The 72,089-nt window shown below is 45.1% G+C and overlaps 2 protein-coding genes across 2 annotated transcripts; both read right to left on the reverse strand.

Annotated features, from left to right (window-relative positions):
* Positions 1–28,799: 28,799 nt before the first annotated feature.
* Positions 28,800–29,471, reverse strand: LOC109777323 (ethylene-responsive transcription factor ERF018-like). The gene has a single exon (XM_020335975.1). It carries the CDS (start codon positions 29,469–29,471, stop codon positions 28,800–28,802), a length of 672 nt encoding a protein of 223 aa, XP_020191564.1.
* Positions 29,472–34,410: 4,939 nt separating this feature from the next.
* On the reverse strand, positions 34,411–35,929 carry LOC109777322 (rapid alkalinization factor). Its single transcript, XM_020335974.3, has one exon. It carries the CDS (start codon positions 35,075–35,077, stop codon positions 34,694–34,696), a length of 384 nt encoding a protein of 127 aa, XP_020191563.1. The 5' UTR covers positions 35,078–35,929; the 3' UTR covers positions 34,411–34,693.
* Between the last annotated feature and the right edge of the window lie 36,160 nt (positions 35,930–72,089).

Below are 72,089 nucleotides of genomic sequence, written 5' to 3' on the forward strand. Positions count from 1 at the left end.
ATAATTCCATAACCAATGCAGCGTGCGATGGATCGGTTTTTTCTCCGATCAGGTTCTTATAGAGCCCCTAGTACGGTCTTCCGAACACCAGGGGTTGCGCCTACCATACTAAAGCTCCTATGGCTAAGTGAGAGTGATAAAGCCCTATAGTCCGATTGCCTGGTTTGTTGTGCTGAGCACCTCCTTCGAAGGACCCAAAACAGGGATAAAGAGTGCTCAGGTTTATCCCGAACACCCCCGTACTTCTTACGTGGGGGCAGAAGCCGACGACTGGCCAACTCTCAGGTTTAACATATAAAACGGCCGCACAGGAGGGTAAACTTTTATATAACAGGCGACAAATAAATGACCTTGTTCAAACATTACAAAGTACAACATGATTGGCATTCATGGAAATATAATGTCCTTGGTGCATAGCTCCGCTGCAAGGTAGGATCCTTTCAGGACACTCTCATAATATAATTCGGGCTTGCGGTGCTCCTTCCCCTCTGGCAGTCCTTCGGTCATCAGCTTTTCGGCATCCATCTTCCCCCAGTGCACCTTTGCACGGGCGAAGGCCATTCGCGCACCTTCTATGCAGACCGACCGCTAGATGACGTCAAGTCGAGGGCAAGCGCTTACAAGCCGCTTCACGAGCCCGAAGTAGCTGCTTGGAATCGGCTCGGCAGGCCATAGCCGGATAACCAGATCTTTCATGGCTAGTTCCGCCGCCTTATGCAGTTCGATCGGCTATTTCAGTTGATCGACAAAAGGCACCGGATAATTCGGCGCCAAATACTGCGACCAGAAGAGCTTATCTGCGGTGTTCCTTTCTTCGGCTCGGTAGAATTAGGCGGCATCGGAGATGCTGCGAGGCAGCTCGGCAAATACCCCTGCAGAAATCCGAATTCAAAATTAGAAACATAATTTTCTCCTCAAATACTTGCTTTACATGGAAAAAGCCTTACCCGTTGCGATCTTCCTCGCCTCTTGGATCCCCTGCAGGGCGCTTTGGGTTTCCCCCCGGGCATCGCTCGTGGCCTGATGCGCCTTGGTGAGTTCAGATTCTTTCTTCGTTAAACTCTGCTCCAAGGTCTCGCATTTCTTCACGGCCTCTTGCAGCTCCTGCTCAGCTTTAATAACCCTGGCCTTGTGCTTCTCACGAAGAGCCTGCTCAGTGGTTGCCTTTTCCTCGGCTACGGCCACAGCCTTCTTAAGATCCTCAACTTCGGTCATCATCCCTAGCGCAAATCATGAAACATATTTCATCATACTGAAAATTCATTCGCAATAAATGTGAACAAGACTTGCGCATACCTTGTTTATCTCCCAACTGCATTTTCAACTGGCCAAGTTCTTCTTTGGCCCGCTCGAGACTTTGATTTAGTCCGGAGACCTCCGCAGTATGAGAGGCAGCAGCCGCTACAGACGCCTGCTTATAATAGAAGAGAAATAGATGTCATCCAGTGAGTCTTCCTGCGAACATAAATTTGATCCTCTGTCCGGTTCTTTCTTTCACCGAACAGTGTATCAGGGGCTACTATCCATACCATGACACTCTTTGAAACCTCATAAAACATACCTCAAAACCTTTTATAAGGCTGATACAGGCTTCATTCAGTCCACTCTCAGCAGACTGAATCTTCTCAATCACCGCACCCATAAGGGCACGGTGTTCATCGACGATGGAGGCGCTCTTCAGCGCCACCAACAAAGCATCCGACACCTCTGGTTGGATAGAGGTTGCCGGTGGAACAAGCATGCCCCCTCGAGCTGAGAAAGGCTGCCTGCTTGATTCTGGAGCCGTATTGGTCTCCGGAATTGCATCCGGCTCTGTGCCGAATTCAATATGGCCCCCGCCGTCAGCTCCCATGGGAATTTTCTCCCCCATGTGTCCGGCCCCTGAAGTTTGACCTCCAGGCGCTGCCTTCACGGTCTTTTCCTCTCCTCCTTGGCCGGGGTCCCTCTGGGACGAAGCCTCGGTGTTATTCACCCGTTTTGAGGAAGGGGCCTTCGGGGGTGTCCCGCTCTCCATAGCATCTGAGCTCAGCGAATCCTCTTGATGAGGATTGTTTGGTACAGGACCTCGCCGGACTACAAAAATATGGCTCAGGTTAAAATATTATGCCATGATGAGTCTGGACGCATAAACGTACTCGGATTTAATATACTCACGAATTCACCAGGGGCTGGGCCCTGGGATCCCACACCGGGCCGCTGTCGGCGGCGGCAGTGGACTCCTCCGGAAGAGGAGCTTTTCCCCTTTTAGGCGACTCGGCCTCCAAGTGTGCGGAGGCTGTCCTCTTCTTTCTTCCCCCCGCTGGGGATTCATCTTCCTCCTCCTCCTCGTCCTCTTCGGAGGCGGAACGGGCATCAGAGCCTTCGGATATTGTGTCCGAAGTGCCGCGGCGATGAAGGCCGCCCCGGGTCTTTTTTGCCTCCTTCTCGGCCGTCTTCTTTGGCACCTTGTAAGGCGCCGGGACCAGCATCTTCGTCAGAAGTGGGACGGCCGGTTCTTCGGGCAGTGGGGCCAGACAATGTATCCGCTCCGCCTTCTTCGTCCAGCCCTAGGAGAGTTGTAGAAAACACATTAAGCGCTTCCCTTGGGTTATGCGGAACAAAAGTATGATGACTTACCGAACTTGCAGGGCGGGACAGTTGGTACCCGCGGTCTTCGGCGGAGTCCGGCCATGATTTGCTGGACTTGAAGAGCACCTTCCAGATGTCCTTGTGCGAGGAGCCGAAAAGCTCTCGCAGGGTCTGGTGCTTGGCCGGATCGAATTCCCGTAGATTGCAAGTCCGGTGTTGACAAGGCAGGATCCGGCGAACTAACATCACCTGGACTACATTGACAAGTTCAATGTCCTTGTCTCCCATATCTTTAACGCGCGTCTGGAGCGCCGACAATTCGTCGGACGAAGACCATCTCAGGCCCTTCTTGACCCAGGATGTAAGCCGCAGAGGGGCACCGGATCGAAACTCGGGAGTAGCGGTCCATTCCGTGCCGCGCGGCTCGGTGATGTAAAATCACTACTGTTGCCACTCCTTGACGGAATCGTTAAAGGTGCCTGTTGGCCATGTGACGTTGGGCATCTTGCTCCATAGCGCCCCCGCACTCGGCGTGCTCGCCGCCCACTACCTTGGGCTTCACATTAAAAATCTTCAGCCATAAGCCGAAGTGTGGCGAGATGCGGAGAAAAGCCTCGCACACGACAATGAACGTCGAGATGTTGAGGAAGGAATTAGGGGACAGATCATGAAGATCGATCCCATAATAATACATGATGCCGCGAACGAATGGGTGGAGGGGAAACCCTAACCCGCGGACAAAGTGAGGGAGGAATACAACCCTCTCGTGGGGTTCCGGAGTAGGGACGATCTGTCCCGCCGTCGGGAGACGGTAGCTGATTTTCTTGGCCAGATACCCGGCCTCCCAAAGCTTTTTGATATCCTTCTCCCGAACGGTAGAGGCCATCCACTTGCCTCCTGCTCCGGATCCGGACATTTTCGGAAGGCCTTTTGTGGGTAGAGAAGATGAACGCTTGGGCGCTGGAGCTTGGGCGGAGGGGAATGGATCGGGAAGTAGAAAGCATGGGTGCGAAAGGGAGTCCTCATCCCCTTATAAAGGCAGCAGGGATTCTGCGCCTCCCCACTTGCCTGATAAAACCACTTATTCCCCAAGCGCCATAATTGATGGCGCGGTTGGGTTACCCACACCCGTATTGATGAGAATCCCGTGATAAGGGGACACCATCTCTGCTTCGACAAAGACGTGCCAAGAGAACCGCCTCGCAATATGTGCGGTGGCTGGTTGTGAAAAACGGTTCGAATAATGACGGGGCCATGGTGCGATGTCATGCTGCAAAATGCGTCAACAGATTAGATTTGTGGGAATATTATTCTCTCTACGGTGGTATGTGGAATTTGTTTTGCAGAGCCGGACACTATCCTTGTGTTCGAAATCTTCTATGGAGTATTCGGAGGAGGAACCCGCCTTGCAATGCCGAAGGCGATCTGCGCGCCGGACTCATCATCACTGAAGCCTGGTTCAGAGGCTACTGAGGGAGTCCTGGATTAGGGGGTCCTCGGACAGCCGGACTATTGGACATGAAGATACAAGATTGAAGACTTCGTCCCGTGTCCGGATGGGACTCTCCTTGGCGTGGAAGGCAAGCTTGGCAATACGGATATGTAGACCTCCTCCCTTGTAACCGACTCTGTGTAACCCTAGCCCCCTCCGGTGTCTATATAAACCAGAGGGCTTAGTCCGTAGGACAAGAACAATCATACCATAGGCTAGCTTCTAGGGTTTAGCCTCTACGATCTCGTGGTAGATTAACTCTTGTAATACTCATATCATCAAGATCAATCAAGCAGGAAGTAGGGTATTACCTCCATCGAGAGGGCCCGAACCTGGGTAAACATTGTGTCCCCCGCCTCCTGTTACCATCCGCCTTAGACGCACAGTTCGGGAACCCCTACCCGAGATCCGCCGGTTTTGACACCGACAGATTGACAACCCCTTTCTTGCGTTGGTTGCGAGGATTTTATTTGTTTGTGTAGGTGCGAGGGACTCGTGCGTGGCCTCCTACTGGATTGATACCTTGGTTCTCAAAAACTGAGGGAAATACTTACGCTGCTTTACTGCATCACCCTTTCCTCTTCAAGGGAAAACCAACGCAGTGCTCAAGAGGTAGCAGCTCCTAGGGGGATCGATTGGTAGGAAAAGACCATCGCTCGTCCCCGACCGCCACTCATAAGGAAGACAAATACGTGCATGCTCCGACTTCATCACATAACGGTTCACCATACGTGCATGCTACAGGAATCACAAACTTTAACACAAGTATTTCTCAAATTCATAACCCCTCAACTAGCATGACTCTAATATCACCATCTTCATATCTCAAAACAATTATCAAGCATCCAACTTTTCTTAGTATTCAACGCACTTATAAGAAAGTTTTTACTAATCTTGGATGCCTATCATATTAAGACTACCTTTTCAATTTAAGAAAATTACCATGTTGTTTTGTAGGACTCTCAAAATAATATAAGTGAAGAATGAGAGAACAATAGTTTCTATAAAACAAGACCACCGCCGTGCTCTAAAAGATATAAGTGAAGCACTAGAGCAAAAACTATATAACTCAAAGGATATAACTGAAGCACATAGAGTATTCTAACAAATTCCAAATCATGTGTGTCTCTGTCAAAAGGTGTGTACAGCAAGGATAATTGTGGCATACTAACAAGCAAATACTCAAATTATACAAGATGCTCCAAGCAAAACACTTATCATGTGGTGAATAAAACTATAGCCCCAAGTAAAGTTACCGATGGACGAAGACGAAAAAGGGGATGCCTTCCGGGGCATCCCCAAGCTTTGGCTTTTTGGTGTCCTTAGATTATCTTGGGGTTCCATGGGCATCCCCAAGCTTAGCCTCTTTCCACTCCTTGTTCCATAATCCATCAAATCTTTTACCCAAAACTTGAAAACTTCACAACACAAAACTCAACAGAAAATCTCGTAAGCTCCGTTAGCGAAAGAAAACAAAACACCACTTCAAGGTACTATAATGAACTCATTCTTTATTTATATTGGTGTTAAACCTACTGTATTCCAACTTCTCTATGGTTTATAAACTATTTCATTAGCCATAGATTCATCAAAATAAGCAAACAACACACGAAAAACAGAATCTGTCAAAAACAAAACAGTCTGTAGTAATCTGTAACTAACGCAAACTTCTGGAACTCCAAAACTTCTAACAAAATAGGACGACATAGACAATTTGTTTCATGATCTGATGCAATTCGAATCAATATTTTATCACATTCTGGTGATTAACAATTTTCGTGAACAGAAAGTTTCTGGAATTTTCAGCAAGATCAAATAACTATCATCCAAGAAGATCCTATAGGTTTAACTTGGCACAAACACTAATTGAAACATAAAAACAAATCTAACCAGAGGCTATATCAAAGATTTATTCCAAAACAGAAGCAAAAGGCAAAAAATAAAAATAAAATTGGGTTGCCTCCCAACAAGCGCTATCGTTTAATGCCCCTAGCTAGGCATAGAAACACGGATAGATCTAGGTATTGCCATCTTTGGTAGGCAATCCATAAGTGGCTATCATAATAGATTCATATGGCAATTTAATTTTCTTTTGAGGGAAGTGCTCCATGCCTTTCCTCAACGGAAATTGGAATCTAATATTTCCTTCCTTCATATCAATGATTGCACCAATCGTTCTAAGGAAAGGTCTACCAAGAATAATAGGACATGAAGGATTGCAATCTATATCAAGAACAATAAAATCTACGGGCACATAATTCCTATTTGCAACAATAAGAACATCATTAATTCTTCCCATAGGTTTCTTAATAGTGGAATCCGCAAGGTGCAAGTTTAAAGAACAATCATAAAATTCACGGAATCCTAGCAAGTCACATAAAGTTTTTGGTATCGTGGAAACACTAGCACCCAAATCACACAAAGCATAGCACTCATGATCTTTAATTTTAATTTTAATAGTAGGTTCCCACTCATCATAAAGTTTTCTAGGGATAGAAACTTCCAACTCAAGTTTTTCTTCATAAGATTGCATTAAAGCATCAACGATATGTTTAGTGAAAGCTTTATTTTGACTATAAGCATGAGGAGAATTTAACACGGATTGCAACAAGGAAATACAATCTATAAAAGAGCAATTATCATAATTAAATCCCTTGAAATCCAAAATAGTGGGTTCATTGATATCTAAAGTTTTGACCTCTTCAATCCCACTTTTACCAATTTTTGCATCAAGATCTAAAAACTCCGAATTTTTGGGACGCCTTCTAGGTAAAGGTGACTCATCTCCAATCCCATCATTATCAAGATTAATATTGCAAAAAAAATATTTAATAGGAGACACATCAATAACTTTTAGATCTTCATCTTTATTCTCATAAAAATTAGAAGAACACGCTTTTACAAAGCAATCTTTCTTAGCACGCATCCTAGCGGTTCTTTCTTTGCACTCATCAATGGAAATTCTCATGGCTTTGGGAGACTCATTGATATCATGCTTAGGTGGAATAGATCTAAGTTTCAAAGAATCAACATCAAGAGAAATTATATCAGCGTTCCTAGCCAATTCGTCAACTTTAAGCAATTTTTCTTCAAGCAAAGCATTGAAATTCTTTTGCGAATTCATAAATTCTTTAACACTAGTCTCAAATTCAGAGGGCATCTTATTTAAATTTCCATAAGAGTTGTTGTAGGAATTACCATAATTATTAGAGGAATTACTAGGATACGGCCTAGGATTAAAGTTTCCTCTATATGCGTTGTTACCAAATTTATTCCTACCAACAAAATTCACATCCATAGATTCATTATTATTCTCAATCAAAGTACACAAAGGCATATCATTAGGATCAGAAGAAACACTCTTATTAGCAAATAATTTCATAAGTTCATCCATCTTTCCACTCAAAACATTATTTTCTTCTACCGCATGCACTTTTTTATTAGTAGATCTTTCGGTGTGCCATTGAGAATAATTGACCATAATATTATCTAGGAGTTTAGTAGCTTCTCCTAAAGTGATTTCCATAAAAGTGCCTCCCGCGGCCGAATCTAAAAGATTTCTAGAAGCAAAATTCAATCCGGCATAAAAAATTTGTATAATCATCCAAAGATTCAAACCATGTGTAGGGCAATTACGTATTATTAATTTCATTCTCTCCCAAGCTTGTGCAACATGTTCATGATCAAGTTGCTTAAAATTCATGATATCGTTTCTAAGAGAGATGATCTTAGCCGGAGGAAAATACTTAGAGATAAAAGCATCTTTGCACTTGTTCCAAGACTCAATACTATTTTTAGGCAAAGACGAAAACCAAGCTTTAGCACGATCTCTAAGAGAAAAAGGAAATAGCTTCAATTTAACAATATCATTGTCCACATGTTTCTTCTTTTGCATATCACACAAATCAACGAAGCTATTTAGATGGGTAGCGGCATCTTCACTTGGAAGACCGGCGAATTGATCTTTCATGACAAGATTCAACAAAGCAGCATTAATTTCACAAGATTCAGCATCGATAAGAGGACCAATCGGAGTGCTAAGAAAATCATTGTTGTTGGTATTGGAAAAGTCACACAATTTAGTATTATCTTGAGCCATCATGACAAGCAAGCAATCCAACACACGAGCAAACAAGAAGCGAGCGAGAAAGAGGCGAAGGAAAAAAAAGGGCGAATAAAACGGCAAGGGTGAAGTGGGGGAGAGGAAAACGAGAGGCAAATGGAAAATAATGTAATGCGGGAGATAAGAGTTTGTGATGGGTACTTGGTACATTGACTTTTGCGTAGACTCCCCGGCACCGGCGCCAGAAATGGCTCGTTGTTGGGAAATCAAATCTTGACTTGACTTTGCGCGAATCTCCCCGGCAACGGAGCCAGAAATCCTTCTTGCTACCTCTTGAGCACTGCGTTGGTCTTCCCTTGAAGAGGAAAGGGTGATGCGGTAAAGTAGCTTAAGTATTTCCCTCAATTTTTGAGAACCAAGGTATCAATCCAGTAGGAGACCACGCTCAAGTCCCTCGCACCTACACAAACAAATAAAAACCTCGCAACCAATGCAATAAAGGGGTTGTCAATCCCTTCACGATCACTTACGAAAGTGAGATCTGATAGATATGATAAGATAATATTTTTGATATTTTTATAATAAAGATGCAAAGTAAAATAAAAGGCAATAAAAATAGCCAAGTGTTGGAAGATTAATATGATGAAAAATAGAACCGGGGGCCATAGGTTTCACTAGTGGCTTCTCTCAAGATAGCATAAGTATTACGGTGGGTGAACAAATTACTGTCGAGCAATTGATAGAATTGAGCATAGTTATGAGAATATCTAGGTATGATCATGTATATAGGCATCACGTCCGCGACAAGTAGACCAAAACGATTCTGCATCTACTACTATTACTCCACACATCGACCGCTATCCAGCATGCATCTAGAGTATTAAGTTCATAAGAACAGAGTAATGCTTTAAGTAAGATGACATGATGTAGAGGGATAAACTCATGCAATATGATATAAACCCTATCTTATTATCCTCGATGGCAACAATACAATACGTGCCTTGCTGCCCCTGCTGTCACTGGGAAAGGACACCGCAAGATTGAACCCAAAGCTAAGCACTTCTCCCATTGCAAGAAAGATCAATCTAGTAGGCCAAACCAAACTGATAATTCGAAGAGACTTGCAAAGATAACCAATCATACATAAAATATTTCAGAAGAAATTTAAATATTGTTCATAGATAATCTTGATCATAAACCCACAATGCATCGGTCTCAACAAACACACCGCAAAAGAAGATTACATTGAATAGATCTCCAAGAGAATCGAGGAGAACTTTGTATTGAGATCCAAAGAGAGAGAAGAAGTCATCTAGCTAATAACTATGGACCCGAAGGTCTGAGGTAAACTACTCACACATCATCGGAGAGGCTATGGTGTTGATGTAGAAGCCCTCCGTGATCAATGCCCCCTCCGGCAGGACGCCGAAAAGGCCCCAAGATGGGATCTCACGGGTATAGAAGGTTGCGGCGGTGGAATTAGGTTTTCGTGGGTGCCTCTGATGGTTTGGGGGTATGGAGATATATATAGGAGGAAGAAGTACGTCGCTGGAGCAACGTGGGCCCCACGAGGGTGGAGGGCGCGCCTGGGGGGTAGGCGCGCCCCCTGCCTCATGCTCTCCTCGTTGATTGCTTTACGTAGACTCCAAGTCCTCTGGATCACGTTTGTTCTGAAAATCGCATTCCCGAAGGTTTCATTCCGTTTGGACTCCGTTTGATATTCTTTTTCTGCGGAACACTGAAATAGGCAAAAAACAGGAATTTGGGCTGGGCCTCCGGTTAATAGGTTAGTCCCAAAAATAATATAAAAGTGTATAAATAAGCCCATTAAACATCCAAAACAGAATATATAATAGCATGGAGCAATCAAAAATTATAGATATGTTGGAGACGTATCAATCACCCTTTCCTATTCAAGGGAAAAAACAACGCAAGCTCAAGAGGTAGCAAGAAGGATTTCTGGCGCCATTGCCGGGGAGATCTAAGCCAAGTCAAGACATACCAAGTACCCATCACAACTCTTATCCCTCGCATTACATTATTTGCCATTTGCCTCTCATTTTCCTCTCCCCCACTTCACCCTTGCCGTTTTATTCGCCCTCTTTTTCCGTTCGTCTCTTTTCGCTTGCTCTGTGTGTGCTCGTTCTTTGCGCAATCTGCTGCCATCATGTCTGAAATTGGGGAGTTTATCATTGATAAGGATAATAATATGGAAAACTTTGACGCTTTTGATGATCCTCTTGAAGATCCCACTATTTTACACACTAAAAAGTTTCGGATTGGTAGCGGTAATATTATTGGAAAAGGAGTTATTCAAGATTTCTTTACTTGTGCCGGTACCCTGCCCACTATAGGTGGAAGGTCTATTCTTCATAGAACCAGTAGTCTTGCGGATGCTATATCTTTGCTCGTAGTTGAACTTGAAAGACAATTTATTCATATGCATCCTTGAATACAAAGGATTTTTCTAGAGTTTTCCAATATCGAGCATTCTTCTGTTAAGCGAGCAGCTACTATCTTTTTGGCACATGAGTTCAGATTTATAATGAAAGAGGCCAATGAAATTTTTGCACATTATAGGGAGGACGCTGGTCGTCCTCCCATAGAAGCTATCCTTTTTAATCAAGAAGACTTAATGGGTTTACGATCTCTAGATCATGTTGCTTACAATGAAAACCTTAGAAAGAAGGTTCCTACCGATGTTCTAGTTGATAGAATTTCTGAACTCAATGATGATTTTGCTATTCAGAACAATGGGTTAGGTTTTTCTCTTGAACAAAGGCTCATGACTTTTTGCCAAAAGAATGCTTATAATGATGATTTGGTTGTGCAATATAAGGGGCCAAAGGAGGAACCCATACCTCCCGAGCTTGATCTTGGGGACTTTTGTCCCATTAAATTTAGCCCTTTTGATTATTTTTGCTTGCCACAAAGAAAACTTTCTGCTGAACGTAGGGAATATGAGATGATTTTTCGCAATTTTCCTTACCATTATTATGGTAATACCTAGATCTATCCTTGCCTTTTTGCCTAGCTAGGGGCGTTAAACGATAGCGCTTGTTGGGAGGCAACCCAATTTTATTTTTGTTTCTTGCTTTTTGGTTCTGTTTAGTAATAAATAATTCATATAGCCTGTGTTTTCATGTTTTAATTCGTGTTTTTGCCAAGTAGAACCTTTGGGAAGACTTGGGTGAAGTCTTTTTCATCTTGATGTAAAAAACAGAAATTTTAGCGCTCACGAGATTAACAGGCATTTTTTACGGAAGAGTGCTTTTAGGTTGATTCTTTTTACAGATGATTAATAGACAAATTCCTGACGTCCAGAAATTTATTTCAGAATTTATGGAGTTCCAGAAGTATACGTTTGATACAGATTACTACAGACTGTTCTGTTTTTGACAGATTCTGTTTTTCGTGTGTTGTTTGCTTATTTTGATGAATCTATGGCTAGTATCGGAGGGTATAAACCATAGAGAAGTTGGAATACAGTAGGTTTAACACCAATATAAATAAAGAATGAGTTAATTATAGTACATTGAAGTGGTGGTTTGTTTTCTTTCGCTAACGGCGCTCATGAGATTTTTCTGTTGAGTTTTGTGTTGTGAAGTTTTCAAGTTTTGGGTAAAGATTTGATGGATTATGGAATAAGGAGTGGCAAGAGCCTAAGCTTGGGGATACCCAAGGCACCCCAAGGTAAAATTCAAGGACAACCAAAAGCCTAAGCTTGGGGATGCCCCAGAAGGCATCCCCTCTTTCGTCTTCGTCTATCGGTAACTTTACTTGAGGCTATATTTTTATTCACCACATGATATGTGTTTTGCTTGGAGCATCTTGTATGATTTGAGTCTTTGCTTTTTAGTTTACCACAATCTTCCTTGCTGTACACACCTTTTGGGAGAGACACACATGAATCGGAATTTATTAGAATACTCTATGTGCTTCACTTATATCTTTTGAGCTAGATAATTTTGCTCTAGTGCTTCACTTATATCTTTTAGAGCACGGTGGTGGTTTTATTTTATAGAAATTATTGATCTCTCATGCTTCACTTTTATCATTTTGAGAGTCCTTTAGAACAGCATGGTAATTTACTTTGGCTGTAAAATTAGTCCTAATATGATAGGCATCCAAGGTGGGTATAATAAAAACATTCATAAAAAGATACTATGAGAAGTTTGATACTTGATGATTGTTTTGAGATATGAAGATGGTAATATTAGAGTTGTGCTAATTGAGTAGTTGTGAATTTGAGAAATACTTGTGTTGAAGTTTGCAAGTCTCGTAGCATGCACATATGGTAAACGTTGTGTAACAAATCTAAAGCATGAGGTGTTCTTTGATTGTCATCCTTATGAGTGGCGGTCGGGGACGAGCGATGGTCTTTTCCTACCAATCTATCCCCCTAGGAGCATGCGCATAATGCTTGGTTTTTGATGACTTGTATATTTGCAATAAGTATGTGAGTTCTTTATGACTAATGTTGAGTCCATGGATTATACGCACTCTCACCTTTCCATCATTACTAGCCTCTTCGGTATCGTGCATTGCCCTTTCTCACCTTGAGAGTTGGTGCAAACTTCGCCGGTGCATCCAAACCTCGTGATATGATAGCTCTATCACACATAAACCTCCTTATATCTTCCTCAAAACAGCCACCATACCTACCTATTATGGCATTTCCATAGCCATTCCGAGATATATTGCCATGAAACTTTCAACCGTTTCAGTTATTATGACATGCTTCATCATTGTCATATTGCCTTGCATGATCATGTAGTTGACACCGTATTTGTAGCAAAGCCACCATGCATAATTTATCATACATGTCACTCTTGATTCATTGGCCATCCCGGTACACCGCCGGAGGCATTTAGATAGAGTCATATTTTGTTCTAGTATCGAGTTGTAATCATTGAGTTGTAAATAAATAGAAGTGTGATGATCATCATTAATAGAGCATTGTCCGAAATAAAAAATAAAAAAAGAAAGGCCAAATAAAAAATAGAAAGGCCCAAAAAAGGGGAAAAAAGAAATAAAAAGGGACAATGCTACTATCCTTTTTTTCACACTTCTGCTTCAAAGTAGCACCATGATCTTTATGATAGAGAGTCTCTTGTTTTGTCACTTTCATATACTAATGGGAATTTTTCATTATAGAACTTGGCTTGTATATTCCAACAATGGGCTTCCTCAAATGCCCTAGGTCTTCATGAGCAAGCAAGTTGGATGCACACCCACTTAGTTTCTTTTGTTGAGCTTTCATACATTTATAGCTCTAGTGCATCCGTTGCATGGCAATCCCTACTCCTTGCATTGACATCAATTGATGGGCATCTCCCTAGCCCGTTGATTAGCCGCGTCAATGTGAGACTTTATCTTTTTTTGTCTTCTCCACATAACCCCCATCATCATACTCTATTCCACCTATAGTGCTATATCCATGGCTCACACTCATGTATTGCATGAAAGTTGAAAAAAGTTTGAGATTACTAAAGTATGAAACAATTGCTTGGCTTGTCATCGGGGTTGTGCATGATGAGAGCATTCTTGTGTGACGAAAACGGAGCATGACCAAACTATATGATTTTGTAGGGATGAACTTTCTTTGGCCATGTTATTTTGAGAAGACATAATTGCTTAGTTAGTATGCTTGAAGTATTATTATTTTTATGTCAATATTAAACTTTTATCTTGAATCTCTCGGATCTGAACATTCATGCCACTATAAAGAGAATTACTTAGAAAATTATGTTAGGTAGCATTCCACATCAAAAATTCTATTTTTATCATTTACCTACTCGAGGACGAGCAGGAATTAAGCTTGGGGATGCTTGATACGTCTCCAACGTATCTATAATTTTTTATTGTTCCATGCTATTATATTACCTGTTTTGGATGTTTAATGGGCTTTATTATACACTTTTATATTATTTTTGGGACTAACCTATTAACCGAAGGCCTAGTGCAAATCGCTGTTTTTTTGCCTATCTCAGCGTTTCGCAGAAAAGGAATATCAAACGGAATCCAAACGGAATGAAACCTTCGGGAGAGTGATTTTTGGAACAAACGTGATCCAGGAGACTTGGAGTGTACGTCATGAAAGAAGCGAGGAGGCCACGAGGCAGGGAGGCGCGCCCCCCACCCTCATGGGCCCCTCGCAGCTCCACCGACCTACTTCTTCCTCCTATATATACCCATATACCCCGAAAACATCCAGGAGCACCACGAAACCCTATTTCCACCGCCGCAACCTTCTGTACCTATGATATCCCATCTTGGGGCCTTTTCCAGCACTCCGCCGGAGGGGAAATCGGTCACGGAGGGCTCCTACATCAACACCATAGCCTCTCCGATGATGTGTGAGTAGTTTACCACAGACCTTCGGGTGCATAGTTATTAGCTAGATGGCTTCTTCTCTCTCTTTGGATCTCAATACAAAGTTCTCCTTGATCTTCTTGGAGATCTATTCGATGTAATTATTTTTGAGGTGTGTTTGTCGAGATCCGATGAATTGTGGGTTTATGATCAAGATTATCTATGAACAATATTTGAATCTTCTCTGAATTGTTTTATGTATGATTTTTTATCTTTGCAAGTCTCTTTGAATTATCAGTTTGGTTTGGCCTACTAGATTGATCTTTCTTGCAATGGGAGAAGTGCATAGCTTTGGGTTCAATCTTGTGGTGTCCTTTCCCAGTGACAGCAGGGGCAGCAAGGCATGCATTGTATTGTTGCCATCGAGGATAAAAAGATGGGGTTTATATCATATTGCTTGAGCTTATCCCTCTACATCATGTCATCTTGCCTAATGCGTTACTCTGTTGTTATGAACTTAATACTCTAGATGCATGCTGGATAGCGGTCGATGTGTGGAGTAATAGTAGTAGATGCAGAATCGTTTCGGTCTACTTGTCGCAGACGTGATGCCTATATACATTATCATGCCTAGATATTATCATAACTATGCACTTTTCTTTCAGTTGCTCGACAGTAATTTGTTCACCCACCATAATACTTATGCTATCTTGAGAGAAGCCACTAGTGAAACCTATGGCCCCCGGGTCTATTTTCCATCATATAAGTTTCCAATCTATTTTCACTTTGCAATCTTTACTTTCAATCTATATCATAAAAATACCAAAAATATTTATCTTATTATCTCTATCAGATCTCACTTTTGCAATTGGCCGTGAAGGGATTGACAACCCTTTATCGTGTTGGTTGCAAGGTTCTTATTTGTTTGTGTAGGTACGAGGCGACTTGTGTGTAGTCTCCTACTGGATTGATACCTTGGTTCTCAAAAATTGAGGGAAATACTTACGCTACTTTGCCGCATCACCCTTTCCTCTTCACGGGAAAAAACAACATAAGCTCAAGAGGTAGCAATGCCTATGTAATGATCATTGCCTGGATATCGACATAATTATTTGAGGTTCTATCAATTACCCAACAGTAATTTGTTTACCCACAGTTTGCTATTTTTCTTGAGAGAAGCCACTAGTGAAACCTACGGCCCCCAGGTCTTCTTTATCATATATTTGCTTGCGATCTACTTTTCCTTTGCATTTTTATTCAGATCTATTAAACCAAAAATACAAAAATACTTTGCTGCACTTTATTTTATTCGCGATCTATTATTTCAATCTACTACAAATTTCTGGCATCGTTACCCGAAAGGGATTGACAACCCCTTTAACACGTTGGGTTGCGAGGTGTTGTTATTTGTGTGCAGGTGTTGTTTACGTTGTGTTGCTTGGTTCTCCTACTGGTTCAATAACCTTGGTTTCTTCACTGAGGGAAATACCTATAGTCGATGTGCTGCATCATCCCTTCCTCTTTGGGGAAATACCGACGTAGTCCTAGTAGACAGGAGCTTTTCTGGCGCTATAGTCAGAGAGCGATCAACGCCGGCCTCCCGCGGGGCACCGTCTTCCTGGAAGATGACGGCCTACCGCGACTTCGTTGGCCGCACCCATCCCTGCCTCCCTGATATGTCTCCGTCATATCTATAATTTTTTATTGTTCCATGCCAATATTATACAACTTTCATATACTTTTGGCAACATTTTATACTATTTTTGGGACTAACATATTGATCCAGTGTCCAGTGCCAGTTCCTGTTTGTTGCATGTTTTATGTTTCGCAGAAACCCCATATCAAACGAAATCCAAACAGGATAAAAATGGACGGAGAATATTTTTGGAATATTTGGAGAATATGGGAAGAAGAATCAACGCGAAATGTTGCCCGAGGTGGCCACGAGGCAGGGGGCGCGCCTGCCCCCCTGGACGCGCCCCTGACCCTCGTGGGCCACCCGTAAAGCGGTTGCTGCTCTTCTTTGGCCGCAATAAAGCTAATTTTCGGAGAAAAATCTGGGCGAAGGTTTCAATCCAATTGGAGTTAGGGATCTCCATATATATACGAAACGGTGAAAGGGCAGAATACCAGAACGCAGAAACAGAGAGAGACAGAGAGACAGATCCAATCTCGGAGGGGCTCTCGCCCCTCCCATGCCATGGAGGCCAAGGACCAGAGGGCAAACCCTTCTCCTATCTAGGGAGGAGGTCAAGGAAGAAGAAGAAGAAGGGGGCCCCTCTCCCCCTCTCTACCGGTGGCGCTGGAACGCTGCCGTGGCCACCATCATCATCACCGCGATCTTCACCAACACCTCCGCCATCTTCACCAACATCTCCATCACCTTCCCCCCCTCTATCTACAGCGGTCCACTCTCCCGTAACCCGCTGTACCCTCTACTTGAACATGGTGCTTTATGCTTCATATTATTATCCAATGATGTGTTGCCATCCTATGATGTCTAAGTAGATTTTCGTTGTCCTATCGGTGGTTGATGAATTGCTACGATTGATTTAATTTGCTTGTGGTTATGTTGTTGTCCTTTGGTGCCCATCATATGAGCGCGCACGTGGATCACACCATAGGGTTAGTTGTATGTTGATAGGACTATGTATTGGAGGGCAAGAGTGACAGAAGCTTCAACCTAGTATAGAAATTGATGCATGCGGGATTGAAGGGGGACCAATATATCTTAATGCTATGGTTGGGTTTTACCTTAATGAACGTTAGTAGTTGTGGACACTTGCTAATAGTTCCAATCATAAGTGCATAGAATTCCAAGTAAGGGATGACATGCTAGCAGTGGCCTCTCCCACATAAAACTTGCTATCGGTCTAGTAAAGTAGTCAATTGCTTAAGGGACAATTTCGCAACTCCTACCACCACTTTTCCACACTCGCTATACTAACTTTATTGCTTCTTTACCTAAACTGCCCCTAGCTTTTATTTACGTGCTCTTTATATTCTTGCAAATCTATCCAAAAACACCTACAAAGTACTTCTAGTTTCATACTTGTTCTAGGTAAAGCGAACGTTAAGCGTGCGTAGAGTTGTATCGGTGGTCGATAGAACTTGAGGGAATGTTTGTTCTACCTTTAGCTCCTCGTTCGGTTCGACACTCTTACTTATCGAAAGAGGCTACAATTGATCCCCTATACTTGTGGGTTATCAAGACCTTTTTCTGGCGCCGTTGCCGGGGAGTCATAGCGTGGGGTGAATATTCTCGTGTGTGCTTGTTTGCTTTATCACTAAGTAGTTTTTATTTGCTGTTCTAAGTTGTTTTCTATCTTTAGTTATGGGTAGGAAACGCAAAATACCAAAAAAATTAGTTGTACCTACTGAACCAATGGTTGAAGAACCACTCAAAATCTATCACACTCCTAAAGCTTTTTACTTGGATCATCATCGATCCCTATGTGCTCGTGTTGAAACCCCAACTAGCTTAGTTGAGGGCAGATCTTTAGATGAGCATGCTTGTTATGTGCGGCACCGCATATCTGAAAAAGGGAAATTGTTACTGGATCAAATTCATCGTTTGCAATGCTATGCTTGGAATTTATGTGAAATATATGATATTACTTGTTGTTCTGAAGACCCTAAGAAACACCTTCCCTACCAATGTTTGTTTAGTGATAATGGAATCGTATCTTTGTATGCTAAGGGTGTTTATAATTACTATGATGTTCAACAAATTGAAGAATTTGTTGCTTTTAAGGGTGCTTATGAAATTGCTTCTTTGATTGAAAAGTATGATGCTACTCTTTACAAATCTGAAAATTTTGCCATACTTAAATATTGCTATGATAGTTATGCTTCTAATGCTTATGTTAAACCATATATTGAGGACTCCTCCGCTGTCCAAGAAGAAATTGATATTTTGCAGGAGTCTATGGAAGAAGAAATTGATGAAACTGTGAGCTCATTGGATGAAAAAGATGATGAGGAGAGCGAACAACAAAAGGAGGAAGAGCGGATTAGCTACCCGTGCCCACCTTCTAATGAGAGTAACTCTTCAACTCATACATTGTTTAATTTCCCTTCATGCTTACCGAAGGATGATTGCTATGATGATTGTTATGACCCCGTTGATTCTTTTGAAATATCCCTTTTTGATGATGCTTGCTATGCTTGTGGCCATGATGCCAATATGAATGGTGCTTATGGAGATGAACTTGCTATAGTTCCTTATGTTAAAGATGAAATTGTTGTTATTGCACCCACGCATGATAGTCCTATTATCTTTTTGAATTCTCCAAACTACACTATATCGGAGAAGTTTGCTCTTATTAAGGATTATATTGATGGGTTGCCTCTTACTATTACGCATGATGATTTTGATAGATATAATATGCATGTGCTTGCTGCTCCTGCTTGCAATTATTATGAGAGAGGAACTATATCTCCACCTCTCTATGTTTCCCACATGATAAAATTGCAAGAAACTGTTTGTACTATGCATTGGCCTTTACTATGTGTGCATGAATTGTTCTTTTATGACATGCCAATGCATAGGAAGAGAGTTAGACTTCGTCATTGCTTGATATATGTTGCTTTGTGCTCACTACTAAATGCCAAATCATTGCTAATTAAAATTGGCTTTGATATACCTTGGGATCCGGGTGGATTCATTACTTGAGCACTATATGCCTAGCTTAATGGCTTTAAAGAAAGCACTGCCAGGGAGACAACCCAGAATTTTTAGAGATTCATTTATTTCTGTTGTGTGCTTTTATATAGTTTAAAAACAAAAAATAAAGAGGGGAACCCAAAACTTTTCAAAAAGAAAAGTGAAAGTGAGATAGACGGGCATTGTGAAAGTGGGGGACGTCCTTGAACTTTGTTCATGCCCATGGAAACTTTGTGAATCTTAATTACAGAAACTTTTCAACAAAAATAATTATCCCCTTGTACAATTCCATTTTATTATAAAAATAATGTGCCGAGGTTTGCCTTTAGGATGTTTACAATGCTTGTTGGTTTGTGCGGTGCAGGTCAGAAACTTTGCCTATAGTGCGCGATTTTACATTTTTTACTGGAACTTCAAACGGTTCTGATTCTTTTTGCACTGTCTTTCTATACAAATTTTTTATTTTTTATAATTTTTGCAGAATTTTTCAAGTATCAGAGGTATGGTGAATGTTCATATTATTACAGACTGTTCTGTTTTTGACAGATTCTGTTTTTGATGCATAGTTTGCTTGTTTTGATGAAACTATCGATTTATATCAGTGGATTAAGCCATGGAAAAGTTATATTACAGTAGCTACAATGCAAAAACAAAATATGAATTGGTTTGCAATAGTAATTAGAGTAGTGATTTGCTTTATTATACTAACGGATCTTACCGAGTTTTTTGTTGAAGTTTTGTGTGGATGAAGTGTTCGATGATCGAGAGGGTCTCGATGTGAGAAGAAGGAAGAGAGGCAAGAGCTCAAGCTTGGGGATGCCCGAGGCACTCCAAGTAAATATTCAAGGAGACTCAAGCATCTAAGCTTGGGGATGCCCCGGAAGGCATCCCCTCTTTCTTCAACGAGTATTGGTATGTTTTCGGATTCGTTTCGTTCATGCGATATGTGCAAATCTTGGAGCGTCTTTTGCAATTAGTTTTCATTTTTCTTTTATGCACCATGCTAGTATGAGATAGTCCTTGGTTGATTTATAGAATGCTCTTTGCACTTCACTTATATTCTTTGAGTATGGCTTTATAGAATGCTTCATGTGCTTCACTTATATCATTTGAAGTTTGGATTGTCTGTTTCTCTTCACATAGAAAACCGCCATTTGTAGAATGCTCTTTTGCTTCACTTATATTTGTTAGAGCGTGGGCAGAAAGAATTAAACTCTCTTGCTTCACTTATATCTATTTAGAGAGATGACAGGAATTGGTCATTCACATGGTTAGTCATAAAATCCTACATGAAACTTGTAGATCACTGAATATGATATGTTTGATTCCTTGCAATAGTTTTGCGATATAAAGGTGGTGATATTAGAGTCGTGCTAGTTGAGTAATTGTGAAATTGAGGAATACTTGTGTTGAGGTTTGCATGTCCCGTAGCATGCACGTATGGTGAACCGTTATGTAACGAAGTCAGAGCATGAGGTGTTCTTTCATTGCTTTCCTTATGAGTGGCGGTCGGGGACGAGCGATGGTCTTTTCCTACCAATCTATCCCCCTAGGGGCATGCATACTAGTACTTTGCTTCGAGGGCTAATAAACTTTTGCAATAAGTATATGAGTTCATTATGACTAATATGAGTCCATGGATTATACGCACTCTCACCCTTCCATCATTGCTAGCCTCTTCGGTACCGTGCATTGCCCTTTCTCACCTCGAGAGTTGGTGCAAACTTCGCCGGTGCATCCAAACCCCGTGATACGATACGCTCTATCACACATAAACCTCCTTATATCTTCCTCAAAACAGTCACCATACCTACCTATCATGGCATTTCCATAGCCATTTCGAGATATATTGCCATGCAACTTCCATCATCATCATATACATGACTTGAGCATTTACTGTCATATTGATTTGCATGATCGTAAGATAGCTATCATGATATTTTCATGGCTTGTCCGTGTTTTGATATCTTTGCTATGCTAGATCATTGCACATCCCGGTACACCGTCGGAGGCATTCATATAGAGTCATACTTTGTTCTAGACATCAAGTTGTAATATTGATTTGTAAGTAAATAAAAGTGTGATGATCATCATTATTAGAACATTGTACCATGTGAGGTTATCAAACTAAAAGAGACCAAAGAAGCCCAAATTAAAAAAAAGGCCAAAGAAGCCCACCAAAAGAAAAAAAAAAGAAAAAAAAGAAAATAAAAAAATGAGAGAAAAAGAGAGAAGGGGCAATGTTACTATCCTTTTACCACACTTGTGCTTCAGAGTAGCACCATGTTCTTCATATAGAGAGTCTCTTGAGTTATCACTTTCATACACTAGTGGGAATTTTCATTATAGAACTTGGCTTGTATATTCCAATGATGGGCTTCCTCAAATGCCTGAGGTCTTCATGAGCAAGCAAGTTGGATGCACACCCACTTAGTTTCCAGTTTGAGCTTTCATACACTTATAGCTCTTAGTGCATCCGTTGCATGGCAATCCCTACTCCTCACATTGACATCAATTGATGGGCATCTCCATAGCCCGTTGATTAGCCGCGTCGATGTGAGACTTTCTCCTTTTTTGTCTTCTCACACAACCTCCATCATCATATGCTATTCCACCCATAGTGCTATGTCCGTGGCTTGCGCTCATGTATTGCGTGAGGGTTGAAAAGGCTGAAGCGCATTAAAAAGTATGAACCAATTGCTCGGCTTGTCATCGGGGTTGTGCATGATTTGAATGCTTTGTGTGGTGAAGATGGAGCATAGCCAGACTATATGATTTTGTAGGGATGAGCTTTCTTTGGCTATGTTATTTCGATAAGACATAATTTCTTGGTTGGTATGCTTGAAGTATTATTGTTTTTATGTCAAAAGATAGACTATTGCTTTGAATCACTCGTGTCTTAATATTCATGCCATGATTAGATACATGATCAAGATTATGCTAGGTAGCATTCCACATCAAAAATTATCTTTTTTATCATTTACCTACTCGAGGACGAACATGAATTAAGCTTGGGGATGCTGATACGTCTCCGTCATATCTATAATTTTTTATTGTTCCATGCCAATATTATACAACTTTCATATACTTTTGGTAACTTTTTATACTATTTTTTGGACTAACATATTGATCCAGTGCCCAGTGCCAGTTCCTGTTTGTTGCATGTTTTATGTTTCGCAGAAACCCCATATCAAACGGAATCCAAGCAAGATAAAAAAGGACAGAGAATATTTTTGGAATATTTGGAGAATATGGGAGGAAGAATCAACGCGAAACGGTGCCCGAGGTGGCCACGAGGCAGGGGGGTGCGCCTGCCCCCCTGGGCGCGCCCCTGACCCTCGTGGGCCACCCGTAAGGCAGTTGCTGCTCTTCTTCGGCCGCAAGAAAGCTAATTTTCAGAGAAAAATCTAGGCGAAGGTTTCAATCCAATCGGAGTTACGGATTTCCATATATATACGAAACAGTGAAAGGGCAGAATACCAGAACGCAGAAACAGAGAGAGACAGAGAGACAGATCCAAACTCGGAGGTGCTCTCGCCCCTCCCATGCCATGGAGGCCATGGACCAGAGGGGAAACCCTTCTTCCATCTAGGGAGGAGGTCGAGGAAGAAGAAGAAGAAGAAGGGGGCCCCTCTCCCCCTCTCTTCCGGTGGCGCCGGAACGCTGTCGTGGCCACCATCATCATCAACGCGATCTTCACCAACACCTCCGCCATCTTCACCAACATCTCCATCATCTTCCCCCCTCTATCTACAGCGGTCCACTCTCCCGCAACCCGTTGTACCCTCTACTTGAACATGGTGCTTTATGCTTCATATTATTATCCAATGATGTGTTGCCATCCTATGATGTCTGAGTAGATTTTCGTTGTCCTATCGGTGGTTGATGAATTTTTATGATTGATTTAATTTGCTTGTGGTTATGTTGTTGTCCTTTGGTGCCCATCATATGGGCGCGCGCATGGATCACACCATAGGGTTACTGTATGTTGATAGGGCTATGTATTGGAGGGCAAGAGTGACAGAAGCTTCAACCTAGCATAGAAATTGATGCATACGGGATTGAAGGGGGACCAATATATCTTAATGCTATGGTTGTGTTTTACCTTAATGAACGTTAGTAGTTGCGGACGCTTGCTAATAGTTCCAATCATAAGTGCATAGAATTCCAAGTAAGGGATGACATGCTAGCAGTGGCCTCTCCCACATAAAACTTGCTATCGGTCTAGTAAAGTAGTCAATTGCTTAAGGGACAATTTTGCAACTCCTACCACCACTTTTCCACACTCGCTATACTAACTTTATTGCTTCTTTACCTAAACAGCCCCTAGCTTTTATTTACGTGCTCTTTATATTCTTGCAAACCTATCCAAAAACACCTACAAAGTACTTCTAGTTTCATACTTGTTCTAGGTAAAGCGAACGTTAAGCGTGCGTAGAGTTGTATCGGTGGTCGATAGAACTTGAGGGAATATTTGTTCTACCTTCAGCTCCTCATTGGGTTCGACACTCTTACTTATTGAAAGAGGCGACAATTGATCCCCTATACTTGTGGGTTATCACTCCCGATCTCTATTCCTAATGAGGAGTCTGCGGTCGTGATGGTAGGTCATGGTACGTCGTTCGTTTCGATCGTTTCGCTTCCAATCGTACATCAGATCTCTTTCCTTCGCCCAGGTCTCTCCTGATGGAATAATCGGCATATTATCTCCCCGTTTTATGGTAATAATGCAATCTCTTTGCATAATAATCCACGATGGAGTGGAAGAAAAAAGGAGCGTCGCCTTCTCCCACCCCGCCACGCCGCCTCCGCGTCAGTGATGCCGACGCCCCCACCAGATGGACCACCACCCCATCGGCAACCACTACGGCCTAACACATGACGGCCATTAAACCTAAGCATGCCCCCTGCCGCGATGCCCTAGCCGTCGCATGTCCCTCCACCGGCAGCCTCACAACAATCGGGGAACGGGATCCAGTGGCGTCTTGGAACAACGAGAGGTGATGGAGAGAGGCTTGGAACGACATCAAGATATCCAGTAGTGGCCTATCATCCGCCCAGGTCAGGTGGCTGTTTCCTATCCGCTAATGCACCTTGTAACAAGGCGAAGCTAGGTTGGGTCAGGCTTGGGCAGGCGTAGCTCGAACAGATGGAGTGAAGCGGAAGGTACATCAGGTATGCAGCTGCGTCGGGTGAGATGGCTGTAAAAGAAGTGGACGAGTTCTCGAAGATTCTTTGGCTTGTCGTGTTCGTCAGGATCTCTTACTAATTTGTTATTGAGCATGCCAACTCACTGATTTGATTTGATAAGTTGGCTTCGGGAATTGGCGGTTGGGATTGAATGGAGTTGTTAATACAAATTCTTTTGGTGCGTGCTAATGACATATCCCTAAACCTGCATCTCTATTGTTTGTGTGTCAGGGCTATATTGTGGTGGATAAGGCTGATGGACATTGATGAATTTCATATGGATCTTATAGCACGGCGAGGGAGAACCTTGATTTCTGTCAGTGTTGCATCTTGTACTGGTAATGTTTCATGCTGTGTTGGTCCATCTGTTCGACACAGCATGAAACAGAAATCAAGATGCAGGTTTAGGGATATGTCATTAGCACGAAACATTACCAGTACAAGATGTAACACGAGACAGAAATCAAGGTTCTCCCTCGCCGTGCTATAAGCTCCATATGAAATTCATCAATGCCCATCAGCCTTATCCACCACAATATAGCCCTGACACACAAACAATAGAGATGCAGGTTTAGGGATATGTCATTAGCACGCACCAAAAGAATTTGTATTAACAACTTCATTCAATCCCAACCGCCATTCCCGAAGCCAACTTATCAAATCAGTAAGTTGGCATGCTCAATAAGAAATTAGTAAGAGAGCCCAACGAACACGGCAAGCCAAAGAATCTTCGAGAACTCGTCCACTTCTTTTACAGCCATCTCGCCCGACGCAGTTGCATACCTGATGTACCTTCCGCTTCGCTCCATCTGTTCGAGCTACGCCTGCCCAAGCCTGACCCAACCTAGCTTCGCCTTGTTACAAGGTGCATCAGCAGATAGGAAACAGCCATCTGACCTGGGCGGATGAGAGGCCACTACTGGATATCTGGATGTCGTTCCAAGCCTCTCTCCATCACCTCTCGTTCCCCGGTTGCCGTGAGGCTACCGGTGGAGGGACATGTGACAGCTAGGGCATCGCGGCAGGTGGGCGTGCTTAGGTTTAATGGCCGTCATGTGTTAGGCCGCCGGGGTCGCCGATGGGGTGGTGGTCCATCTAGTGGGGGCATCGGCATCACTGACGTGGAGGCGGCGTGGCGGGGGGGAGAGAAGGCGACGCTCCTTTTTTCTTCCACACCATCGTGGATTATTATGCAAAGAGATTGCATTATTACCAGAAAACGGGGAGATAATATGCCGATTATTCCATCAGGAGAGACCTGGGCGAAGGAAAGAGATCTGATGTACGATTGGAGGCGAAACGATCGAAACGAATGACGTACCATGACCTACCATCACCACCGTAGACTCCTCTTTAGGAGTAGAGATTGGGAGGCGGGGATGGGTGCGGCCAACGAAGTCGCGGTAGGTCGTCATCTTCCAGGAAGACGGCGCCCTGCGGGAGGTCGGTGTCGACCAGGAAGACAGCGGCGGCGCACAAACCTAGCTTCCGAGTGGGCTGCCTCTGAGCGGAACCGTTCGCTTGCCAAACAAGATGAAACAACCCGTGGATGAGGGTGTTGGTGTGACGAAAAAAAACGACAAAAAATCACGAAACAGATAACAAATTAAATAGGTACATAAATGCTTTGATGATAAGGTTTATTTGTTTTCAGAAAATCTGTTATTTGTTTCCTAAAATAAATTGCATTAATAAGAAAGATCGATTGATTTGGATAAATTAGGAAAGTTTAGTCCGTGATTTTTTGTACGTTAGGAAAGTGTTGCTTTGCTAAAAAAATGAAGAGAAAAATAAACCAACGTGGAGAGTGGTGGTGGGAGGGTAGACGAAAAAAACCAGCGAAAAAAATGGTTGAAAGGGATGGGACCAAAATAAACCGTACTATTCAACCAACTCGGACATTAGGAGTAGAGACTAGAAGAACGCCCGTGCGTTGCAACGGGGCCACATTAACTTTAAAAGTTCAATATCAATTATGTTAATATTACATTTAATATTCTCATACATATTAAGTGACATTGATGACCTTTTTTACCATCAAATTCTCACACACACACACACCCTCTCCCTCCCTCTTGCTCACTCTCTCTCCCCCTCTCCCTCACTCGGGAGGTGGGACGAAAATAAACCCGGAACGGAGACTACCAACTGAGACATTAGGAGTAGAGATCATTTAGTTGATAAAAATAAATAAATAACAGTGTTAAAAAGGAGAAACATATTAGAATACATTGAAAAACCAAAAGGACGATGTAAAAGGGGATTCGCCCTGCCCCCCGGGCCTTGCCACCGAACCGGCTCAGCGGTCCAGTCCCCGTGCGGCCGTCTTCTCCTATTCCCCAAGCCGCGTCGCTACAGAGCCGGGCTCCCGCCCGACCACCTCGCTGGCATCGAAGGGGAATGGATAAGGGTGACGCCCTGCCTTCCCTGCCCCCATGGCCTCACTCCTCCTCGACGCCCCCTCCCAAATCCACTTCTCCTCCTCGCTCGCTCGATCCCGTCGATCTGGACGAAGTCAGACGCCACGGCCACCATGACCGACCCCGTCCACACGGCCACTGCCCTCCCTGCGGGCTAGGAGCTTGTCAAGGAGCTCCGAATGCCTTCGCTACTTCGTCTGCGCCAACGAGATCAAGTCCAGCACCCCCGCATCGAGGTCGCTGCCGTCTTCCTCAACCTTGGGCCACCGCGACATTGCCGTTCGATCCGCGCCGCCCCGAGCTCCCATGTCTTCCCCTAGGGCGCCATTGACACCGCCATGATCTCCTCTTGACTTTCCCCTGTTTTCCCTCTCGTTTGCTCTCGTTAGGTATTTCGCCGTGGCCGAGAACCGCCGTCCGTCATGGCCATTGCAGGGGTAGCCACTGAGCTCCTCGGATTGACCCCGTGGCACATGCCCGCTCCTATGCATGCCCATGCCCGAGCCTGCCGCTCTTCTTCCGCGCCCGCGGGGCCACTCCCTCTCCATGCCCACGCCCGTGCTACACCGCGTCGGTCGCGCTCGCCGCTGCCACCGCACCACTGTGCCCCGCGCGACACACACCCTGGCCGCACGCCACACTCTCGTTGGCTGCGCTTGCCCCGTCTGCTGCCGCCTATCCCTTCGCTCGCCCCGCTGTCGCGCCCCTGCCTCGCGCTGCCTCTAGTCGTGGCCATCTTCTGCCGGCCGCCCCCTCAGCCACGCCGGCCGCATCTCTGCCCTCCACCGTCGGCCGCTCGCCTCGCCTGCTGCGTGTTGCTTCCTGCCGCTATGCGCTGCTCTACCGCTGGTACGCTGCTGCGCCATGCCCTCGACACCGCCGTGGACAAATGTGACGGAGGGATTGTTAATGGAGTACGAGAAGGAGGTGGCGGAGAAGGTATGGAGAGGCAGGAGGTCTGGGGCGGTGTCACCTGGCTGTGGTGGAGGTGTTTATGCGAGAAGGAGCCGGAGTGGAAGGAGAGGTCACAATTGGAAAGAATCGGAAAAAAATCATAACCCGGAGAGGTGATTCCTTCAATAGGTGAAAAACATAGGAAATATTGGTTGTTATCAAGGAAAGGTAAAAATTTAGGTAAGTTAGGATTTTTGAACTGATTTCTATGCAAATGGGGTTTTATTGTTTGGTAACGTGATATCAGTACCTGCCCGTTTGTGACGTGTCTGATTAGGAAAGTTTGCAAATGTTAAGAAACTATTTATTGGGAGGAAAGTTGTGACGTGTCTGTTATTTGTTTCCTAAAACAAATTTCACTAATAAGAGAAATCGATTGATTTAGATAGGTTAGGAAAGTTAGACTAAAATGTATTATTTATTTCTTGAAAATCTGTTATTTGTTTCCTAAGACAAATTGAACCAATAAAAGGAATCGATTGATTTGCATAATTTAAGAAAGTTAGATCCGTGATTTGTTATACGTTAGGAAGTTCTGGTTGTAATAAAGAGTGGAGAGAAAAATAAACCGATGGACCAGGGTGGGAGGGGGTGGTGGGAGGAGAGACGAAAAAAACCAGCGAAAATAAACCGCGGACCAGGGTGGGAGGGGGTGGTGGGAGGAGAGATGAAAAAAAAACAGCGAAAATAAACCGCGAAGACTATTCACCAACTCGTTCATTAGAAGTAAAGATTACCTCGCGCCGCCTGGGTTTTGGACCGTCCATGCGGGCAGAGAAGACTCTTGCGCCACTTCGGCTTGCTACTAGTTTAGATAAAGATTGCGCTTGCTAGATAGATTCTTTTGCTAAAAAATGATTAGTTTAGATATTATTCCTTTTCTATTTTGTAGTTTGAAGCTAGTATATGGCTAGATAATTTTGCGAATGCAAGTTCGTTTGGCTTTTTCCATTTTGGTCTAGTGCATCAGTGCATGTCAATGCAGTGCCCGGGGAAGCTCTTTTTGTTTCGTTGCATCGTCTTGACGAAACGATGAGAGAATAAAATACTTATAGTTATCTTAAAAAATGTAATCATATATTTCATCCGTATGGGGTGTAACCGGTCATGTCATTACATTCCCTGTTAACCTCAGAACCTCCAGAGGTCAGATATAAATGCATGGTCATCACCATCATCGTCGATCATATCCTCGTCCGGCTCTTCTGGCGGTGGCGGTGGCGGCATCGGCGAGAAACCGAACATAACATCATCCATAACCGGAACATTGGTCCCCGGCGCCGACGACGCAGGCATCGACGGCAACGCATCCATGAACGACCAATCAAGCACATCGTCGTAGGCAGCGGCATTGCCAGCGGACGGCGATGACTTTACAGCTATGGCATTGCACGTGCTCGTCACTTCCTGCGATGGCATAGCAGTGGTGACCGTCATTGCCCGGCCCGCCGGAATCGGATATGGGCGGTTCGCGTGCCTCGTGGCCGCCGCCTGGATACGCTCGGGGGTAGGCACTATGCCAGGGACGTGCTGCACGTCGGGCGGGAACTCTGGGAAGTTGAGAGACCCGGCGCGGGAGCCGCGGAGGCAGACGGCTGCCGCGTCGAACGCACGCGCCGCCTTCTCGGCGGACTGGTGGGAGCCGAGCCATATCCTCTCGCGACTGTTGGGCATGCGGATCTCCGACACCCACCGGCCCCATTTCCGCAGCCGGACGCCCTTGTACCGCCGTTCTGGCGGTGGCGGTGACCGATGCGGCTCTGCTGAGCCTTCGCCGCCGCTTGCACTACTGGCTCCATCCATGGCTCTAGGGAGCACGTTCGGATGAGCACACTTCGCTTTAGCTAAGCTAGAGAGTGGTCATTTAGATTGTGGGAGATTGTGGTCAACGACTGATGGATTTAACCGGCGATCGAGAAAGAGATTTATACTACACAGAAGACGTGTGGTTTGGTGACATTATCAGTACTCTCAACCACCATGGGAGAGGAGGGGGGAGGAGTCACAGTTTTGTCGAGCACGTTCTGAAAATGATATTGTAAAGGGAACCATGCGATTTGCTCTTTTGTCGCTATAGTGAAGCCTCGACGATCCTTCGAAATGTATAGATCGCTAAGCAGCATATAACTAGTAGGACTGTGTAACGTGTACAAGAAGCACACGCGCGTTCTGTTGCGCCCTTCTTTTTCAAGTATTCATAACTTTTTTTTTCAAGAATTCAAGTATTCATAACAAATTCCTATTTGTCACGAACGCAGACCGCAATATGCACAAGCTCAAGGATCCGGCCTTAGTGATCAAGCTAGATATCGCTGGTGCGTTCGACAATGTGTCCTGGTCCTTCCTGCTTGAGCTCCGACTCCTGGATGGGTTTTCGCATACACTGGTCTGACATGCTTTTACTGCTCTCGTCTTCCACCTCTTCCCAGGTATTGCCAAATGGAGAGCTTGGACAACCCTTTAGTCACTGACGTGGCCTGCGCTAGGGCAATTTGCTCTCACCAATGCTATTCACCATCACAGTCGATCCTTGCCAAAGTGGTGTCCGCTCAGGCTCTCACTCCTACCCGCTTATTGTTGTCTCAACAGTGGGTACGTCTCTATGCTGATGATGTCGTGCTTTTCATCTTCCCCCAGTCTTACAAAAAGATCCTTCCCTACTTCAGTTCTGCTTCTGGCCTCGCCTGCAACATTAGCAAGAATGATATCTACCCCATTTGTTGCCACAACTTAGACCTTTCGACCCTACTACAACAATGGCTGGTGCCTATTCTTCAGTTTCCATGCATATACATTGGCCTGCCTCTACACCATAAAAACATTACTAGAAATGATATCCAACCTATTCTCAACAAGTTGGCGTGCAAGATTCAGAGATGGCCCGACAAACACATGTTTTTATGGTTTCTTTTTTCTTTTTTCACACTTATCTTTTTAGTTTTTTCTTTATTTGTAAGATTCTTTTGTTAATCTGTGGATGCGCCCCTCGGTGTAGGCTTTGTTTGGTTATGGCACCAACTTGGGATTCTTCCATCTGAGTGGATACAACCGGTCTTATTTGGTTCGGGTAGAAAACCGATATTTTCATTTCTTTGTAACTGGGGTTGCCTAAAACACAAGTACCCTTGTGTAAGAACCCACCCGGATTAGGAGGTCGTGATGCTACCATCTATATATGCGCCACTCCTCATGACCAAGGAAACGGGAGAATGCGCACTACCTCTCACAAGTATATTGGGCCATGACCATGATGGGAATGGGCTTCCCAAATAGTTGCGTACAATAAATTGTTATTATATCTATAAGAAAACGGTTTACCTAATAAAATTCAGCAGTTCCTATTTGGCGCTGCTTCGCGCTGACGGCGCTCACAGGGGAAGCGTGGCGGGCCAGCCCAACAATGTTTCGAAGAAAAATCTGCAAAAAGTTTATGTTCTGTTTGTGGAAGAACTAGGATTCAAACTCTTAACGGAACCAACAATCACCTAGCACCATAACCAGAAGACTAAGCACCATAGCTTGTCCACTGTTAGGACTGTGTAACGTGTACAAAAAGTACCCGCATGTTCTGTTGCGCCCTCCTTTTTCAAGTATTCATAACAATTTCCTATTTTTCACGAACGCATACCGCAATATGCACAAGCTCAAGGATCCGGCCTTAGTGATCAAGCTAGATATCGCTGGTGCGTTCGACAATGTGTCATGGTCCTTCCTGCTCAAGCTCCGACCCTGGATGGGTTTTGGCACACACACTGGTGTGGCATGCTCTTGCTGCTCTGGTCTTCCACCTCTTCCCGGGTGTTCGCAAACGGAGAGCTTGGGCAACCCTAGTCACTGTCATGGCCTGCGGTAGGGCAATCTGCTCTCGCCAATGCTATTCACAATCACAGTCGATCCTACCAAAGCGGTGTCCGCTCAGGCTCTCACTCCTATCCACTTGTTGTTGTCTTGATAGCGGGTGCGTCTCTATGCTGGTGATGCCATGATTTTCATCCCCCCCCCAGTTGCCGGACATTATGCTTACCAAAAGATACTTCCCTACTTCAGTTCTGCTTCTGGCCTCGCCTGCAACATTAGCAAAAACGGTATCTACCTCGTTTGTTGTGACAACTTAGACCTTTCAGCCCTACTATAGCAATGTCTGGTGCCTATTCTTCAGTTTCCATGCATATACCATGGCCTACCACTACACCACAAAAACATTACTAGAAATGATATTCAACCTATTCTCGACAAGTTGGCATGCAAGATTCATAGATGGCCCAGCAAGCTTATGTCTGGGGATGCCCGATTGTGACTGGTTAACTCGGGGCTTCTAGCCATTCCCGTGTATCTAATCACCTTCTTCAAGCTTGGCGCCTGGGCTATAAAGCAGATCCACAAGCTGAGATGAAACTTCCTCTGGTGTTATAGGCCAGATGTTGACAATGAATCAGGGTAGTAAATAGGTCAACCGACTGCGAGCCAAAATGCCTCGGTGGCCTTGGCATCATCGACCTCAAGCGCTTCAGCCGGGCTCTGCATCTCAAATGAAAATGGCTGGAATAGCGCGCTCAGGATGACTCTTGGGTTGGATCGCCGACTCCATGCGATTGGGATGACCTCGCCATGTACATCGCCTCCACCAACATCACCTTGGGCTGCGGATCCCGTGTCAGGTTTTGGCAGGATCGCTGGCATGATGGCGAGGCTCCTTATCATCTGGCCCCGAATCTTTTCTGCCTCTGGTATAGGAAAACTTCTTTATAGCTCAAGCCCTCAATGATCAACGTTGGCTTTCGGGCTTGCACCACATTTCGTCTGAACCCGAGCTCAGTCAGTTCACCAGGCTGTGGACTAGGCTGTAGCATATTGTTCTTGATCCTGGACGAAAGATGCAATCTCCTAGAACTGATGCACCTCTGGCACATACACTGCAAGTTCTTACGGAAGCCAGTTCCTCGGGTAAACCTCTCATGCAAACTAGAAGAAGATCTGGAAGGATAAGGTACAGGCCAAATGCAGGTTTTTCTTCAGACTTTTTCTGAAAGGCAAAATCCTCACCAACGACAATCTGGCCAAGCGTGGTCTCCCACACAACCCAAGTGTGGGTTATTAAATTGAATATTCCATTATTAGTTATGGTTTCTTTTTTTTGCACTTATCTTATTAGTTTCTTCTTTATTTGTAACATTCTTTTGTTAATCTGTGGATGCGCCCTTCGGTTGAGGCTTTGTTTTGTTATGGCAGCAACTTGGGATTCTTCCATCTGAGTGGATACACCCGATCTTATTTGGTTTGGGTAGAAAACCGATATTTTGTTTCTTTGTAAATGGGGTTGCCTGAAACGCAAGTACCCTTATGTAAGAACCCACCAGGATTAGGAGGTCGTGATGATACCATCTATGTTCGGTCACTCCTCATGACCAAGAAAACAGAAGAATGCACACTACCTCGAGCAAGCATGTTGAGCCATAAACATGATGGGAATGGGCTTCCCAAATAGCCGTGTACAGTAAATTGTTACTATATTATAAGAACAAGGTTTCCATAAAAAAAATCAGGAGTCCTATTCGGCGTTGTAAGCACTGTTTCCCGCTGACAGCGCTCGCAAGGAAACGTGGCGGGCCAGCCCAACAACATTCTGAAGAATAAACTGCACAAAACTTATACTCGGGGTGTGCAAGAACCGAGATTCGGACTCTTCACGGAACCAACAATAACCTGGCACCATAACCAAAAGACTGAGCGCCATACCTTGTCCCCTGTTAGCAACGAGAGCTATTTGACTAGATATATATTATATACTCAGTATTAATTATTTGAAAATAAATTTAAAAATTATTTAAAAAATGAGTTTTGGACAAAAAAGTAAAAAAATAGAATAGGACCGGGAAAAATGAAAAAAGTTCGTCGATCTTGAAAAAATATTAGTCCACTTTGAAAAAAGTTCATCAATTATGGAAAAGGTACATTGAATTTTGAAAAAACATGAATTTTGAAAAAGGTTCATTGAATTTGAAAAACAGTTCATTGGTTTTCAAATAGTTCACAAATTTGAAAAAAGTTCATCAATTTCGAAAAAAAGTTCATCCAATTTGAAAAAAAACATCAAATTTGGAAAAAAAATATCGGATTTGAAAAAATCATTGAATTTTAAAAAAATCGTCAAATTTGAAAAAAACATCAAACTTGAAAATTTTCATCGAATTGAAAAAATCATGCATTTAAAAATAAATAAAAAAGTTCATCTGTTTGCAGAAAAAGTTTGCGAATTAGAAAAAGGGACTAAGAAAAAAGAGAAAGGGACGGAAAAAAAGAGAAGAAATAAGAAATGTGGAAAAACATCTATGTAATCACAATCACATCAAGGTGAGGTGGCCGGGTGCTTATCGCATCTTACACCCAACTCGCACGTAGTGGGTTCGAATAACGTTTTGCGCACTTTTTTTTCTCAGTTTAGAAAATAGAGAAGAAAAAAATGAAACTGGACGGCCCAGCTCGCGGGAGGGAGTGTGCGCTTTCGTGCCTGTTTGCAGAATGTGCTGTAATAAGCGCGTGAAGCGCCAAATAGAAATCGCCAAAAAATTGTATAAGAAAATGGTAACCATGATGAGAATGACCACAAACAGGGTTTTCATAAAGTTATGTCGCCGTGTACTGAATTTTAATAATTAAATCGAGTAAATAGAATACATCCACAAATTCTAACTCGTTCTTCAACATGACAACCCCGTTTATGAAAATTACAAGCATATGAAAATAGAGGCGAAAAAAAAAACTCTGTTCTTCTTCAAATATACAAACATTTTTTCAAAAGGAATAAATTGGCGTGGCAATAGAAGGAACACGGTGGGTACATAGATAGAAGCTACTCACGAAAACAATAACAGTCGTTAATTTTGTTGGATCAATGTTGAAGCAGCACAAAACGCATACAGTGCTTAATTAGGCGCTCACACGGTCACATCTCCTCCCCGTTCCGTACGCACGTATCGATGATTGCCGTCCGTGCGCGAGATCGACGAGGCATCCGGACGACGAAATCAGTTCATGTTGCGCGCGCAGCGCGTGATGGCGGAGCAGCCGCGCGTGTAGGGGTTGGCCTGCTGCATCGAGCCACAGTTGGTGTAGTAGGACTTGTCGCGCTTGTTGCAGGGGACCTGGTCGGCGCGCAGAGCGGCGTAGCTGATGTACCTGGCCGTCGGCTTCCGCGCCAGCGACCGGCGCAGGGCCTCGCCGGTGCCGTAGGCGCCCGTCCCCATCTCCTCGTCCTCGTCCACGCCGCACTCCCCGACGGCCCCGTCGCAGGTCGCCGAGCGCGTCAGCAGCATGGAGTCCTGCTCGCCCGCGGAGGCCGGGGCCGGCAGGCAGGCCACCGCCGCGGCGGCCACCAGGAGCGCGAGCACCGCGACGCCGATCCGGGCCATGTGGGTCTTCAGTCTGGTTGCTGGTTTCTTGCGGTTTGTCGGTCTGCGGCTAGGGTGGATCCCTCCATGCCTTCCTCTCTCTTTGAAGGGGATGGGAGGAGGGAGAGGTGGAGAGGAGACGCGGGGGAATGGGGATTTGGAAAGGGAGGAGCTGGACGGGAGAGGAAGCAGGGCGGCCGCACGTCGGATTGGCCGGTGCCGCCGCGCGTTGCGGCCTCTTGCCCCGGCACCTGCGAGGGAGGGATCAACTGACGGTGCAAACTTGTGCTAGCCTAATTTTAGCTTTGAAGAAGATCAATTGGCACGTAGACGCATGGGCTCATTCCACGTTTCTTTCCTCCTCTGACGAATTAAGTTTTCTTAAGACAACTCTGTCGAATTAAGTTTTTTTAGGCAACTCTGTCCAATTAAGTTTTTTTTTTAGCCATGTCGAATTAAGTTTTTTTTAGAGCTCGCCAACTTTATTAATTTTGAGCAACGGATATATGAATATTGCCCTATATAGGTACAAGGTTTGGGTCATGAGGTATGTCCAACCACACATGTCTACCTACACTTAAGTTACAAGTGAACTTGGCGAGATTATGAGCCTCAAAATTATGATTCCAGCGCTCATGAACGAAAAAACAAGAGATAAAACTATTACAATGTTCCTTGATTTCATGTACTATGGCAGCATTTGGGCCTCCAGCCCCCCTCGCGATATGTGTCACAACTCCCTGGCAGTCCGAGGCGACGCAAATAGATTGCACTGCAAGGTCATCCGCCAAAGCTAATGCTTCTCGGCACACATATGTCTCCAGGACAAGGGGATCATTTATACCCTGAAAAACGATCGCCGAAGAGCCCAGATATAAGCATGCCTCATCTCTGCATACTGCAGCGACAGCTCCTCCATGGTGTGACCTAACTACTGCCCCATCCACGTTCACCTTGACGGCACCAGTGGGCGGTGGTAGCCACCGGTTCTGCTGAACAGCCGGAGCAGCCGGTGCTCTCCTTCCATCTTCTCGCTTTTCCAATTGCCCCAGTTCCGCAATAAAATTGTTAACAAACGAAATAATGTTCTGCGGACTTTGAAAGATGGCCTCGTAAACTGCCTTGCGCCTAGCATACCAGATGGACCAAAGAGTGACGGCCATCCTGACGAATGTCGCATGATCCAAAGAATCATAGAGCTCGAATAGCCATAGTCTCGCATTGGGTTTCATATTACCTGTCATGCGCGCAACCATATCAACATCTGAAAGTGCCCATACACATCTGGACATAGTGCACGACACAAGAGCGTGTCTCCATGAGTCAGCACAACCAAGGGGCAAGTGTCATGCACAGCCATGTTTCGTTTCATCAAAGTATCTGTCGTGGGGAGAGAATGATGGGCAAGTCTCCACAAGAATATCCTGATTTTTGAAGGAATTTTTAATTTCCATAAAGCAACCCAAGATTTCTCGTCTTGTTGAACATTCGATGATCCACCTCTACCTTCAAGCCAATTCCTCTCGCATCAGCTTGGTTTGCAATAAAAATTTATAAGCCGAGCTCACCGAATATCTCCCCTTTTTATCCGGGTACCAGGCCCAGAAGTTCTCAATGTTACGTGTGCATATGGGAATTTTCATAATCGCATTAGCATCAATCGGTAGAAAAATAGACCTTACCAGTGCCTCGTTCCACGACGCTCTTGCAGGAGACAAGAGCTCCGCCACTAACCTTGGAGGGTTTGGCACTAATGACGTGATGGGTCTTGGTACAGTTTCTTTGGGGATCCAGTTATCAGCCCATATATTGGTGCTTTGGCCATTGCCTATGCGACGAATAATTCCTTGCTTCAGCAAGTCACAACCTTCCTTAATGGACCGCCATATTTGAGATGGCCTTGATCCAAGCTCTGCCTCAAGTATTGTGCAATCTGGGAAATAAGCTGACTTGAGGATTCTTGCACTCAATGTATCAGGCTCCTGAAGGATTCTCCAGGCCCGTCGCGCCAAAAGAGCCTAGTTAGATAATTTCATGTCTCTAAAACCAAGTCCACCCAGATGCTTCGGTCTTGTCGTCACATCCCAAGAGACCCAAGCGGGTTTGCGCTCTCCCTGTTTGCAGACCCACCAGAACTTGCATATGATTGATTTGATGTGGTCGCATAGCCCTCTGGGAAGCTTAAAGCAGGACATAGAATATACAGGGTAGCACTTGGACTTGTTTTGAGGCTCTGTCGTCACAACGGGCCGTGCCTACCACCTGGTGTGTGGCCTGCAGTTCTGGATTTGGTAAAGCTCTATATAGTTTCTCGCTTTAAGCGAGCACACGAAGAAGTCTGGAAAACCCTATTTGACGCTCTCTGTGTTAGAGGGTCGACTGACACACAATCAATTGGCCCGGCCCATGTCCCATTGTACGCATAGCAAGTTTCGGTTTTAGGAACCTTCCAGATGGTTCATAGCCGGTTTTTCCAGTTTTGAGGTACCTTCAAGAAGGTTCCTGAACCGTTTTCTTTTTTCTTTTTCTTTTTTCTGTTTTCTCTTTCTTTTTTTTTCCATTTTTTCCGTTTCTTTTTTCCTTTTCTTCCATTTTTGTTTCTAACTGTACAAATTTAACACATTGTTCAAAATATGCTAAATTACTTGCATTTCCAAACTTTGTTCGGCTTTTACACAAAATTGCATTTTCAAAAATTGTTCAAAGTTCGAAAATTTGCTAGAGTTTTACAAAAAATGGTTGAAGTTTGAGAAAAACATTCCAATTTTTGAAAAATTGTTCGCCTATAAAAAAATGTTCACCTTTCCAAAAAAAATCGGGATTTTCAAAGTTTCTCGGTTTCGTTTTTTCTTAATCAAAAATTTGTTCCCGTTTTCAAATTTTGTTCATCAATTCAAAAAATACTCGCTTTTTCGATAAATGTTTGAAGGTTTAGGAAATAGTTTCCGTTTCAATTTTTTGTTCACCTATATAGAAATGTTCGCATTTTTAAAAAAAATCAGGATGTTCCAATTGTTCACAGTTTAAAAATTTTGTTATGAATTTAAAATTTTCTCCCTGTTTTCAATTTTTTTCACCAATTCAAATAATGTTCACGTTTTCAAAACATGTTCTGGAATTTTGAAAAAAATATCATGTTCTGAATAATGTTCTGTAAATTTTTAAAATGTTCTATAAAATTGAAAAAGATTTATTTTTTTAGAATTCCCAAAGATGTTCCAATTTTATAATTTTGTTTACAAATTCGAAAAATGTTTGGGCATTTGAAAAAAATCATAGTTTGCCTAAAATTATTCATAACTTCAATAAAGTGTTTGATATTTGAAATATTTCTGGAATTTTTTAACTAATGTTCAGTTTACGCCGCTAAATTAGTTATTTATTAGCGCGCTCTGCTCCTTATGTCACCAGTAATCAGTAGGTGGACTCGTTAGCCCGATACATCCGCGCTGAAAAGTTCTTCGCATTTTTTGCCCGACAGCTCGCTTAAGTTCAACTCGAATGGGCTGGCCCAGTCGGGCGCGCCCTGTACGAAGGGACGTCTTTTTGCCACAGAATGCGGCGGTAAATCCTATTTGGCGCTGCAGGCGCCGGTTAACGTACATTTTCGTTAACGGGCGCCTGCAGCGCAGACCACCTCTGCGAGCTGGGCCGGCCCATTTAAATTCTGTTCCTTTTGTTAAATCGTAAAAAATCAGTGCGCTAGCCAGAAATTGAACCGGCCACCTGCTGGTTTCTAGTACGGCACGACAACCAGCCGGCAACCTGCCTCGCAAGTGAGTGATTACGTTCTTTTGAGTTGTTTTACTTACTGTTTTTTCGAACGGTCTTGTTCTTTTTTCTTTTTACATTTTTTTCTTTTTTGTTCTTTATTCTTACACTTTTCGATAAATGCGCGAACTATTTTTCAATCCGTGAACTACTTTTTATTTCGATGAACTTTTTTTCAAATCGATGAACTATTTTTCAATCCGTAAACTTTTTTTAATTCTATGAACTTTTTTCAAATTGATGAACTATTTTTTCAACTTTGATGCACTTTTTTCAAATTTGGTGAACATTTTTTCAGAATCGGTTAACTTTTTTTCATAATTAATGAACTCTTTTCCAAATTCGATGAACTTATTTTGTAAATTGACAAACTTTATTCAAATCCTATGAACTTTTTTTAAAATTGCATGAATTTTTTTCAAATTCGGTGATTTTTTTTGCAATTACGATGAACTGTTTTCAAATTGAATGAACTTTTTTCAAATTCGATGAACTATTTTCATATTCGGTGAACTTATTTCGAATTTCATGAACTTTTTTCAATTTTGTGAAGTTTTCTCAAATTTATGAGCTTTTTAAAATTTGTACGAATCATTCAATTTTTTGTTTTTTTATTCGTAGTTTTCGAAAGTTTCATGAATTTCTTTTCATGTAATTTATATATGCTATATAATACTGTACTAAGAACGGAACAACTAGTGTTCTTTCCTGTTATTTGTTGTCAAAGGGAACTCTGTCTATTGGTCGTGTAGGCTAACTGCCTATCCTGGCGGGAGGAGTTCGACTCCTGATCCTTGCACTAAACGGAAGTTTCTGTTTTTAGCAATCGAACGAACTATTATGGGCCAACTGCAGAAACAGCCCACCTCGGAGCGGTGCAGGCCCCAGTTCTCCTAACCGGCGCTGAATGCGCCGATTAGGAGCTCCCCATTCGGGAGCTAACCATGCATGCATGCTGGATGCTAGTTGTAGCAATGGACCAGGAGGGCAACGCCTAGGACTTTGGCGTTTTCACGTCCAACAGCAACGCCAATACGTCTGGCGTTTCTACCAACGCGGGAAACTTTGGCGTATTCGACTTGCCACGTGGCCGGCTAGCAACGCTGAATAATATGACGTTTCTACTTTGAACAGTAACATCACGAGGTTTGGCGTTTCAGAAAGGGTCAGATCGTGAAATAGTTTATATGAGAGGTCATTTTGTGCTGAAGATTTCTACCAAGGTCAGAATAGTGATTTTGGCCTACTTCTCTGAACTCTTGGACGGTACGCCAAAGTCACTCTGTCTGAAAGTCAGCTTTGGTCGAGTCGGGTCGTGTCAGGGTATGATAGTACCTCATGGTATCATGGGTTCACTGCGATAGTACATGCTTTGCTCGTCGGTGTTACTGCCGCGCGGCCATTGGCCGGCATGCAGATGCCAGACGCGAGATGACATCGACGATGGATGTTTTTCTGCTTGGCATGTCTCCGCCCATCACGCTGGCAAAATGCCAGTGTCATTGTGTCAATAGATTCTGCTACTTTTCCTATGTTCACGGTCTGATATTACTAATATATCATTGTGCATTCTTTAAGATCGTGGAAAGGACAAGGAGTTAGCCGGCGACTAACTAATTGGGACCTACTTATGGTTGTATGAGGCTACTAATCTTGGATTTAGAAGACATCTTGAGAGACCCGCGAGTGTTTCAAGCAAAGGCCTCGTGGAGCCTCCCCGTTTGAACTGGCTTCTCTGAAGGAGTACCATGACAGAAACGGAAATGGCGATGGCAAAACTTCGAAAGGAAAATGTCTTGAAAAAGGAAAAGAGAAAGAACATCAAGACGAATATCTACGCCATGGGAAATACGATAGTGAATTTCCAGAGGAAAAGAAAAAGAATGTGCGTTGACCCCGACCCCTTTTGTTGTTCTCTGTCTGGCAACCCAAGTCAAACACCGGGGTACTGTACATGATATTCGTCAGAAACCGCCCCTGACCGTGCGCTGATTATTCTCGCACCCGTAACTAATGGCGGAATCTCTACCTAACCTTTTCTTTTCTTCCGGAGCTTGCTGCTTTGTATGGCAAAATTCCCCTGTCTGCGTGGGTGCATGCTGACACGAGATGATTCCTGATAAAAAAACATTTGCAGTCGCGAACCATTTCCGTTGCAACAGCACTACTCCCCGAGTGATGAATGGGTATGGGTGCAACACTAAAAAAGAGTGATGGATGGCAGGATGGTTGGGGTTGTTTCTGCTGCCTCCTTTCCCTGTCATGGGAAACAAAGGATCGGATGCCAAACTGCTAATTAAATCGATCCCACCGTTCAGAGAATGGTCAATGGGTCAATCCAGAACAATATTATCTTGCGAGCCATGATTTGGCATTTTGGATCACTGCCTCACATTCAGTGATTAGGAATCGCTTTTGGTCACTGGTCAGTTTAGTTTCTCGCAGCGACAGCGGCAGGGCGCGATAGGAAGTCGGGCTCTGCTTTCCGTTATCCTTTCTTATACGATCTGTTTTCTGAGAACGACTGTAAAAACAGCTCGTGATGGCAATCGCATACTACTTGAAATAAACATTCACATTAGAAGCTCACCTTTAATCTGTAAGCGAGCATTTTAGCACCTATTCTTGCAAATGAGATTTGACAGCTGAGAAGCCAGAAGATTCTTTTTTTTTTTTGATAAGAAGCCAGAAGATTCTAGTACAACCGATGATGTCCTGATGTCAATCTAATCTGTCTTTCGGTAAACTTGTTACGTGCAGCCATGTAGAAAAAGAAGAACTTGTTACGTGCAGCCATGTAGAAAAAGAAGAACTTGTTACGTGCAGCAAGTCAGCAACCACATACACTCGATCGAGGCCGTACAGTTACAGTGCACATCGGATGCCCGTAACGGCCACAGCGCAGCAACGGCTTTTTTATGACTCCGACCAAATTAAATGTGTTGGTACGTACTCCACAGAAATAACTACACATTGATGCCAGAATTAACGTTCAGCTCGCTCGTAGTAGGAGTAGTAGATTTTTCTCTTCTTTTCTGGGTCGTTTGCACGGCGTGACATTCAAAATTCAAACCGAATCGTCCATCCATGGATCTGTGGTGGCAGCAGTGTTTCATTTATACAGGTACACGGTACACTTAATTGCTCTTGCATCATGCACTCCGTATCATCACTTACTATCAGAGTGGTGACATCTTGAGCCGTTGCATTCGTACAAAACTCCCTCCGTCCCATAATAATACTCCGGCAGTAATTTGGCTTCACTGGCTTGTTTCCGAGCGCGGTAAAAACACTGTGTTGGAGATCTTAACCGCGACCATTATCCATGTTTCAATTCCAACGTGTTCGCAGTTGCAGAGAGCTTCTCAGCTCAGCTCGACGATGATGTAAGGAATGAATGGGCCAATGGGCCATGTGTGTCTCTGACATCTTGAAAGCAAGCAGAGTATGGCGGCGTCGGCTTTACTGCTTGCATGTGTACGCGCGTGTCTGCGCTGCGGTGTGCGCCCGTCAGTGTGTCAGGGTCAGAGCGCAGTAACTTTGCGTGGAAGTAACCGATCGAGGCGCCGTGGGATCCATCATCTGCCTACCGATTCTACTGTCGTCCTACTAGTACCGCTGTATTTCGTGTCGTGGCAGATACAGAGAGTACTCTGCAACGTTTCGGTTGTACATAAGTATTTGGTACACAAGCATTCAAGTTAGTTTGTCAAACCACAACTATCAAACGGAGTAATAGTGTAGTACTACGTCTGTACGTGCAGTGCTACGTCGAGTCGTCGACCAAACATAAATCGCCGGTTAATTGGTTGACAAGGTCAAACTGGAAGCTCAACTGGTCGTACTACACCGGTACTACTACCATTTAGAGCGAGGTCGTCTTAGAATGAGCAATTTACGGAGAGTTCCAAAATGGTCGACAGATTCATAATCGATCAACGCGAAAATGCGTTCGTGCAGAAGAAGAAACTTCATCCACACGATCAAAGCTGACGATTTTGAAGCCTCGACATTCAGAAAAGGCGAAAGTTTCCCTCGATTACTTTACAAGCTTGCTCGGTGAGAAAAAGACGCGACTGTGCACACTTAATTGTGATGAATTGCAGCTGTCTGGGGAGTATCTGCTGGAACTCCTGCAGCGGCTCGGATTCAGTCCCAAGTGGAGAGAATGGGTCGCCCTGCTCCTCAAAACTGCATCCTCCTCGGCCATGTTAAATGGTTCGCCGGGTCCCAGCTTCTGGCACTGTCGGGGCCTCCGGCAGGGCGACCCCCTCTCGCCCCTGCTCTTCATCCTTGACATCGACCCCCTCCATCACCTGCTAACCAAATGAAATGATCGATATGGCTGACTAGGGGGGGATAGGCAACTACCAATTTTTAGCTTTTCGGGGGGGGGGGGGGGGGGGTAGGCAACTACCAATTTTTAGCTTTTCTTAACAAATTAGGTTTAGCAACAAATAGGTTGTCTAGATGTGCAACTAGGTGAGCAACCTATATGATACAAACAACGACAACAACTAGTGCAAGCAAAGGATACAACACAATAATAGCTTGCACAAAGTAAAGGGAAGAGATAACCACAAGTGGAGCCAGTGGAGACGAGGATGTGTTACCGAAGTTCCTTCCTTTTGGGGGAAGTACGTCTCCGTTGGAGCGGTGTGGAGGCACAATGCTCCCCAAGAAGCCACTAGGGCCACCGTATTCTCCTCACGCCCTCACACAATGCGAGATGCCGTGATTCCACTAGTGGTTCCCTTGAAGGCGGCGACCGAACCTTTACAAACAAGGTTGGGGCTCCCAACGAAACCACGCAGCTTCACCACAATGGAATATGCCTCCGAGGTGACCTCAACCGTCTAGGGTGCTCAAACACCCAAGAATAACAAGATTCACAAGAGATTAGTGGGGGGTCAAATTTCTCTTGGTGGAAGTGTAAATCCGGGCCTTCTCAACCAATCCCTAGAAAATCAACAAGTTTGATTGGCTAGGGAGAGAGATCGGGCGAAAATGAGCTTTGGAGCAACAATGGAGCATGGGGGAAAAGAGGTCGGTCAACTTGGGGAAGAAGACTTCCTTTTATAGTGGGGGAGCAATTCCAACCGTTATCCAACATATTAGCCCGCAGAGGGCGGTACTACCGCTTAGGGGAGCGGTACTACCGCTGGCAGTAGCGGTACTACCGCGAGCCCGAGTGGTACTACGGCAGAGACACAACGCAGGACCCAAGAGAGGGAGCGGATGTGGACGAGAGGGCCTGGGCGGCACTAGTAGCGGTGGTAGCTGCGGTACTACCGCTCACGAGCGGTACTACCACTGCTACTGCCACTACTACTGCTGCAGAACCCGACACGAGAAACTCAGTCTCGAATCGAGGCGGTATCAACACTGAACCAGAGCCGCATTACCTCTCATGGCCAGGAGCGGTACTACCGCTGTGAGACAGCGGTACTACCGCTGATGGCCATAGGCGGTACTGCCGCTCTGGACCAGCGGCACTACCGCTGGAGCCATCCTTATGCCACATCCACGAGAACGGAGAACTCCAAAGATGCGGGAATGAGCTGGGGGTGCATGAATGATGTGTACGTGTTGATTCCACCCTAGCCTTTCCAATGCGGATCCCCTCTTGATAGTACGGTGTCTCCTACGACTCAAGTCCACCACAACCGAAATGAAGGAGCCTACACCGTCTTCACTTTTAGCTCCGAGGGGAAAGAATCGTCTCGTCCAATGAATGAATATCTGAAATGCTCAATGCACAGGATTAGTCCGCAAATGCATTGTCATCAATCACCAAAACCACTTAGAGAGAGGCATGCCCTAACAATCTCCCCCTTTTTGGTGGATTGATGACAATACAGGATTTGCATAAAGATATGACAGGAGAGTAAGCGAAACCCCATAGACTACAAAATATAGACGGGCTCCCCCTCGATGTGTTCACTTAATTAGAAGTGCCTTTGGAATGCAAAGTACACACATTAGGATCAACACTCCCCCTATATTTTATAGCCTGACAACACTTGCATCTAAAATGAGAGAATAGAGCTAGGAGGCAATAGAGTAGTAAGTGAGCAACGTAGAATCAAGATAAGCATGCAACTCACATACTACCAAAGTACTCGACATACATAGATAATAATAGGATATGGTAGCATATGTCTCACACCATATGATAGGGTAACCAGGTCTCACGAGCACAAACAAAACCAAAGCAAATGACGACAAAAGAGTTTGCGAGAAAGACAAGACAAGGCAAATAAGACACACACTCGCAACTCGACACACACTCGCAAGATAGGGTAGCATACATCTCTAAGAACCAGGAGAGTCTACAGTGTATTGTCGAGACAAAGGTTCATGATCTTGATGTAAAGATCACAGAGGTTCAGACTATCATGCAGAAGCTTAGAGATGATGTCGAGGCAAGCACGATTGCTGCAGATAATAGTGGAGATGAGTGACCTACTACTCAGAGATTTCAGACGGTACCCAGGGCACCCAGATCTTCAGCCGTGCCAGTTACAGATACGAGGACCACTCATTCTACACCTTCCGGTACTACCACAGTACCACCTCTAGTTTCTACTCCACTAGCCCAGTAGATATCATCAGAAGCATTTGTGGACGGACTCATCTCAACGCCATCTACGCACACCAGAGCCAACAGCCAAAAGTCACCTTCAAGAGCTCCCGAGGATCGTGCCTAGAGAGACGCATAGCTCTATACCTTTTTGAACTTTTTGGTACTTGTTGCCAATGGGAAGAAATTGTAAATATCATTAGGCTTCGAGAGAGACAGAGTTTCTTGCTTTTGTCCTTTGGTTTTTCTCAAGTTCTTGTTCGGGAACGTAGCATGTAATTTCAAAAATTGTCCTACAATCACGCAAGATCTATCTAGGAGATGCATAGCAACAAGAGGGGGACAGTGCATCCACGTACCCTCGTAGACCGAAAGCGGAAGCGTTTACTTAACGCGGTTGATGTAGTCGAACATCTTCTTGATTCAACCGATCAAGTACCGAATGTACGACACCTCCGAGTTCTGCACACATTCAGCATGATGACGTCCCTTGAACTCTTGATCCAGCAAAGTGTCGAGGGAGAGTTTCGTGAGCACAACGACGTGGTGACGGTGATGGTGAAGTGATCTGCATAGGGCTTCGCCTAAGCACTATGACAATATGACCGGAGGAGCAAACTGTGGAGGAGGGCGCCGCACACGGCTAGGAACAATTGATGTGTGTTAGAGGCACCCTGCCCCCGTATATAAAGGATGGAGAGGGGAGGAGGCCGGCCTAGGGGCGCCCCAAGTGGGAGAAGTCCCACTTGGGCTCCTAGTCCAATTCGGCCCCCACCTTTCCTTTTATCGGAGGGGAAAGGGGGGAGGAGAGGGAGGAGGAGAAGGAAAGGGGGGCGCCGCCCCCTCCCCTAGTCCAATTCGGACTCCTTCCCTGGGGTGGGGGGGGGGGTGGGGGCGCCACCCCTTGTGGGCTGCCTTGCCTCCCTCCTATGGCCCATATGGCCCATATCTTCCCCCGGGGGGTTCCGGTAACCCCCCTGGTACTCCGATACATTCTGAAACACTTTCGGTGTCTGAATACTATCGTACAATATATCAATCTTTACTCTCGACCATTTCGAGACTCCTCGTCATGTCCGTGATTTCATCCGGGACTCCGAACAATCTTCGGTCACCAAAACACATAACTCATAATACAAATCGTCATCGAACGTTAAGCGTGCGGACCCTACGGGTTCGAGAACTATATAGAAATGACCAAGACACATCTCTGGTCAATAACCAATAGTGGAACCTGGATGCTCATATTGGTTCCTACATATTCTACGAAGATCTTTATCGGTCAAACCGTAATGACAACATACGTCATTCCCTTTGTCATCGGTATGTTACTTGCCCGAGATTCGATCATCGGTATCTTCATACCTAGTTCAATCTCGTTACCGGCAAGTCTGTTTACTCGTTCCATAATACATCATCCCGTGACTAACTCATTAGTCACATTGCTTGCAAGGCTTATCACGATGTGCATTACAGAGAGGGCCCAGAGATACCTCTCCGATACTCGCAGTGACAAATCCTAATCTCGATCTATGCTAACCCAACAAACACCTTCGAAGATACCTGTAGAGCATCTTTATAATCACCCAGTAACGTTGTGACGTTTGATAGCACACAAGGTATTCCTCCGGTATTCGGGAGTTGCATAATCTCATAGTCAAAGGAATATGTATAAGTCATGAAGAAAGCAATAGCAATAAAACTTAACGAACATTATGCTAAGCTAACGGATGGGTCTTGTCCATCACATCATTCTCCTAATGATGTGATCCCGTTCATAAAATGACAACTCATGTCTATGGTTAGGAAACTTAACTATCTTTGATTAACGAGCTAGTCTAGAAGAGGCTTACTAGGGACACTGTGTTTTGTCTATGTATCCACACATGTATCAAGTTTCCGGTTAATACAACTCTAGCATGAATAATAAACATTTATCATGATATAAGGAAATATAAAATAACAACTTTATTATTGCCTCTAGGGCATATTTCCTTCAGTCTCCCACTTGCACTAGAGTTAATAATCTAGCTCACATCACCATGTGATTAACACCAATAGTTCACATCACCATGTGATTAACACCCAAAGGGTTTTACTAGAGTCAATAATCTAGTTCACATCGCCATGTGATTAGCACCCAAAGAGTACTAAGGTGTGATCATGTTTTGTTTGTGAGAGAGGTTTAGTCAACGGGTCTGCCATATTCAGATCCGTATGTATTTTGCAAATTTCTATGTCTACAATGCTCTGCACCGAGATACTCTAGCTAATGGCTCCCACTTTCAATACGTATCCAGATTGAGATTCACAGTCATTTGGATCGGTGTAAAAGCTTGCATCGACATAACACTTTACGACGAACTCTTTGTCACCTCCATAACCAAGAACCATTTCCTTAGTCCTCTTTAGGTACCTAAGGATAATTTTGATCGTCGTCCAGTGATCTACTCCTAGATCACTATTGTACCCCCTTGCGAAAACTCATGGCAAGGTATACAATAGGTCTGGCACACAACATGGCATACTTTACAAAACCTATGGTTGAGGCATAGGGAATGACTGTCATTCTCTCTCTATCTTCTGTCGTGGTCGGGTTTTGAGTCTTACTCAACTTCACACCTTACAATACATGATATAATTCCTTCTTTGACTGGTCCATTTTGAACTCCTTCAAAATCTTGTCAAGGTGTGCGCTTTGTGAAAGTCCTATTAAGCGTCTCAATCTATCTCCATAGATCTTGATGCTCAATACATAAGTAGCTTTACCGAGGTCTTTTATTGGAAAAATTCTTATTCAAGTATCCTTTTATGCTATCCAGAAATTTTATATCATTTTCGATCAACAATATGTCATCCACATATACTATCAGAAATGCTACAGAGCTCCCACTCACTTTCTTGTAAATACAGGCTTCAAAGCGTATATTCCAACTCCGAGATGCTTGCACCAGTCCATAGATGGATTGCTGGAGCTTGCACACTTTGTTAGCACCTTTAGGATTGATAAAACTTTCTCGTTGCACAATATACAACTCTTCTTTAATAAATCCATTAAGGAATGCAATTTTGACATCCATTTGCCAGATTTCATAAAATGCGGCAATTGCTAACATGATTCGGATAGACTTAAGCATCGCTACGAGTGAGAAAGTCTCATCATAGTCAACTCCTTGAACTTGTCGAGAACCTTTCATGACAAGTCGAGCTTTGTAGACAGTAACATTACCATCAGCGTCGGTCTTCTTCTTGAAGATCCATTTATTCTCTATGGCTTGCCGATCATCGGGCAAGTCAACCAAAGTCCATACTTTGTTCTCATACATGGATCCTATCTCAGATTTCATGGCCTCAAGCCATTTTGCGGAATCTGGGCTCATCATCGCTTCCTCATAGTTCGTAGGTTTTTCATGGTATAGTAACATGACTTCCAGAACAAGATTACTGTACCACTCTGGTGCGGAACGTGCTCTGGTTGACCTACGAGGTTCGGTAGTAACTTGATCTGAAGTTTCACGATCATTATCATTAGCTTCCTCTCTAGTTGGTGTAGGAATCACGGGAACAGTTTTCTGTGATGAACTACTTTCCAATTCGAGAGAAGGTACAGTTACCTCATTGATGCGGCGTGAAGCTACGTCGGTATTTCCCCAAATAGGAAGGGATGATGCAGCACAGCGAGGGTAGGTATTTCCCTCAGTGATGAGACCAAGGTTATCGAACCAGTAGGAGAGCCAAGCAACAATATGTAAGCGGCGCCTGCACACAAATAACAACTACTCGCAACCCGACGTATTAAAGGGGTTGTCAATCCCTTTCGGGTAATGGTGCCAGAAATTGGCAAAATGGACGTGAATAAATTGTAGTAGATTGATAGATCGAACGCCAAATAAAATAAAGAAGAATAAATTGTAGCAAGGTATTTTTGTATTTTTGGTTTAGTAGATCTGAAAATAAAAGCAAGGGAAAATAGATCGCAAAGGCAAATAATATGAGAAAGAGACCCGGGGCCATAGGTTTCACTAGTGGCTTCTCTCAAGAAAAATAGCAAATAGTGGGTAAACAAATTACTATTGGGTAATTGATAGAACTTAAAATACTCATGACGATATCCAGGCAATGATCATTATATAGGCATCACGTCCAAGATTAGTAGACCGACTCCTGCCTGCATCTACTACTATTACTCCACGCATCGACCGCTATCCAGCATGCATCTAGTGTATGAAGTTCATAGAGAAACGGAGTAATGCAACAAGAACGATGACATGATGTAGACAAGATCTACCTATGTAGAGATAGTCCCCATCATTTTATCCTTAATAGCAATGATACATACGTGTCGGTTCCCCTTCTGTCACTGGGATCAAGCACCGTAATGTCGAACCAACTACAAAGCTCCTCTTCCCATTGCAAGATAAATAGATCAAGTTGGCCAAACAAAACCCAAATATCGGAGAAGAAATACGAGGCTATAAGCAATCATGCATATAAGAGATCAAAGAAACTCAAATAACTTTCATGGATATAAAAAGATAGATCTGATCATAAACTCAAAGTTCATCCGATCCCAACAAACACACCGCAAAAAGAGTTACATCATATGGATCTCCAAGAGACCATTGTATTGAGAATCAAACGAGAGAGAGTAAGCCATCTAGGTACTAACTACGGACGCGAAGGTCTACAAAGAACTACTCACGCATCATCGGAGAGGCACCAATGGAAGTGGTGAACCCCTCTGTGATGGTGTCTAGATTGGATCCGGTGGTTCTGGACTCTCCGGTGGCTGGAATTGATTTTCGTCGACTCCCCTAGGGTTTCTGGAATATTGGGGCATTTATAGAGCAAAGAGGCGGTCCGGGGGCACCCGAGGTGGGCACAACCACCAGGGCGTGCCTGGGCCTTCTGGCGTGCCCTGGTGGGTTGTGCTCCCCTCGGAGCACCCCCCAGGCACAGCCTTGGCCCATTGGGTGTCTTTTGGTCCAAAAAAAATATCTGTAAAGTTTCGTTGCATTTGGATTCCGTTTGGTATTGATTTCCTGCGATGTAAAAAACATGCAGAAAATAGCAACTGGCACTTGGCACTAAGACAATAGGTTAGTACCAAAAAATGATATAAAATGACTATAAAATGATTATAAAACATCCAAGATTGATAATATAACATCATGGAACAATAAAAAATTATAGATACATTGGAGACGTATCAGCATCCCTGTGACGCCCCCGATTTGACCGTACACTAATCATGCACGCAAATGTGTACGATCACGATCAGGGACTCACGGGAAGATATCACAACACAACTCTAAAACATAAGTAAGTCATACAAGCATTATAATACAAGCCAGGGGCCTCGAGGGCTCGAATACAAGTGCTCGATCATAGACGAGTCAGCGGAAGCAACAATATCTGAGTACAGACATAAGTTAAACAAGTTTGCCTTAAGAAGGCTAGCACAAAAGTAGCAACGATCGAAAAGGCAAGGCCTCCTGCCTGGGACCTCCTAACTACTCCTGGTCGTCATCAGCGGCCTGCACGTAGTAGTAGGCACCTCCAGTGTCGTAAGTGTCGTCGTCGACGGTGGCGTCTGACTCCTGGACTCCAACATCTGGTTGCGACAACCAGATAGAAAGGAAAGGGGGAAAAGAGGGAGAGAAGCAACCGTGAGTACTCATCCAAAGTACTCGCAAGCAAGGAGCTACACTACATATGCATGGGTATATGTGTAAAGAGGCATATCAGTGGACTGAACTGCAGAATGCCGGAATAAGAGGGGGATAGCTAGTCCTGTCAAAGACTAAGCTTCTGGACATCTCCATCTTGCGGCATGTAGAAGAGAGTAGATTGAAGTCCTCCAAGTAGCATCGCATAGCATAATCCTACCCGGCGATCCCCTCCTCGTCACCCTGTTAGAGAGCGATCACCGGGTTGTATCTGGCACTTGGAAGGGTGTATTTTATTCAGTATCCAGTTCTAGTTGTCATAAGCTCAAGGTACAACTCCGGGTCGTCCTTTTACCGAGGGACACGGCTATTCGAATAGATAAACTTCCCTGCAGGGGTGCACCACATAACCCAACACGCTCGATCCCATTTGGCCGGACACACTTTTCTGGGTCATGCCCGACCTCGTAAGATCAACACGTCGCAGCCCCACCTAAGCACAACAGAGCGGTCAGCACGCCGGTCTAACCCTATGCGCGCAGGGGTCTGGGCCCATCGCCCTATGCACACCTGCACGTTGCGTACGCGGCCGGAAGCAGACCTAGCCTAGTGGCGTTCCAGTCCAATCCGGCGCGCGCCACTCAGTCGCTGACGTCAAAAGAGCTTCGGCTGATACCACGACGTCGGGATACCCATAACTACTCCCACGTAGATGGTTAGTGCGTATAGACCAAATGGCCAGACTCAGATCAAATACCAAGATCTCGTTAAGCGTGTTAAGTATCCGCGAACGTCGACCAGGGCCAGGCCCACCTCTCACCTAGGCGGTCTCAACCTGCCCTGTTGCTCCGCCACAAATATCCACTTGCGGGTACTCCTACGAGCCGACCCGACTTTAATCATCACATGTGTCATGTATATAGTATATAAGTATATACCCGGGATCACCGCCCAGGTGATCACGGCCCGATAGTATAGCACAGCAGACGGACAAGAATGTAGGGCCACTGATGGAAATCTAGCATCCTATACTAAGCATGTAGGATTGCAGGTAAAGATAGTAACAATAGTAACAAGGATAGGCTATGCATCAGAATAGGATATCGGAAAGCAGTAACATGCTACACTACTCTAATGCAAGTAGTAGAGAGTAGAGTAGGCGATATCTGGTGATCAAGGGGGGGGCTTGCCTGGTTGCTCTGGCAAGTAGGAGGGGTCGTCGACTCTGTAGTCGAACTGGGCAGCAGCAGTGTCGGTCTCGTAGTCTACCGGAGAGAAGAGGGGGGAAGAAACAGTAAATACAATGCAAACATAAGCATGACGATGCGTGACATGACAATGAGCGGTGCTAGGTGTGTCCTAACGCGACAGTAGGTGGTACCGGTGAAGGGGGGGAACATCCGGGAGGTATTCCCGATGTTTCGCGTTTTCGGACAGACGGACCGGAGGGGGAAAGTTGCTAGTTCGATAGGTTAGGGAGGTGTGGTGGACGAACGGACTGCGTATTCGGATTCGTCTCGTCGTTCTGAGCAACTTTCATGTTGAAAATATTTTAATCCGAGTTACGGATTAAAAGATATGATTTTCTAAAGATTTTATTAATTTCTGAATTTAATTAATTATTTAATTTAATTCGAAATTAGGATTTATGACATCAGCATGATGTCATGCTGACATCAGCAATCAACAGGGGTTGACTAAGTCAACTGACATGTGGGTCCAGTGGGACCCACCTGTCATTCACTGTTAAGGTTAATTAGGGTTTAGCTAATTAATTATTATTTAATTAAATTAAACAGGATTAATTAACTTAATTAATTAATTTATTTAGTTAATTAATTAATTAAAATTATATTTATTTATTTATTTATTTATTAATCTTTATTAATTAAATTATTATTATTATTATTATTTTATTTATTATTATTATTATTATTATTATTTTTTTATTTTTATTATATTTATTATTATTATTATTATTATTTTATTTATTATCTCTTTTTTTTATTAATAAACGTTCTGGTGGGCTAGGCCCCGTTGTCCAGTGGCCCAGGTGGGGCGAGGCCCACCTGGCAGCGGCCCAGAGGGGGCGATGCGGGTGCTGTTTCGGGCGCGGGCGCGAGCGTTCGCGCAGCGGGCGCACGGGCGCCAGCCCGAACAGAGGCGCACCCGACCGGGCGCTGCGAGGCGGCAGGGGAGCTCCGGCGAGGGGGGTACGGCGCGCGGGGCGGGCAAGGGCACCGACGGGGCGAACGGATCCGTGGCGGGCGGAGCAGAAGTGGCACGGCACCAGGGCGAGGACGGGAGGAGCGCCGGGCGGCACCGGAGCGGGGCGCGGGGAGCGGCAGCAACGGTGGCGGGCTCGGCGGCAGGTGCAGGCGGAGTTGCCGCAGGGCTCGGGGGCGCGCGAGGCGCGGCAGACCGGAGCGGTGAGGGGGGGGGGGGGGGCAGCGCGTGCGGGCGGTAGCAGGGGAAGCGGGCGGCAAGGCGGGCACGGCCGGTCGGAGTAGCGCGTGGCCAGGGCGCGGCCGGCCGCGGTGAGCGCGGGGACGGAACGCGCGAGGCGCGGCGACAGTCGCGGGGGGGGGGGGGGGGTGCGAGGAGAGGGGGCGGGAGCCCGGGGCCTCACCGCGGGTCCGTAGGGATAAGGGCAGTGGGCGCGGGGAGGACGACGGGGACGAGGCGACGAGCTCGGAGGCGGTTCGGTGACGGAGAGGGGCTCCGCGCGGCGACGTCGGTCTCAGGCCGCCGTGGTTGTCGGGGGCGAGGCGGCGGGCGCGGCGACGGGGTCGAGCCCTCCTCGATCCAGATCGGGGGAGAGGGAGGAGTGAGTGGGATATTTCGGGGGTGGGGGAGGTGTCGGTGGGGGTGGGATAAGGTGAGAGGGGGAGCGCGGGGTGGGCCGGCCGGCTGGGCCTGGGGTGGCCCAGTTGGGCCAGGTCCAGGGGGGGGGCCTTCTCCTTTTCCCTTTTTTTGTTCTGTGTTCTTTTGCATTTTCTTTTTATTTATTTGTTTATTTTCTTTTCTGTTTTATGTTATTTAAAAGTATTTAGGCATTTTATAAAAAGGAGTTTTCTCCACAATAATTACCAGTGTATTATTTGGCACCCACCGAACATTTTTGTTTAAATTTTTGAAAACTTTTATTTTCCACTTTAATTATATTTGAAGTTTGAACTAGGAGTTTGAAAAGGAAGGTGATCCAAATGTGATCAAGCCCTGTTTAGCACATGATTAGCTTAATCACAGGGGGTTACTGTAGCATGATTCTCAGGGTGTTACAAATCTCCCCCACTACAAGAAATCTCGTCCCGAGATTTAGGAGGTAGAAGGAAACAGTGCGGGGTATTCTTCGCGCAGACGATCCTCTCGTTCCCAAGTGGCCTCATCTTCAGAATGGTGCGACCACTGGACTTTGAGAAACTTGATCGCCTTCTGACGTGTGCGGCGTTCAGCTTGGTCGAGAATGCGGACCGGATGCTCCTTATAGGAGAGGTCTTGCTGCAATTCGAGCACTACATGATCCACAGCTCGGATGGGATCCTTGAAGCAACGGCGGAGCTGTGACACATGGAACACATCGTGAACCTGAGAAAGGTTCGGCGGTAGCTCCAGTTGGTATGCCACTTTTCCACGCCTTTCGAGAATAGTGAATGGGCCAATATAGCGAGGAGCTAGTTTGCCCTTGATCCCGAAGCGGTGAGCACCCTTCATAGGTGTGACTCGAAGATAAGCCTTTTCGCCAGGTTGATAGACCATGTCTTTATGATGACGGTCATACTGACTCTTCTGACGTGACTGAGCAGTCTTGAGATTCTCGCGAATAATGCGGACTTGTTCTTCGGCATCTTGGATAATATCCGGACCGAAGAGTGGACGTTCCCCAGTTTCTGACCAGTTCAGAGGGGTTCGGCACTTTCGTCCATATAACACTTCGAAGGGGGCCATCTTCAGACTAGCTTGATAGCTATTATTATAAGAGAACTCAGCATACGGGAGAGATTCCTCCCATTTCTTGCCGAAGGAAATAACACAAGCTCGAAGCATGTCTTCGAGAACTTGGTTGACGCGTTCAACTTGCCCTTGCGATTGAGGATGAAACGCAGTACTAAATGACAGATGAGTGCCCATAGCTTCTTGGAAACTTGCCCAGAATCTTGAAGTGAATAAGCTGCCACGGTCTGAACTGATAACCAATGGAATACCGTGGAGTGAAACAATCCTGGACATATAGAGCGTTGCCAACTGGCTAGCAGTGATCGTTTCTTTGACTGCCAGGAAATGTGCAACTTTGGAAAGCCGGTCAATGACGACAAGAATAGCATCATTACCTTTCTGCGATTTGGGAAATCCAGTGACGAAGTCCATCTCAACATGGTCCCATTTCCATTCAGGAATAGAGATAGGTTGCAGAGTTCCAGCAGGCCTTTGATGTTCTGCTTTGATACGACGGCAAACGTCACACTCAGCAACATAACGAGCAATGTCTTGCTTCATATTAGTCCACCAGAATCTCTGACGGATATCTTGATACATCTTTGTACTACCAGGATGGATACACAGAGGCGTATCATGAGCTTCTTTCATAACTTCCTGTGTCATATCCAGGTTTTTCTCTGCACATGGCACCACTAGGCGGCCCTTGAAGTATAGGGTGCCATCTTCAGAAATGGTGAAGAATGAGGGCTTTCCTTCTGCGAGGTAGCGCTTAATCTTGTGGGCTTCAGAGTCATACCTCTGTAGCCTTTTGATGCTGTCCTCGAGATCTGGTTTAGCAACTAGGGTATTGAGGGAACCCTGGGTAACAACGTGGAGGTTCACCTTGCCAAATTGTTTAGGAGGGGGAGCGAGTGCACCCGGAGGAACAATATGGAGGTTCAGCTTCCTGAATTCTTCAACAAGCGAGGGCTGAACTTTATGAACCTGGAGGTGGTTGCAGTAAGACTTGCGGCTCAAGGCATCAGCCATTACATTAGGCTTGCCTGGCGTATAGGAAATACCCAAGTCAAAGTCTGCAACAAGCTCCATCCATCTCTGCTGGCGGAGGTTCAGATCTGGCTGAGTAAACAGATACTTCAGACTTTGGTGGTCAGTGAAGATCTCGCAACGATTACCGAGAAGGTAATGTCGCCACTGCTTCAGCGCATGAATGACTGCAGCAAGTTCGAGGTCGTGAACTGGGTAGTTCTCTTCGTGAGGGCGCAATTGTCGAGAGGCATAAGCAATCACTTTGCGGTCTTGCATTAGGACACAGCCTAACCCTTGACGGGAAGCGTCGCAGTAAATGACGAAGTCCTTCTTAGTATCAGGTGGAGCTAGAACTGGGGCAGAAGTCAATTTGTCTTTGAGTGCCTGGAAACTTTCCTGACATTTGTCTGTCCATTGGAACTTGACACCCTTATGCAACAGGTTAGTCAGAGGCCTGGCGATCTTAGAGAAGTTCTCGACGAATCGACGGCAATAGCTGGCGAGACCGAGAAAACTTCTGACTTGCTTAACGTTCTTGGGAGGAGTCCAATCAAGAATAGCCTGAACTCGCTCGGGGTTGACGGCAATACCATCCTTAGAGATGACATGCCCCAGATAGGTTACTTCGGGTAGCCAGAATTCACATTTAGAGAACTTGGCATATAGTTGATGTTCTCGTAGCTTTTCCAGCACAAGTCGAAGATGTTCAGCATGTTCTTCTTCGTTCTTGGAAAATATCAGGATATCATCCAGATAAACCACGACGAACTTGTCGAGGTAATCCATGAATATATAGTTCATTAGACGAGAGAAGGTGGCTGGAGCATTGGTTAAACCGAAAGACATGACGGTGTACTCGTATGAACCATAGCGAGTCACGAAGGCGGTCTTTGGGATATCCTCTTCGCGAACACGGATCTGGTGGTAGCCCAACCTCAAGTCGAGCTTAGAGAACACTGACGAACCCGCCAGTTGATCATACAGATCATTGATCCGAGGAAGAGGGTATTTATTCTGAATGGTAGCTTGGTTTATAGGACGGTAGTCTTGAACTAACCGGTTTGTCCCATCCTTCTTCTTGACAAAGAGAGAAGGTGCTCCCCAAGGAGAGCAACTTGGGCGAATGAATCCTTTGCGAAGAGACTTGTCGATTTCCTCCTTAAGCTCAAGGAGTTCATGTGGCGGCATTTTGTAGGGTCGCTTGGCTATAGGAGTGGTGCCTGGTTTCAAGTCGATGATGAATTCGACAGCTCTAGCAGGGGGAATCCCTGGAAGTTCTTCAGGGAAGACGTCGAGGAATTCACGCACGACGGGAATGTTTTCAATGCCCTCGAGTGGTGCAGCGTTCAATGCATTCAATGCATAGAGCCTTGCCTCGGCATTTTGCACCAGATTAGCTTGGTAAGCAACTATTTCATCTGAAGGGTGTAGCAGATGGACGGTCTTAGTGGCGCAGACTATGGAAGCAGTATGCGCTTTCAATCAATCCATACCCAAAATGAGGTCGATGTTAGACGACTTCAGGATAATGGGAGAGGCATAGAATTCCAACCCTTCGATTTCCACGGGGACATCGATGCCAACCAAGGAGGTTTGACACTGTCCCACGGGGTTTTTGACCAATACAGAGGTGTTCATCTCCTCACATTTAACGTCGTGCTTGTATGCAAAATCTTCTGACATGAATGAATGCGATGCACCTGTATCAAATAAAACGGATGCTGGTACTGAATTTACGAGGAGTGTACCCATCACAGTAGCAGGCTGGTCTTGAGCTTCGTTGAGATCAACGTGGTTGGCATGAGCACGACCATAAGACTTAGCATTGTTGTTGCGAGGCTGATTGTTACCACGGCCAGTTGCTGGAAGGGCCAGTTGATTCTGGTTCTGGTTGCATTCTCTAGCACGGTGTCCTGGTTGACCACACCTGAAGCACAAGCCATTATTCGGAGTGGGAACAGGAGCTTGGGATGGTGGAGCTGGAAGTCTTGACTACCTAGATGGTGGTGGAGGCAGACGAGGTGCAGCATAGGTCTGCCTTGGGGCAGATGCATTTGGACGGTACATGCTGTTCGGGATCCATATCTTACGCTTCTGTGCGGGCGAGCCCGAAGATGAGCCCGTGTCACGGTTGCGCCTGTGAGAGCTCTGGTATTCCTGCAGACCAGTCTCGACATTGATGGCCTTATTCACCAAGGTGGCGAAATCATCAAAGTCATGCACTAGAAGTGCGAGCTTGATGTCAGCTTGAAGGCCATCACGGAACTTCTCCTGTCTGCGTGCATCAGTTGCAATGTCTTCTTCAGCATAGCGGGACAAGTCCAGAAACTCCCGCTGATAAGCTTCGACAGTTTTGTTGCCTTGGGTGAGGTTGCGGAACTCACGCTTCTTCCGGTCCATGACTCCTTGAGGAATGAAGCGGGCACGGAAAACAGCTTGGAAGTCTGGCCATGTGATGATTGTTCCAGCTGGCAGAGTACGCCTGTGGCTGTCCCACCATTGAGCTGTGGGTCCCTTCAAGAAGAAGGAAGCAAAGGTGACATAGCTGGCAGGGGCTACATCAGCAGACTCCATCTCATAGGTGATGTCACGGAGCCAGTCATCAGCATCCAGAGGCTGGGTTGAGCTGCGGTAGATGGTTGGGTTGAGGCGTATGAAATCTTGAAGAGTCACTTGAGCTGGCTGCTGGTTCATATTGGGGCGAGGAAACTGGGCCATCATATTTTCCATGAATTGGCGGTTCAGTTCAAACTGTTGGATCATACCAGCCATGTACTCAGGTGGTGGTGGGGCATCGCCACCACGACCACGACCACCTGGTCTAACCATCCTGCTAATATATAACAGGGGTAGTTCAGCATTGAGAAATTTGCAATGACAAGAATCATTCATGATGAAACATGCATAATGAAAGGAGCACGATAGCTACTACATAGTAGTCGGCATAACTTACAAAAGGGGCCATGCATAGAGTTCAGTACATAGACTAAAACATCATAGGCGGCACACAGGCTCGCGGCGACTGCAGCTAATACTACAAGCAAGCCTACATCAGTCCCAAGAGGTACTGTGGAGGTAATCGTAGCCCGACAGCTGGTAGTGAGGCAACGGATAGCCCTCGACGTCAGCAGACTGGGGGCCGCGGATACTCAGGTGTAGAGCCCGACGCTCAGGTGGCAGAAGAGGACCAAGTGCGGGAGAGTAGCCTCCCACCTCTGGCCAACCGACACCGTGGGGCATCACGGTCCTGGCTGGGTAGATCGCAGTACGCGGTACCTGTCCAGATTGGACAAATGGGTGCAGCAGCGTCAGAGCACGGTAAAGGTGCTGACGGGTGGTGTACATCTCGTGGCGAAGAGCTCGGTTAGCTCGATCCAGCCCATCAGCATGCAGAACCAGGTGCTGATGGTAGAAGGGCTCTCGGGTGACAGTGGAGTAGGCAGCAGTATAGTATCCCTCCGCACCAACATCAGATGCGATAGCAATGTGCCTGGAAGGGGAGGTGTCCAACTCCTGATACTCTCCACGAAGACGTGTCAGAGCAGCATAGGCAGCATCGTGGACAACCATATCGGTGGTCACACCAACACCATGTGCGGTGTGCAGCACAGTAGTGGAGTCGTACTCCCGAGAGTAGAGGTGGACGATGGCACGGTACTGCTCCTGGTTAAAGTCCTGGTACTCCTCGTAGACGGTGTACTCAGGGTGCCAGCGATAACCCAGATAGGTCATCATCTCAGCTAGCACCGCAGGTGATCCCGAGGCACCAATGGCCGTCGTGTGGCGCACGACCTGCCTCGAGGGTTCCATCTGAAAGCAAAGACGTTTCAAAGGAGTCAAATGACAGTGTGTGAATTGTTCAAAATACTATTCTAGGAAACAACTATGGCTTATCCAACTTTGGGGTGAATGTGGTCACGGGATCCTAGTGTTAGAGTTAGTAAATTCGTTTAACCCGAGTAGAAGAGAGTTCAGAGTCCCAGTGTAAAGGTCGAGGAGTAAAAGATACTAGTACCACCCAATGGCGACGTGGGCCCGTAAGACACACAGCCATGTTAGTAAAAGTTTTGTAATGTCTAGACTCGACTTCGGCCAAGGAGTGTGGAAAGGGGGATTCCTACAGGCAGTCGGCTCTGATACCACCTTGTGACGCCCCCGATTTGACCGTACACTAATCATGCACGCAAATGTGTACGATCATGATCAGGGACTCACGGGAAGATATCACAACACAACTCTAAAACATAAGTAAGTCATACAAGCATTATAATACAAGCCAGGGGCCTCGAGGGCTCGAATACAAGTGCTCGATCATAGACGAGTCAGCGGAAGCAACAATATCTGAGTACAGACATAAGTTAAACAAGTTTGCCTTAAGAAGGCTAGCACAAAAGTAGCAACGATCGAAAAGGCAAGGCCTCCTGCCTGGGACCTCCTAACTACTCCTGGTCGTCGTCAGCGGCCTGCACGTAGTAGTAGGCACCTCCAGTGTCGTAAGTGTCGTCGTCGACGGTGGCATCTGACTCCTGGACTCCAACATCTGGTTGCGACAACCAGATAGAAAGGAAAGGGGGAAAAGAGGGAGAGAAGCAACCGTGAGTACTCATCCAAAGTACTCGCAAGCAAGGAGCTACACTACATATGCATGGGTATATGTGTAAAGAGGCATATCAGTGGACTGAACTGCAGAATGCCGGAATAAGAGGGGGATAGCTAGTCCTGTCGAAGACTAAGCTTCTGGACATCTCCATCTTGCGGCATGTAGAAGAGAGTAGATTGAAGTCCTCCAAGTAGCATCGCATAGCATAATCCTACCCGGCGATCCCCTCCTCGTCACCCTGTTAGAGAGCGATCACCGGGTTGTATCTGGCACTTGGAAGGGTGTATTTTATTCAGTATCCAGTTCTAGTTGTCATAAGCTCAAGGTACAACTCCGGGTCGTCCTTTTACCGAGGGACACGGCTATTCGAATAGATAAACTTCCCTGCAGGGGTGCACCACATAACCCAACACGCTCGATCCCATTTGGCCGGACACACTTTTCTGGGTCATGCCCGGCCTCGTAAGATCAACACGTCGCAGCCCCACCTAAGCACAACAGAGCGGTCAGCACGCCGGTCTAACCCTATGCGCGCAGGGGTCTGGGCCCATCGCCCTATGCACACCTGCACGTTGCGTACGCGGCCGGAAGCAGACCTAGCCTAGTGGCGTTCCAGTCCAAACCGGCACGCGCCACTCAGTCGCTGACGTCAAAAGAGCTTCGGCTGATACCACGACGTCGGGATACCCATAACTACTCTCACGTAGATGGTTAGTGCGTATAGACCAAATGGCCAGACTCAGATCAAATACCAAGATCTCGTTAAGCGTGTTAAGTATCCGCGAACGTCGACCAGGGCCAGGCCCACCTCTCACCTAGGCGGTCTCAACCTGCCCTGTTGCTCCGCCACAAATATCCACTTGCGGGTACTCCTACGAGCCGACCCGACTTTAATCATCACATGTGTCATGTATATAGTATATAAGTATATACCCGGGATCACCGCCCAGGTGATCACGGCCCGATAGTATAGCACAGCAGACGGACAAGAATGTAGGGCCACTGATGGAAATCTAGCATCCTATACTAAGCATGTAGGATTGCAGGTAAAGATAGTAACAATAGTAACAAGGATAGGCTATGCATCAGAATAGGATATCGGAAAGCAGTAACATGCTACACTACTCTAATGCAAGTAGTAGAGAGTAGAGTAGGCGATATCTGGTGATCAAGGGGGGGGGCTTGCCTGGTTGCTCTGGCAAGTAGGAGGGGTCGTCGACTCCGTAGTCGAACTGGGCAGCAGCAGTGTCGGTCTCGTAGTCTACCGGAGAGAAGAGGGGGGAAGAAACAGTAAATACAATGCAAACATAAGCATGACGATGCGTGACATGACAATGAGCGGTGCTAGGTGTGTCCTAACGCGACAGTAGGTGGTACCGGTGAAGGGGGGGAACATCCGGGAGGTATTCCCGATGTTTCGCGTTTTCGGACAGACGGACCGGAGGGGGAAAGTTGCTAGTTCGATAGGTTAGGGAGGTGTGGTGGACGAACGGACTGCGTATTCGGATTCGTCTCGTCGTTCTGAGCAACTTTCATGTTGAAAATATTTTAATCCGAGTTACGGATTAAAAGATATGATTTTCTAAAGATTTTATTAATTTCTGAATTTAATTAATTATTTAATTTAATTCGAAATTAGGATTTATGACATCAGCATGATGTCATGCTGACATCAGCAATCAACAGGGGTTGACTAAGTCAACTGACATGTGGGTCCAGTGGGACCCACCTGTCATTCACTGTTAAGGTTAATTAGGGTTTAGCTAATTAATTATTATTTAATTCAATTAAACAGGATTAATTAACTTAATTAATTAATTTATTTAGTTAATTAATTAATTAAAATTATATTTATTTATTTATTTATTTATTAATCTTTATTAATTAAATTATTATTATTATTATTATTATTATTATTATTTTTATTATTATTTTTATTATATTTATTATTATTATTATTATTATTATTTTATTTATTATCTCTTTTTTTTATTAATAAACGTTCTGGTGGGCTAGGCCCCGTTGTCCAGTGGCCCAGGTGGGGCGAGGCCCACCTGGCAGCGGCCCAGAGGGGGCGATGCGGGTGCTGTTTCGGGCGCGGGCGCGAGCGTTCGCGCAGCGGGCGCACGGGCGCCAGCCCGAACAGAGGCGCACCCGACCGGGCGCTGCGAGGCGGCAGGGGAGCTCCGGCGAGGGGGGTACGGCGCGCGGGGCGGGCAAGGGCACCGACGGGGCGAACGGATCCGTGGCGGGCGGAGCAGAAGTGGCACGGCACCAGGGCGAGGACGGGAGGAGCGCCGGGCGGCACCGGAGCGGGGCGCGGGGAGCGGCAGCAACGGTGGCGGGCTCGGCGGCAGGTGCAGGCGGAGTTGCCGCAGGGCTCGGGGGCGTGCGAGGCGCGGCAGACCGGAGCGGTGAGGGGGGGGCAGCGCGTGCGGGCGGTAGCAGGGGAAGCGGGCGGCAAGGCGGGCACGGCCGGTCGGAGTAGCGCGTGGCCAGGGCGCGGCCGGCCGCGGTGAGCGCGGGGACGGAACGCGCGAGGCGCGGCGACAGTCGCGGGGGGGGGGGGTGCGAGGAGAGGGGGCGGGAGCCCGGGGCCTCACCGCGGGTCCGTAGGGATAAGGGCAGTGGGCGCGGGGAGGACGACGGGGACGAGGCGACGAGCTCGGAGGCGGTTCGGTGACGGAGAGGGGCTCCGCGCGGCGACGTCGGTCTCAGGCCGCCGTGGTTGTCGGGGGTGAGGCGGCGGGCGCGGCGACGGGGTCGAGCCCTCCTCGATCCAGATCGGGGGAGAGGGAGGAGTGAGTGGGATATTTCGGGGGTGGGGGAGGTGTCGGTGGGGGTGGGATAAGGTGAGAGGGGGAGCGCGGGGTGGGCCGGCCGGCTGGGCCTGGGGTGGCCCAGTTGGGCCAGGTCCAGTGGGGGGGGGCCTTCTCCTTTTCCCTTTTTTTTGTTCTGTGTTCTTTTGCATTTTCTTTTTATTTATTTGTTTATTTTCTTTTCTGTTTTATGTCATTTAAAAGTATTTAGGCATTTTATAAAAAGGAGTTTTCTCCACAATAATTACCAGTGTATTATTTGGCACCCACCGAACATTTTTGTTTAAATTTTGAAAACTTTTATTTTCCACTTTAATTATATTTGAAGTTTGAACTAGGAGTTTGAAAAGGAAGGTGATCCAAATGTGAACAAGCCCTGTTTAGCACATGATTAGCTTAATCACAGGGGGTTACTGTAGCATGATTCTCAGGGTGTTACAATCCCCAAGCTTAATTCCTGCTCGTCCTCGAGTAGGTAAGTGATAAAAACAGAATTGTTGATGTGGAATGCTGCCTAACATGTCATCTCATAATTATTTTCTTTATAGCATTGACATTTGGACTTTTATGTTGTTCAAAGCAATAGTCTAGTTTTGACATGATAACTTTAATACTCAAGCATATCAACAAGCAACCATGTCTTTCAAAATATCAACGCTAAAATAAGCTATCCCTAGCCCATCATGCTCAATCATTGATCCATTCATGAAACACACTCGAATATTAACTACACCCAATGCTCAAGTATGACCATATTGCCTCCTAGTTGGTGCTTTTATAAGAGAAGATGGAGACTAAAATTCCAAAAATAAAAATTGCATAAAGTAAAAGAAAGGCCCTTCGCAGAGGGAAGTAGGGATTTGTAGAGGTGCCAGAGCTTAAAGCGAAAAACTTAGAGATAAAAACATTTTGGGAGGTGTGCCTTTCCCACCAATGAAAATGACTTAGAGTTCCCTACACTTTCCATGCTAGATATATCATAGGCGGTTCCCAAATAGAAAATAAAGTTTATTCCTTTTCCACCATACTTTCACTTTCCATGGCTAGCCGAATCCATGGTGTCCTTCCATACCAACACTTTCCAAGGAATTTATTATTTGATAACATAAAGTAAATTCATTTTTCATTTCAGGACTGGGCATCCCTAATACCTTTGCCTTACTCTCGTGCAATGACAAGTGAATAAACACTCATCGTGAGAATAACACATCTAGCATGGAAAATATTAGCCACCCCTAACCGCTCCGTGAGCGGTACGAACACACAAAATAGAAGTTTATTTTGAAAATTAGAGATGGCACATACAAATTTGCTTAGAACGGCAAAAGAATACCACATATAGGTAGATATAGTGCACTCATGTGGCAAACCTGGTTTAAAGGTTTTTGGATGCACAAGTAGTGATCATACTTAGTGCAAAATGAAGGCTAACAAAAGATTGAGAAGCGACCAACCAAGAAACGAATAATCTCATAAGCGAGCATTAAGTATAATTAACACCGACTAATGCACCACAAGTAGGATATAATTTCATTGCATAATTATTGACTTTCGTGCTTGCATAGGGAATCACAAACCTTAACACCAATATTCTTACTAAAGCATAATTACTCATCAAGATGACTCACATATCACATCATCATATCTCAAAACTATTACTAAGAATCAAGTTTATTTTGTCCAATGATCTTCATGAAAGTTTTTATTATATCCTTCTTGGATATCTATCACTTTAGAACTAATTTTCATATGTTGCTTTTGACAAGCTCAAACAAATATAAGTGAAGATCACGAGCATAAAATTTCTTTCTCTCAAATTAATTTAAGTGAAGCAAGAGAGAATTTCTTGAAAATTTTACTAACTCTCAAATAAATCTAAGTGAAGCAAGAGAGCATTTCTTCAAAAATACTAAAGCACACCATGCTCAAAAAGATATAAGTGAAGCACTAGAGCAAGTCCATAACTCATAAAAATTTAAGTGAAGCATAGAGAGCAATTTTAACAAGTCATGACATAATTTTAGATCTCTCAAATAGGTGTGTCCAGCAAGGAATCAAGACTTAAAACACAAAATAAATCTAGAAAAGACTCATATCATACAAGGCGCTCCAAGCAAAACACATAGTGTGTGATGAATGAAAATATAGCTTCGAGTAAAATACCGATGGTTGTTAGAAGAAAGAGGGGATGCCACTCGGGGCATCCCCAAGCTTAGTTGCTTGCTCTCTTTTGGATAATAGCTTGGGACGCCGGGGCATCCCCAAGCTTAGGCTCTTCTTACTCCTTATTCCTTCATCCATCATAAGATAACCCAAAACTTGAAAACTTCTATCACACAAAACTCAACAAAACCTTCGTGAGATCCATTAGTATAAGAAAGCAAATCACTACTATAACTGTAGCAAAGCAATTCATATTTTGTTCTTGCATTATATCTATTGTATTCCAACTTTTATATGGCAAAAACTCATCAAAGAAAACCATAGAGCCATCAAAACAAGCACACAACGCAAAGATAACAGAATCTGTCAAAAACAAAATAGTCTGTAGCAATCTAGATATTTCGAATACTTCTGAAACTCCAACAATTCTAAAAAATTAGGACGACCTGAGCAATTTGTATATTAATCTTCTGAAAAATGAATTGGCATTTTATCACGCTCTGGTAAAAAATGAGAATTGTTTTCGTGAGCGCAAAAGTTTCTGTTTTTCAGCAAGATCAAACAACTATCACCCAAGAAGATCCTAAAGGCTTTACTTGGAACAAACACTAATTAAAACACAAAAAACAAAATCATAAAAGTAGCATAATTGTGTCAACACTCAAGAATAGAAAGCAAAAAGCAAAAATAAATTTTATTCATTGGGTTGCCTCCCAACAAGCGCTATAGTTTTACACCCTTAGCTAGGCATAAAGTAAGGATCTAAGTTTTGTCATACGTAGTTTTAGCTACTTTGGTAAGGGTTTTCTCAAACCCGGGAGGCTCTTTACGCTTCCCTAGATTCTCAGGAAAAGAACCATCTTTAGATCCAAAATATCCAATCGCTTGTTGCAAAAAGTAATCAAAGTATTCATGCGATTGATACTACCATTGAGATGTTTGAGGGGTTCATTATATTTCTGTATTTCAACCATATGTTTATGCAAATCACCAAGTTTGTCCATCATTTGGACTCCCTCAGGGGTGAAAGAAAACCCCTTCTTTTGAGGTGCAACTCCCAATATTCCTTCTAAAATTTCATAGGCAACATTGGCATCAAGCTCAATAAAATTCCCTTTAGCAGCAAAATCTAGGAGTTGTCTATGATGCAAAGCCAATCCAATGTAAAAATTACGAAGCAAGATCTTAGCGCCCCCCTTTAAATTGCAAATACGATAAGATTCCATAAGCCTATGCCAAGCATCTTTCAAATTTTCTCCTTGTCTTTGTTTGAAGTAAAGAACTTCAAAATCTGGTGACAAAGGAGGAGTAGGCACGCTAGTCATTATGAGTAGGAAGCAAGAACACGGATAGATCTGACGAGAAAACGGCGAACGAAAAAGAGGGGCGAATAAAACGGCAAAATTTTCTGAAGTGGGGGAGAGGAAAACGAGAGGCAAATGGCAAACAATGTAAATTGCGAGGAGATGAGATTTGTGATTAGGAACCTGGTATATGTTGAAGATCCTCCCCGGCAACGGCGCCAGAAATTGGCACGTGGCCGGAGACTATCTTGACGTGATCCTCCCTGGCAACGGCGCCAGAAGTTCCTTTTGATGTGGCTTGAAGCTACGTCGGTATTTCCCCAAAGAGGAAGGGATGATGCATCACATCGACGGTAGGTATTTCCCTCAGTGATGAGACCAAGGTTATCGAACCAGTAGGAGAAGCAAGCAACAACACGTAAGCGGCGCCTGCACACAAATAACAACTACTCGCAACTCGACGTATTAAAGGGGTTGCCAATCCCTTTCGGGTAACGGTGCCAGAAATTGGCAAAACGGACGTGAATAAATTGTAGAAGATTGATAGATCGAACGCCAAGTAAAATAAATAAGAATAAATTTCAGCAAGGTATTTTTGTATTTTTGGTTTAGTAGATCTGAAAATAAAAGCAAGGGAAAATAGATCGCAAAGACAAATAATATGAGAAAGAGACCCGGGGGTCGTAGGTTTCACTAGTGGCTTCTCTCGAGAAAAATAGCAAACGGTGGGTAAACAAATTACTGTTGGGCAATTGATAGAACTTCAAATACTCATGACGATATCCAGGCAATGATCATTATATAGGCATCATGTCCAAGATTAATAGACCGACTCCTGCCTGCATCTACTACTATTACTACACACATCAACCGCTATCCAGCATGCATCTAGTGTATTAAGTTCATGGAGAAACGGAGTAATGCAATAAGAACGATGACATGATGTAGACAAGATCTATCTATGTAGAGATAGACCCCATCGTTTTATCCTTAGTAGCAACGATACATACGTGTCGGTTCCCCTTCTGTCACTGGGATCAAGCACCGTCAGATCGAACCACTACAAAGCACCTCTTCCCATTGCAAGATAAATAGATCAAGTTGGCCAAACAAAAACCAAATACCGGAGAAGAAATACGAGGCTATAAGAAATCATGCATATAAGAGATCAAATAAACTCAAATAACTTTCATGGATATAAAAATATAGATCTGATCATAAACTCAAAGTTCATCCGATCCCAACAAACACACCGTAAATAGAGTTACATCATATGGATCTCCAAGAGACCATTGTATTGAGAATCAAATGAGAGAGAGGAAGCCATCTAGCTACTAACTACGGACCCGAAGGTCTAGAAAAAAAATACTCACACATCATCGGAGAGGCACCAATGGAAGTGGTGAACCCCTCTGTGATGGTGTCTAGATTGGATCTGGTGGTTCTGGACTCTGCGGTGGCTGGAATTGATTTTCGTCGACTCCCCTAGGGTTTCTGGAATATTGGGGTATTTATAGAGAAAAGAGGCGGTCCAGGGGCACCTGAGGTGGGCACAACGCACCAGGGCGCGCCCTGGTGGGTTGTGCTCCACTCGGAGCACCCCCACTACAAAAAAATACAGTTCTGTGATGATACGTGTTTGTCACAGTAGGTCACGTTTTCTGTCATGCATGTACATCCATGATGATTTTATGACAGAATCAAGATAGTCATACCTGTGCTGTTGTAGAAGTGTTCCATGACATTACCAAAATTATCATCACGGAAGTGTGCACTTCCATGATGATAAATCGCGCGTCATAGAAGTGCTTTCGTCAAGGCTGACCGACACATGGCATCCACCGTAACGGTTCGCCGTTAAGCTATGGGGTCCGATTTTGGATCCGATAACCCATTAACAGCCCGGACCAATGAGGATTTTCCACGTGTAAAATTGTCATTGGCCGGAGGAAACACGTGTTGGCTCAACGTTGGGACAAATGTCATCCATTCATTGGACAGGAGGCGCCTATGATAGGTCGACACGTGGCACGGCCCAATAGAGGCCCATTACAGTGAAAAGGCCAGCCTGTTTGACTTGGTCAAAAAGTAACGAGCTGGCCCACGAAAAGCCTGTTAACGGCCTGTTCGTATATAGCCCATTTACGGCCCGTTAACTCACAGCCCGTTACGGCCTATCGGAATTAAGCCCAGTAGCTTCATCCGGGCCGTCCAATATGATTCCAGCCCGTTGTAACTTCCGGACCATGTATGGCCCATGAGGTCTTTCGGCCCATACGAGGCCATTTGTAACTCTTGGCCCATTAACGGCCCATGGTGAATCTGGCCCGCAATGAACAGTGTATCACTTTATACCCATTAACAGCCCATTATTCCATGGGGACATTTCCAACCCGTGTTATCTTTCGGCCTTCTCAGGGCCCATTTATTCTTGGGCTTATTTCAAGCATCCGGTTACTTATGGCCCGTTACTGGCCTTTTCTGCTTGTGGGCCAAATTCAGCCCATGGTTACAATTGGCCCGTTCGCGGCCTGTTAATCCGTTGGGCCGTTTTCATAGCGTCATCAAATACGACCGATTAATGACGGCCCGTTATGGTCGGCCCATGAACAGACGATTCCAAATCTAGCCCGTTTACGACCCATAATGCGGTTTGTTATTGGCCCATGTTTGGCCGATCGATCATACGGCCCGTAGAAGGCCCATTGATGCTACGACCCGTAGAAGGCCCATTGTTTCTATGGCCCTTAGAAGGCCCATTGTTTCCACGGCCCGTAGGAGGCCCATGGTAACTACAGTAAATATGTAGCCCATGGTTATTGTGGCCTAGTTTTAAAAAATAGGTTATTGCGGCCACTAGCAAACCGCGGAAAAAGAACTGAACTGACTACAAGCAAACAAATAAACAAGACAACAAGGAAATAAATAAGCAAGCAACTTACGCTAGGCTATCACGGCTATTACACATATTACATCCGCTGGACATCAAAGTTCGCCACCAGTGCAAATATAGGGAACAAAGTCGCATATCATATACACTGGTTGTCAAAGTTGGCGACCAGTGCAAGTAAACGCTGCAGCAAAACAAGTCCAGAACTGAAACCACTTCAGAAGAGCTCAAGAAACAATATCCTGGGTGCCCATAATGCTGGCAAGATGCTTGGCAAGCTTATTAACTTTCTCTTGTTTGGCGCTTAAATCCTCCAGCGCTTGCTGTTGCACCAGAAAGTATGCATCTGAATTCTGCAGGGACTTCCTCAGTCCTTCAGCTTCCTGTCGCAGCACATCTGATCGATGTCTTTCAACTTGAAGTTGAGACTCAAGAAGACGAACTGATTCAGGCAGCGAGTTCGAAGAGCTTGTGCCAGCAGTAGTGGCCAGTAACTCGAACACTACATGAAGACATGACTTTTGGGTTCTCTCACCGTCGTCAAGTTAGTTTTTTTATCAGCTTTCTTGGAGACCGACAGGGATGTCTCACTATCTTGAACCTTATCTGCATTACTTCCTTTACCATTACATAACGGGGTACTGTTCTCCAATATTTTGTTCGCATTCTAAAAGAGAAACAAGCAGACACATCACATGTTTACCATGTTGTATATGAAACTCATTTTGGTAAATCAGTTTAGTAGTGAAGTGGACAGGATAACAGCATGAAACAAACATATATCTATGTACCATGGTCACTTTATGGTCTATATCATTGTAACGCCCGGATAATCAAGCTACAGTAATCCCACGCTAATGGTGCCACGTCACCACGGTTACTTTGCTAATCTACCGTTAGGTCAAACCATTTAAAAATTAAAATTAAAATTAATGTCAACGATAAAAGTTTTTCAAAATTTAAAACAAAAATGTTCGGGAGGTGCCATTAATTAAATTTCGAATTAAATTAATTTATTAAATTCTAAAAATGATTTAAATCTTTAAAATTTAATGTAAAATAAACCGTAGCTCGGATGGAAAAACTTTGTACATGAAAGTTGCTCAGAACGACGAGACGAATCCGAATACGTAGTCCGTTTGTCAGCCACATGTTCCTAGCATAGCGAACATGGAACTTTCCCCCTCCGGTCCGTCTGTCCGAAAACGCGAAACATCGGGAATACTTTCCTGGATGTTCCCCCCTTCGCCGGTACCACCTACTGTCGCGTTAGGGCACACCTAGCACCGCTCATTGTCATGTCACGCAACGTCATGCTTATGATTGCATTGTATTTACTGTTTCTTCCCCCCTTCTCTCTGGTAGACTACGAGACCGACGCTGCTGCTGTCTAGTTCGACTACGGAGTTGACGACCCCTCCTACTTGCCAGAGCAACCAGGCAAGCCCCCCCTTGATCACCAGATATCGCCTATTCTTCTCTATACTGCTTGCATTAGAGTAGTGTAGCATGTTACTGCTTTCCGTTTATCCTATCCTGATGCATAGCCTGTCCTTGCTTCTACTGTAGTTACCTTTACCTGCAATCCTACATGCTTAGTATAGGATGCTAGTTTTCCATCAGTGGCCCTACATTCTTGTCCGTCTGCTGTGCTATACTATCGGGCCATGATCACTTGGGCGGTGATCACGGGTATATACTTATATACTATATACATGACACTTGTGGTGACTAAAGTCGGGTCGGCTCGTAGGAGTACCCGCAAGTGGATCTTTGTGGCGGAGCGACAGGGTAGGTTGAGACCACCTAGGCGAGAGGTGGGCCTGGCCCTGGACGGCGTCCGCGGTTACTTCAACATAACACGCTTAACGAGTTCTTGGTATTTGATCTGAGTCTGGCCATTTGGTCTATACGCACTAACCGGCTACGCGGGAACAGTTATGGGCACTCGACGTCGTGGTATCAGCCGAAGCTCTTTTTAACGTCGGCGACTGAGTGGCGCGCGCCGCATTGGACTGTAAGCTCGCGCTTGTATTAAGGGGGCTAGGTCTGCTTCCGGCCGTGTACGCAACGTGCAGGTGTGCAATGGGCGATGGGCCCAGACCCCTGCGCGCATAGGGTTTAGACCAGCGTGCTGACCTCTCTGTTGAGCCTAGGTGGGGCTGCGACGTGTTGATCTTCCGAGGCCGGGCATGACCCAGAAAAATGTGTCCGGCCAAATGGGATCGAGCGTGTTGGGTTATGTGGTGCACCCCTGCAGGGAAGT

This window comes from Aegilops tauschii, chromosome 3 (assembly GCF_002575655.3).
Source record: "Aegilops tauschii subsp. strangulata cultivar AL8/78 chromosome 3, Aet v6.0, whole genome shotgun sequence".
Classification (NCBI taxonomy): Eukaryota; Viridiplantae; Streptophyta; class Magnoliopsida; order Poales; family Poaceae; genus Aegilops; species Aegilops tauschii.

What these genes read in the sequence shown, in the direction of transcription:
- LOC109777323 (XM_020335975.1), bottom strand. Translation starts at nt 29,471, where the DNA reads ATGGATGGAGCCAGTAGTGCAAGCGGCGGCGAAGGCTCAGCAGAGCCG.
- LOC109777322 (XM_020335974.3), bottom strand. Translation starts at nt 35,077, where the DNA reads ATGGCCCGGATCGGCGTCGCGGTGCTCGCGCTCCTGGTGGCCGCCGCG.